The following is a 72,089-nucleotide window of genomic DNA, read 5'->3' as shown; positions in this document are numbered from 1 at the left end:
TACGTGTCCTGATCTCAGGTGTTTCATGTCAAATGACATTACAGTTTTTTTCAATTGCTAACATACTTTTGTTCGTTCTTTAGTCACATTTTCAAAACTCTAAACACATTTAGCAGAACATCCATCTGTTGTGGCCATACCATTAACACAATTCATGTCGTTTTCACACAAAATGCAATCAATTAACACATTTCTTAAATGCTTAAATTTTCTTTTCATATAAGCTTACCTCATACCAAAATCATGGATCTTTCTCATCTTATTTGCAAATGCTTAAACACAGCAAGTCAGAAATGAAGACCCAGTGTTCCAATCTTTAAATATAGGATAAAGCCTCTACTTCTGCAACAACAGCAGCTCAAAAGTATTGAAAAAAATATATAAAACAAATACTGAAACAAGTGATAAGCATTTTTAATTAGCAGATCACTGAAATATTGAGAAATAGTTTCCAGTCTCAGTTGGAAGTATAGTCAGGGGTTGAACTTCTTTCCATTACATGGACACACAGTAAAATAGGACTCTTTGAATCAGATTTGTTCAGTGTGGATGAAAAACAACACAGAGGAGCAGAGAGAAAATAATATCTGGATAAGGGAGAAGAATAGATGATGGAGGAGAGGAGAAGTTGGATCAGAGAAGAAGAGGTATGGGAGAGGAGGAAGAATGTGTGCTGGATTGTGCATCTCTGTTTTTTTCACTTACACATGGAACCTATGAAAGCTCATTTCTGCCATGAATAGAAAATAAAAAAGGTAATTATGTCTTTTTATCTCACAATTCTGACTTTTTAAACTCAATTCCTATAGTTTATATATCACAATTCTGAGGGGAATTGTGAGATGTATATTCACAATTGCAAAAAAAAAAAAAAGAATTGTGAGATAAAAAGTCACAATTACCTTTTATACTTTTTTTTTTATTCTGTGGTGGAAAAAAAGCTTCAATAGTATCTAAAGGCCATGTATGTTGGATTTGTTGTTGATCAATGGCAGCAATTTCATGTTTTCATTTCAGTAAAAGCTTCATGTAAAGCTTTTACTACAACGATCCCACTACCACTGTTCCATATATGCAGAATATGTGGTCTGCGTAGGGCACTAACTACCAAGGGGACACCATCCCAACCTCTATGAGGGCAACATCAACACCACACACCCAACCCCAGAAAGAGATTTCAACCAAGGGGCCAACTGAAGTTCTGCATAGGGGACTTATCTGACCAGTAGCTGCCTGAGCAATTCTGTTACTTTCTTCTTCTTTTTTTTCTACTGCACATTCTATAAAATAATGACTCACTTCTGTTGCCAAGAATGCACACATTCAACACTCAACCAAAAATTTAGAATGGCTTACATGCATTATACTATTACTGTAGTAAAAGGAAACTGAATTATAAAAACAATGGATTTCATATTTTCTCCAGTTAGAACCGAAACATGACAAGTAATGCATTTTTCATAATGCCATCAACTGTTAGTATTTTGACAGTCATTGTGCTTTGATTGACTATATGTTCATGTTGAATAGAAAACTAGTGCTATGTTTTGACAGAACGACTTGATTTTGAATCAGGTTTGCTGTGTTTTGATGGAGTTAGTATATGTTGAAAAAGGTTTTTAGCGTTTTGAAATGTGGAGTTTGTGTTTATATAACAAAATATGGTTTTGGGCAGAAAATTAACTATTTGGCTAACTGTGTGATGTTTGTGTGTTGCTGTGTTAAGAGTTTAGAAAAAGTACTTTAAATATTGCTAAACGCTTGTTAGCAATTGAAAAAAACTTTAATACAATTAAAATTATATTAATACAGTTATAACTTCAGATACCTGTCCTGATCTCAGGTGTTTCATGTCAAATTACATTAATAGTTATAACTTCAGATACCTGTCCTGATCTCAGGTGTTTCATGTCAAATTACATTAATACAATTAAAATTACATTAATAATGTTATAACTTCAATTACCTGTCCTGATCTCAGGTGTTTCATGTCAAATTACATTAATACAATTAAAATTACATTAATAATGTTATACCTTCAGATACCTGTCCTGATCTCTGGTGTTTCATGTCAAATTACATTAATATAGTTATAACTTCAGATACCTGTCCTGATCTCAGGTGTTTCATGTCAAATTACATTAATACAGTTATAATTTCAGATACCTGTCCTGATCTCTGGTGTTTCATGTCAAATTACATTAATACAGTTATAACTTCAGATACCTGTCCTGATCTCAGGTGTTTCATGTCAAATTACATTAATACACTTATAACTGCATATACTTGTCCTGATCTCTGGTGTTTCATGTCAAATTACATTAATACAGTTATAACTTCAGATACCTGTCCTGATCTCTGGTGTTTCATGTCAAATTACATTAATACAGTTAAAATTACATTAATACAGTTATAACTTCAGATACCTGTCCTGATCTCTGGTGTTTCATGTCAAATTACATTAATACAGTTAAAATTACATTAATACAGTTATAACTTCAGATACCTGTCCTGATCTCTGGTGTTTCATGTCAAATTACATTAATACAGTTAAAATTATATTAATACAGTTATAACTTCAGATACCTGTCCTGATCTCAGGTGTTTCATGTCAAATTACATTAATACAGTTATAACTTCAGATACCTGTCCTGATCTCTGGTGTTTCATGTCAAATTACATTAATACAGTTAAAATTACATTAATAATGTTATACCTTCAGATACCTGTCCGGATCTCTGGTGTTTCATGTCAAATTACATTAATACAGTTATAACTTCAGATACCTGTCCTGATCTCTGGTGTTTCATGTCAAATTACATTAATACAGTTATAACTTCAGATACCTGTCCTGATCTCAGGTGTTTCATGTCAAATTACATTAATACAATTAAAATTACATTAATAATGTTATACCTTCATATACCTGTCCTGATCTCAGGTGTTTCATGTCAAATTACATTAATACAGTTATAACTTCAGATACCTGTCCTGATCTCAGGTGTTTCATGTCAAATTACATTAATACAATTAAAATTACATTAATACAGTTATAACTTCAGATACCTGTCCTGATCTCTGGTGTTTCATGTCAAATTACATTAATAGTTAAAACTTCAGATACCTGTCCTGATCTCAGGTGTTTCATGTCAAATTATATTAATACAGTTATAACTTCATATACCTGTCCTGATCTCAGGTGTTTCATGTCAAATTATATTAATACAGTTATAACTTCATATACCTGTCCTGATCTCTGGTGTTTCATGTCAAATTACATTAATACAGTTAAAATTACATTAATAATGTTATAACTTCATATACCTGTCCTGATCTCTGGTGTTTCATGTCAAATTACATTAATACAGTTAAAATTACATTAATAATGTTATAACTTCATATAACTGTCCTGATCTCTGGTGTTTCATGTCAAATTACATTAATACAATTAAAATTACATTAATAATGTTATAACTTCAGATACCTGTCCTGATCTCTGGTGTTTCATGTCAAATTACATTAATAGTTAAAACTTCAGATACCTGTCCTGATCTCAGGTGTTTCATGTCAAATTATATTAATACAGTTATAACTTCATATACCTGTCCTGATCTCAGGTGTTTCATGTCAAATTATATTAATACAGTTATAACTTCATATACCTGTCCTGATCTCTGGTGTTTCATGTCAAATTACATTAATACAGTTAAAATTACATTAATAATGTTATAACTTCATATACCTGTCCTGATCTCTGGTGTTTCATGTCAAATTACATTAATACAGTTAAAATTACATTAATAATGTTATAACTTCATATAACTGTCCTGATCTCTGGTGTTTCATGTCAAATTACATTAATACACTTATAACTTCAGATACCTGTCCTGATCTCTGGTGTTTCATGTCAAATTACATTAATACAGTTAAAATTACATTAATACAGTTATAACTTCAGATACCTGTCCTGATCGCAGGTGTTTCATGTCAAATTACATTAATACAGTTATAACTTCAGATACCTGTCCTGATCTCTGGTGTTTCATGTCAAATTACATTAATACAGTTATAACTTCAGATACCTGTCCTGATCTCAGGTGTTTCATGTCAAATGACATTAATACAATTTAAATTACATTAATAATGTTATAACTTCAGATACCTGTCCTGATCTCTGGTGTTTCATGTCAAATTACATCAATACAGTTATAACTTCAGATACCTGTCCTGATCTCTGGTGTTTCATGTCAAATTACATTAATACAGTTATAACTTCAGATACCTGTCCTGATCTCAGGTGTTTCATGTCAAATTATATTAATATAGTTATAACTTCATATACCTGTCCTGATAAACGTGAAGGACTATAATGTATTAAGAGCTCACTTAGGTACTGGGGAGCTAAACCATTTAGTGCTTTGTAAGTAATTAGCAAGATTTTAAAATCTATACGATGTTTAACAGGAAGCCAATGCAGTGATGACAGAACTGGGCTAATATGGTCATACTTCCTAGTTCTAGTAAGAACTCTAGCTGCTGCATTTTGTACGAGCTGTAGTTTATTTATCAAGCGAGCAGAACAACCACCCAGTAGAGCGTTACAGTAGTCTAGCCTTGAGGTCATAAACGCATGAACTAACTGTTCTGCATTTTTCATTGAGAGCATATGTCGTAGTTTAGATATATTTTTAAGATGGAAGAATGCGGTTTTGCAGATGCTAGTAACATGGCTTTCAAATGAAAGATTGGTATCAAAGAGCACACCCAGGTTCCTAGCTGACGACGAAGACTTAACAGAGCAGACATCAAGTGTTAGACAGTATTCTAGATTATTGCGTAAAGAAGTTTTCGGTCCAAAAATTTGAATCTCTGTTTTTCCTGAATTTAGTAGTAGGAAATTACTGGTCATCCAGTTTTTTATATCAGCTATTCATTCTGTTAATTTAGCGAATTGGTGATTTTCGTCAGGGCGCGAAGAAATATACAGCTGAGTATCATCAGTGTAACAATGAAACCAATGCCATGCTTCCTAATGATATCTCCCAAGGGTAGCATGTACAGAGTAAAAAGCAACGGTCCTAGTACTGAGCCTTGCGGTACTCCATATTTAACTTGTGATTGATATGACATCTCATTGTTTACTACTACAAACTGATAACGGTCAGATAAGTATGATTTGAACTATGCCAATGCAATTCCACTAATGCCAACATAATTTTCGAGTCTGTTTAGAAGAATATTGTGATCAATAGTGTCAAATGCAGCACTAAGATCCAGTAAAACTAATAGAGAGATACAACCACGATCTGATGATAAGAGCAAATCATTAGTAACTCTAATGAGAGCAGTCTCAGTACTATGGTATGGTCTAAATCCTGACTGGAAATCTTCACAGATACTATTTCTTTCTAAAAAAGGAACATAGTTGTGATGAAACTGCCTTTTCTAGTATTTTTGACAGAAAAGTGAGGTTTGAGATCGGCCTGTAATTGACTAATTCTCTAGGATCAAGTTGTGATTTTTAAGAGGTTTAATAACAGCCAGCTTAAACGTTTTTGGTACGTATCCTAGTGATAAAGATGAATTAACAATATTAAGAAGAGGATCTATGACCTCTGGAAGCATCTCTTTCAATAGTTTAGTCGGTATAGGGTCTAACATACATGTGGATGATTTTGATGATTTAACAAGTTTAGACAATTCTTCCTCTCCTAAAGCAGTAAATGAATTGAATTTTTCTTTAGGGACACTACAATGCACTGTCTGACACAAGACTGTAGTAGACGGTTGCATGGTTATAATTTTTTCTCTTATATTATCAATCTTGCAAGTAAAGAAGTTCATAAAGTCATTACTGCTGTGCTCTTTGGAAACATCAGAAGTTGAAGCTTTATTTCTTGTTAATTTAGCCACTGTATCAAATAAATACCTAGGGTTGTGTTTATTTTCTTCTAAAAGTTTTGAAAAATAGGCAGATCTAGCAGTTTTTAAGGCCTTTCTGTACTCAGTCATTTTCTCTCTCCACGAAATGCGAAATACTTCTAGTTTTGTTTTCTTCCAGCTGCGCTCCATTTTTTTAACTGCTGTTTTTAGGGCCCGAGTGTGCTCATTGTACCATGGTGTTGGATTAATTTCCTTAATCTTTTTTAAATGCAAAGGAGCAACTGAGTCTAATGTGCTGGAAAAGAGAGAGTCAATAGTTTCTGTTGCAATATCGAGGTCTTCTAAGCTGTCTGGTATGCTAAGGCGATGAAACTGATCAGGAAGAATATTTATAAAGCAATATTTAGTGGTAGAAGTGATGGTTCTGTAGGGCATCGCTCGACAGAACTTACCAATGACTTTATCAATGAACAACATGATTGAACAAAGCTCCATTTGGTCCAAAAGATCCATTTCCTGACAGGAAACGCCTAGCCTTAACAGAAGTGATGACGTGACTTCTTTTAACAAAGGACTCTGTCTAAAGGACTTCTTAGCTCATCAGCAATAAACTAATCAGAACCTATCACAGGGTCTGATCACATTAAGTCTATTGACTCTCTCACAAAACCCTCTTGTATTATCGGACGGAACAGGAAAACACCCATCAACGGATTTAAAGACGAATCTGTCCTATCTATACCTCCCTTTGTGTGGAGGTATCCACTTGTGACTCCGGTCGCTGTTCAATGACTTTATGCTTACAGACTCAATCTTGAATTTCAAATGGACCATCATTAAGAGATCATTTTAAACTATATACAGAATAATACATGCCATGATGTAATTACTAACATGTCTATTCAATGTATTCAATATGTGGGTTTTCTTCAAATGCATTATTGTAATCATTGTTTTAATTAGGTCAGTCTAGTAATATGTGTGTAAGAAGTGTGTCATGTTTGAGTTCTAAATGCAGAATTTATAATTCTCTGTAATTCTGTGTGAATGAAACATTGAAATTCAGTATCAGGAAAATATTAAGAAACTTTATAAAGTTGTTAATAAAACAGGAGAATGTTCTGCAGATATCACGCGATGTGATCAATAGACAATAGACGAGGCGTGTCTAATCTCCGTAGCAACGTCTCATTGGAGGATCGCTCCCTTAAAACTATGCTGTCCGAACAAGCTAATGTCAGAAGCTGGAAGTCAGAAGTCAGTCAGAAGTCGGTCAGGAATCGCCCGAAATCGGTCAGAAGCCGGACTGAAGCACAGTCGTTGAAGCCCGTTAAGCACCGCTACTTTGACCACGGCGGAAAAGTCGCATGGGTCATTGATAACTGATTGACCGGGGCTGATTTTCCATCGAACACCCGACTTCAACCACGAGCTGCGCCGCTGATCATTCGACAGCCGTCACATCCAGACTCCAAAACACTTCGTGATATATCTGACCAAAGTCTCCCAAGAAGAGAGCCGCTCAAGCCAGACGCTCAGAACAGTTGCACCAGCCAGCAGCATCCTTCAAAGCTTCCGCGCAACCCACAGGGCTTTCCCGAGAAGACGTCACCTGAAAGACAGCCAATCCAGAACGGGATTCCGCTGTACACGAGTCACGGAACAACCCGATTACCTCAGCTGTCACAGCAAACGCAGGTACAAGCAAACTTCTCTCTCTCTTGCTGGAAACTGGTGAAACTCCTTTAAACCTAAAGAATCAAGCCAAAGCTCTGCTTTTGTGATTTTCCTCAGGTTATGAGTTAAGTTAGCACTGAACTTGGGACTTTTCATAACTCATCAACTCCGCGAATGTGTGTGCATGTATGTATGTGTGTGTGTGTGTGTGTGTGTGTGTGTTTAGCCTTAGTTTCCTGTAATCATTAGAAGTAGTCAATAAATCTTGTTTTGATTTTCACATATACGAGTTTCTTGTGCTGTGTGTCAAATTACTGCCTTAAACGTAAAAGATCAAGTTACCTCTTGCTTATAATATAATAATTACAATAATAACAATAATCATAATAAAATATTGTTACTGTTGGCCGCAGAATAATATTTTATCCAGAATTGGTAAAATACTCTAACCTCAATTTTCGCTGGACGAATAATTGATGAAGTGTTAAATATTAATTCTGAATCATTTACAGTGAATCATTTACAGTTGATTCAATTCTTATTCCCTGTAACAATTAAATTGAGCTAATAAATAGGCTAAGTCCTTACAGTTCTACCATATTTATGGCGGGGAGGCAGTTTAGCCGCTTTCACTAAATGTAATATACACAAGACTAGATAATGATCTGAGATGTCGTCACTCTGCTGCAGAATTTCAACGGCATCAATATCGATTCCATGTGACAATATTAGATCTAAAGTATGATTACGACAATGAGTGGGTCCCGACACGTGTTGTCTAACACCAATAGAGTTTAGAATGTCTGTAAATGCCAATCCTAATGAGTCTTTTTTATTATCTACATGGATATTAAAATCACCAACAACAAGGACTTTATCTGCAGCTAGTACTAATTCTGATAGAAAATCGGCAATCTCTTTGATAAAGTCTGTATTGTGCCCTGGTGGCCTGTATACATGTCATGATCATGAGTTGGAGTGCCCTGTTTAACCACCAGAGGGCACTCCAACATGGACTTTTGTCACTTGTCTGAACTACAATTCCCATACTCACTTCCTGGACTCATTATCCCATTCATTGCACCCAATTCATTGCTAACTATCTCATCACTCCTACGAACAGGAAGGGGACCAGAGCAAATTACTTCTCCTGACATTGTATTTGCGAGTTCACACACCTCTTTAATGTTAATTTTAGTGATCTCCGACTGGCGAAGTCGAACATCATTTGTGCCGACGTGAATAATAATTTTAGAATATTTACGATTAGCATTAGCCAGCACTTTTAAATTTGCTTTGATGTCAGGTGCTCTGGCTCCCGCCAAACATGGTGGCTGGTGTAACTTCATATACCTGTCCTGATCTCTGGTGTTTCATGTCAAATTACATTAATACAGTTATAACTTCAGATACCTGTCCTGATCTCTGGTGTTTCATGTCAAATTACATTAATAATGTTATAACTTCAGATACCGGTCCTGATTGTTCCATGTTCACAATATACTATTCAGTTATGGAATACCCATTTCACTTCAGTAAGCTTACTGACTTCATATCAATTCTATCATGGAGTTATCACACAATACAAATCTGCAGTTAAACCTCAGTTTTTATTAATCTCCATTTTGCCATTTTATTAATTTTTATTAATCTCTATTTTCAGCCAATTGCTTGTAAAGAAATTATTCAGAATTCCATCCTCAATTTAATTTACACAGAAAGAACAAAAGATGTTTGATGATGTTTGAAGAACTAGTTGATTCACTGCTTACAGGATCTTCTCATGTACTATCTACCAAACCATCACTTTTCTGAAGAGTGGAATGTCACACTACAGAGAAAGAAACAAATGAATCAAGAGCATAGTAAAATGTTTAAAGGATTAAAGGTGTGAACAGAAGCACTCTTGTACCTGTCTGAAAGTGAGTGGCTTTCCTTGAGAAAGGAAGTCTGCAAATTTACAGACAAAAACACCACAGTCATTGCCATTCACCTGTTTAGGAATTGCATAGACACAATTTTAAGAAGAACATTTAGTCTTAAAATGACACTTAATTCAGAGAAGATCCATATAATTCATTATATGGTGTCATACATAAGTTCTCATTCGGCCTATGGTCCACCTGGAAGCCTCTAAGATGCAGCCTTTCTTGACCTTGTGCTCCTCTGTGAGGTACTTTCTGTTAAATAAAACAGAAGATGCATATGTAGATATTCAAAGATGAATGATCAAACCACAGAATAACAGCAAAAATAAGAAGACACTCACAACAACATGTGACAGATATCATCATGTCTCTGACCCACTGAGTCATAGCACTGTATGGTCTGGGATTTGAAATCAATTACCTGGTGGTTCGAAGCAATATAGGCAACAAGACAAACTGAAAATCATAAATAGTGTTTTACACTTTTCAAAAATATGTAAATATTAAAACAATGCATCCTAACTTATAAATGACTTACAGCCAAAGCCCAATGCATGCCTAGGTGCAAAGGAACAAAAAGAAGATCAAAGAGGAAGAGGTCCTGAGTTTTTGTCCAGTTCTTTACTGTTGCATGGCCTTCACCACTCTGAAGCTTTGAGTAGAAGAAAGTGCTGAAAGAGAAGACTTTAAGGCTTCCCAGCTGATCACTGTTTCTCTTCATTAGCAATGGCAAATAGAAGTTGATAACCTTGAAAAGAGAAGAGAGAAAAAAAATATTTAAAATTATTAGGAATGCATGACATTGGTCACATTCAGTATTAGTGCTTTATGATCAACAATTGTCTGATTATGTTGATACTGTTGGCAAATCAAATCATCAGAGCCCCCCAGACATATCTATTTCTCAATTTTAAATTGATTCTCATTTTTATGAACCCTTGTGAATCAAAATTGAATTGATCATTACATTTGTGTTATTATCCAGCCCTAATGTGCAGTGCAGAATCAATTTCAAAATCAAATTTTGATACAAATTTTGATAAAATATTGAGGACAAACCTTTTTCCCCCCATTTTTCTTTACAAACATGTGATGCATTATTCCCAATAAGCCAAGGCATTTATCTTAAGTAAATAGTCAATTTGTTTTTCTAACTTTTACCTTGTCATTAAGCCAGCAACCCTCCTTCAGTGTGGCCAAGTCACCCTGTGTAATACACAGTTTGAAGGCTCTGCTGATCACCTGATTTGGGTCTTGTAGTGCCAGAGTATCATTCACCTCAGATGACATGTCCTACACATAAACAGAACAGAAAAACTTGTAATGACTGAGGCAAATCAGACACAATTATTGGTTAGTTAACCAATAGTTTTAAGCTCACTCTGGAGTCTGTCCCCATCCCCCGGGAAGTTTTCAGTTACAAGTTTATTGCGCTGAGGAATGTGGTTGCCGCATGGAGAACAGAGTAGAGACACAGAAAATCTGCATCTTCCCTGCATTTTCCACACAGAACACAGACTCTATGGCATTAATGTATAGACAGACTGTGCTATAAATGAATCCTTCTCAGGAAATGGTATCCATTATTACTGATGTTGTATTGTACTCATTGTATTTACATGTTTGATGATTGTTAAATGTTATGACCTGCACGGTAACTTCAATCATGCCATGTTTAGTGTCTATACGTTCGTAGCGGGAAGATTTAAATGCTTGTGTATGCGGTATGTCCATACCTGTGCAACACATCAGTATTACAAGAATCTTTAATAGATCTGATTCAAGAACTCAGCTTGTTAATCTTTCTGGGTTGTAAAAGCCCTGACAGGAGGGGTGTTGCCACCCGGAATTACAACATCTTCATTGGTCCGGTCAACAACTGAGAGGTGTGACTTTGACCAGAGGTTAAAACCCAGCGAACAGTGACACTCCCTCTCTTCTCTTTTTCTCCTTGCTTCTGAACGACCGAATCGATCTCCTTGCGGCCGGCCTAGGCCAGGCCTGCAAGGCCTGTAGGCCTCGGCCTACAAACGAGCCATGTGCTCCTCATCCCACATGGAAAAGACTGGCAATAACTTCGGACTGAATCACCCAAGATCTCTCCTCAGATGGCAGAGCCAATGCTCCTCAGCCTAAGGGCATCTTGCAAGTATCGTACATTTTAACACTAAACAGCGAGTTAGTATTAATTTGTAAGACTTACCTTGCTATTGCTGAAGAAACTGATGATTCCTTTCCAGATTGCCTTTGACATTTCATGTAGCTCTAGTAACAGCATCTCTTCCGGTTCAACTCTATCATTACTCATTCTGACTTGCGTGTGTGTGACCCTTTATGTATGTTATGTTATGTGTTTGTTAGTTTAGTTATTTGTTTGTGAGTTAGTTAATAAAGATTGTGCACAATACACGTTTGGTTCTGACTCCGTCTGCTAATGAATTGCCTCTTAAGTGATAGATCCGGACTACGTGCTCTGAGTAGTACAGTACAATAAGAAATATTATTTTTCCATAACTTGGAAATGGACATTTCTTAGAATTAATAAACAATCAACACTGAGCGTTCACTGGACGAACAGGTTAACTGATTGTAATGTTAATTTTAATGTAGCTATGTCCAGTTAATCTGATTAACGGATTTGCATATTCATAATTAATCATAATTAATAATCATAATGAGTTATGAATAATTATTAATATTTCCCCTTTGAGTTAATTTTCGCTACAAACTTAATAAACAAGCTAAAATAATTTGATCTGTGGACAGACTTTATTTACAAAACACATCGTTAGAATTTCACTATCACATATAAATATAAAATAAATAAATATCTGACACCCTGGGTAAGTGCTCACTATGGTACAAATGAGAAAATCTGTCACCATGTGTCATTGTGGTCGCTTGTGTCAATTCATCTTCGGAGAGATCCACACCATATGGCTTTTTTATGTCAAGGCAAATGCACAAAACAACTTGATAAATTTCAAGTGAGATTTTCTGTAAAAACAACAGAGTAAGATAACGAAGTGTATATTACCTGAACAGAGTTTTTGTCCATCTCTGTGTCTTCTGTCCTCTGGGATATTTGTTTTTGACTTTTTATGGATATTTGTATCCTCTGATAATGAAATTAATTAAAATCAAAACATTACATTTACATGAGAAACACACAAAGGCATTTTAAACAATGAGCCATAAAATGATACCAGCATCAGGCACTGTTTGAGGTAAGATGAATTGCTCACAAAATTTTTAATTTTCTGTCATCCTTTACTCACCCTCAAGATAATCTTTGGAATACAAATTAAAAATGGAACAACATGAGTGTAAGGATGACAAATGTCATTTTTAGTTTCTGTATTCTTTAAAGTAACACTTTAACAAACATTGTATATGAAAGTCAATAACACACCTTTATTTGCATCTATTTCCACTGTTTTACGTTTCCTGGATGTGTTTTGTTTGACTTTCTTCAAGTGACTTGGTAAAGCTCTAAGGTTTTTCTTGGCAGGTTCTTACTGCTGGAGAACCAGGCCATCTTCCTTGGGTAAACAGGATTTCAGGGTCTCACAAAGGCCATGAACAACTCTGGATGCATTCTTGATAGCTTATTTATCAGTGCAAATATATGAAATGTCGTGCAAAGTCTTGAGCTCTTCACATAGATGCCACTGATCGCCTGCTAAACCTGATGACTGTGACTTACTACTTACTTTCTGCTTCCCCGTGCATGGTACAGGACTATCAAAAACATCAAAGCAGAGGTTTTCTTGATTGCTGATTTCATTGCTCTGGGGATCTTGTGTTAAAGCAACATTGAAATCCAGAGTTACATATGGGTTTTGACAGTACTCTGGGCTAAGATCAACCCACGTTTTGTCAGTGTGCCTAAAAATGGCAAAGAAATGCTTGCATGGTAAGAACGTTGTTTTGAAGAGGACACATTCACATGATGGGTATTTTTCAGAGTCACCAAGTTCTACTTTGTACCATGCAGAAGTTGTCTCACTCTTGACCTTAAAAGATTCCTTTCCAAGCACCTCTACGTGTTCTTTGGAATAGCTGGAAGCTGCCTTGATACTGTTCAAGCAATGTTTGACAAAACTTCTTGGTCTGTCTTTCAGGAATGCTGGAACAGCTGGATTGTAAGTCTTGCATTCACTACTGTAGATGAAGTTGAGTCTACTGTATGACAGCAACTGCTCTGGGACAAACTCACATACTAGAGTTTCAAGCAGAGATGACAGACTTCCTGTGCCAGAAAATTTGAGGTAGAAGCTCTTCAATGATTTATTGAGTGCCTCAACTCCATTGTTGGTGGTAACTGCCACAGAGAATCCATGCGGTGCATAGGCCCTACACCACCTCTGGAAAACAACAACAAAAACAATGAAATTAACTTGATACAAGTAAGTTCTGTAGGAAGAACGGAACAAAGAAACATCAAGCGCAAAGTGAGTGGAAGTGCTCTAAATGCCTGCCTGTTCTTTTACTTTCTACCTGTCTAAATGTACAACTATTGAACATGAAATGTGGAACACAGAACATGTCCAGTGCAGTACCTCACCTCCCGAACACACAACCACCTTTTATCAACATAATTTTTGACTTCAAGGGATTTGTAAACTTTGCTCTCCTTCAGTCTTTCAACCTCCCTATCACAAGATGCTTCACTTTGGGCACTAGCTATGTCACGAAGGTGGTCAAGTAGTTCATTTTGCTCAGAGAGGGACAACTTGTTCTTGGCTGTCAGGGAGAGTACATGGGAGATTAAAAGTCATTGGAAAAGTGATACAACTTAACTTTTAATAAACAGGCTTGGCTATTGCAAGAAAAAAAGACGTAATATAACAGGTGTATTGTCCTGTTAATAAAGTATCTGTTATTAATAAATAAATAAAATTATTATAATCAAATAGGTCCAAGGGTAGTAGGCTGTGAAAGGCTATGGCAATTTTGGAATTGCCAAATTTTGCAATTCTAAAACCTGAAAAAAACTGAGATTTACTGAATTTACTGAAAGTAAATTCTGTACTGGTGTACTGCTAATAATGAGGAAAAATAGCAACAATGTTTTTTTTTTGTTTTTTTTTGTTATCATGTATCAAGACTTTGGCCCAGTACATTTTAAATGCAGTGCAATATTTTATACATTACAAATGCAAGTTTATTTCATCCATACCTTGCCTTGTCCATCGCATCCAAGCTTGCTCACGATGGAATGAGCATAGATAGTTCTGAGAATTTGGAAATACATGTTTCAAAGCTTGATATTCTTGTTGTGAGTAATCAAGCATGAAGTATTTTGGCTCCCAATGCTGATTCCACTGTTTCAAGATGTTAAGGGCTTCGGTTATTGCAGCAGTTGTCTCATTTTCACATATAAACTCAGCAATAGGCTTGTATCCAACATTTGTCCGAACAACAAGAAGAAACAAGGGCAATGCATATTTGGTTGTTCTGTAAGTAGCATCAAGAAGGACCATATCTCCATAACGCTTAAGTAATTCCTGTTGTTGTGCATTCTGATGAATAAACAAGAAAGTTTCTTGTGAAGATGTTATCTCCTGTGTGATGTTACCCTCCAAATCAGAGTCTTCAGAGACGGGAAACCCTTGTTCTTCTGCTTTCACTTCAAACTTCAGAACTGTCTGCTTGATGTTGTTTTCTGTACATTTCCGAAAGAAAAACTTGGCATTTGGATCTGTTAATTTCCATTCATCAATTTTTTTTTCTACCTGCAGTTGATCAAAGCCAGAATATTTTCCACAAACTAAGGCTTGATGCACATGGTTTTGGATAACATGGCTTGAAGGGTAGTACGATGGGTCTTGTGGATGTGGTAGAATGCTTCCCATTTCTGAAAGCTCTTTCTGGACAAACGTTTTCAGTACCTTCTTCAGGAAAGGAACTGAGGTTATTCCAAGTGACACGTATTCCTGTATTTTGTCACGCACCATGTAATGGATGTTATTTGAGAAATGACAGTTTTGTGAAGTGTTGTGGTTTTTGTGTGCCCCTTCCAAAGGTATTTTGACATGGATAATTTCTGAAGTGATGGTGGTGTTTTCTTTTAATGACTCCAGAACACCCGTAATCGCCACTTGTTTTTCAGTTCTAGAACTTGTTTTAGTCACAGCAAACTGATCATATCTGTGAACAACAACATTGTTTAATGATACCCATTCAATAAATATCCAATATGTTGAACCACCCTTTTATTAGACAGCACAAGAAATATGCAATTCATCACTAATTAAATTGATTTTACAGAATATGTAAATATATAAACTTTAAAGCAGTGGTTCTCAATTGTGAGTCTGTTTATACAGAGTCAGGAAAAACATGGAAGAAATACTGTAGTTACAAAACTGTAGTCAGGTTGATTCATCAGCACTTGATGTCAAACTGGGGCACTAAGCAAAACAGTTGAGAACCACTGGGTCTCTTTCACTAAGCAATGCACAAATTTGTGCATGAAATCTGTGTATGAACATTTTCATCAATGACTTTAATTCTAAAATGCATTCTAAATCTACTGAAAAATGTAGGAACTAATAAAAAGAAATCAAATACTCTTAATGGCCTTATAAACATTTTAAGATGAAAATTAGTGAATGAGACCCACTATTCCCACTGTTTTAAAGCTACATTAACCCTCTGGAGTCTGAGGCTGATTTTGGGCCCTGGAGAAGTTTTGACATGCCCTGACATTTGTGCTTTTTTCAGTTGGTTATAAAAATATTAATGACAAAAGTCTCATTACACTGTATTCAGCACAAACTAGGCTACCATAATATGTGAGCAACAAGTATGTACATGTTAGTATTTTTGAGAGTATTACGTATATGCGTAGTTTTTGAAAAAACAAAAAACAAAAGTAACTGAAACAATGCCTCAAAATGCATACTAAATGTTTTTTCACAAGACTTTTGAGAATTGTATATTTTAGTATAGAATTTTTGCTTCAAAATGATGTGGAAATGATCCTCCCTACTCTGACACATAAAACATTGTATTGATTTTAAATTTCTAAGACACTTTTTGTTTAGGTAGGCCATATGCGAAGAGGTGTGACTCTTCATGAATAATGAAGTGATTTACACCTGGGGAGATTAAGACCCTGCCCCTAATGAGCCGCATAATGAGCCATTCACTCAGGAATGTGACTGAGTGAACTAAGAAAATGCAAAGACAAGACATATCATTGTTTTTTTCTTTTTTATTTAAAATAAAGTTAACAATATAATTTAAATATAAACAAGGGTCAAAGGCACATTTTGTGTATACAGGCAAATAAAGGTAAGGTTTATAAAAAAGCCCACTTTTACACCCTATACATGACATGCTTGATCACACACAGATAATCTTTGCAGCCCAATGGTCAGTGGGAGGTGGTGAACAGAGAATCTGAACAGTCACACATCTGTGTGCCATTTTTGAAAACAGTTCCTTTTCAACTGAAGACACAAGTAAACGTCACATTCCTGGCATTTCCAAGGTGTGTCTTGCCTTTTACCAAGCTGTACTTTGCAAAGCATGCAGTTCCGACGACCAGCGGTGGCATTATTCCTTGCATCTGATGTCAGCTCTGCTGCTGGAACCGGTACATGGTCACTTTTGGTCCGTTTTGGAGCTGCTTTCTGTGACGACATACCAAAGAGCTCTGCAATCAGCTGTTCTATGAACTCTTTATGGGTCATGTTACCGTAAAGGTCTTTGTGTATGATGAAAGCGTTTGTGGCAGCAATGTCCAGGAAGTGTAGAAAGATCTTTCTGTACCACTTCATTGTTTTGTGCTGTGTTGTGTAGTACTGTATCAGCTGATCAGACAGGTCGACACCCCCCATGTGTTGGTTGTATGCAGTCACAGGTGCAGGACATGGAATTGTCTTTGTCCTCCATGTTCCTTGTGATTTCACCCTCCTCTGCACAGTGTCTCCACTATAAGCAGCATGTATGGTAGAACAGACAGATACCTCTCGTGTGTCCATCCACTTGACAAATACAAGAGCTCCATCCCGAATCCACCTGATGGATCCTCTGGCAGATTTCTTGGAGAGTGAATTAGCTGCATTACGAGGGCAGTCCTTCCTGTTGTCTCTGTATGTCCCACAGCCACCAAACTTCATGGCAAACAAGTCTCTCAGGAGCTTAGGACTTGTGTAGAAATTGTCCATGTACAGATGGTACCCAGAGCCTAAAACTTTACAGTCCAGAAGAGATGTCACCGCATCATATGATAGTCCATGGCCTGTGGGAAAGTTGTTCTTTCCTGTGTACACAGAAAATTCCACAGTGTATCCATTTGATGAATCAGCAAGGACAAACAACTTGAAGCCCCACTTGGTTGGCTTGGCTTTCATGTATTGTCTCATTCCAGTGTTTGCTTTACATGCCACCATTCTTTCATCCACAGCCAAGTTCCGTTTAGGATGGTAGTTTGCTTTACAAGCAAGGCGGATTGTGTCCATGAGAGGTTTGACCCTGAAAAGACTGTCATGATCAGCTGTTCCCCTCTTTCTGTCATTCTCCTTGTCTTCATCTGGGTGACTCATGTGCACGTTCCATGAAATGGTACGGTATCTGTCTCTTGACATGATTGTAGCAGGAAAAGGCACAGAGAAAAGACTGTCCTGTCGCCAGTAGTCACTGATGGAGCTCATCTTCACCATAGCCATGTAAAACAGCAGCCCAATGTAGCGGTACATCTCACCGATGCTGATATCTGTCCATTTATATCTACATCCCTTTGAAACTGCCCTGGCAGCCTGAGCATTGGTGTTCTGGCATAGAGTTGAAACTGCATCCTCAGAAAAAAACATTTTGAAGAGACTCTTAGGAGTGTGTTCATCAGCAGGACGCAGTTGTGGTCCAGGTTCCCGTGCAGGTAGGAATCTCAGAGTCTGTGGAACCATGTCAGTGTCATTATCTGTTTTCCATGACAGAGCTGAATGCCTGTTGCTTGTCTGAATGTTTGTCTTGGCCTTTTTTGCAAGGGGTTTTGGAGCACTCTCATTAGGGCTATAGCTGGAGAAAAAAAAACAGTGAGATGGTTATTACACAAGGAGCTATACTATTTGCATCATCAATAACTAATACTAATATAATGTTTATTATTGTATATATTAACATTACCAAGCACTAATGCTAATATATTGTGCACGCATAAGAAAGAAAGCCATACAGACACATATATACATACACTACCGTTCAAAAGTTTGGGATCACTAAGATTTTTAATGTTTTTAAAATAAGTTTCGGCTGCTCACCAAGGCTACATTTATTTAAGTAAAAATACAGTAAAAACAGGAATATTGTGAAATATTATTCCAATTTAAAATAACTGTGTACTATTTAAATATATTTCACAAAGTCATTTATTCTTGTGATGTCAAAGCTGAATATTCACCATCATTACTCCAGTCTTCAGTGTCACATGATCCTTCAGAAATCATTCTAATATGATGATTTGCAGCTCAAGAAACATTTCTGAACAATTGTAAACAATAAATGTCTCTTGAGTAGCAAATCCTCATATTAGAATGATTTCTGAAGGATCATGTGACACTGTAGACTAAATAGTACACAGTTATTTTAAATTGGAATAATATTTCACAATATTACTGTTTTTACTGTATTTTTAATTTAATAAATGTAGCCTTGGTGAGCAGACGAAACTTATTTTAAAAACATGAAAAATCATACCGATTTCAAACTATTGAACGGTAGTGTACATAGGCCTACCATATAGTGGGTGAACATGTACTTACTCTTTCTCATTTCCGCCTGTGTTGCTGGGTGCCCTCTTAGTGGGAATTGCAGGTGAATGTGAGAGTGATGGATCCACATTCCTAAAAAAAACAAATTGTAAAAAAAAAAAAAACTGTTATTATTAGCATATAAGATACTACTCTCATACCATTACCTATGCATAACGGACAGGAAAGTAACAGGTATACAAGCATGCTGTATATGTCTGTCAACTGGCCATTACCGGACAAAGTGTGCGAATGTGTAAACGTTACAGTCTGCTATATCAGTTAGCACATATAGTGGGTAAACGTGTACTTACTCTTTCTCATTATCGCCTGTGTTGCTGCGTGCCCTCTTAGTGAGAATTGCAGGTGAATGCGAGAGTGATGGATCCACATTCCTAAAACAAAACAAAAAAACTGTTATTATTAGCATATAAGATACTACTCTCATACCATTAGCTATGCATAACTGACAGGAAATTAACAGGTATACAAGCATGCTGTATATGTCTGTCAATTGGCCATTACCGGACAAAGTGTGCGAATGTGTAAACGTTACAGTCTGCTATATCAGTTAGCACATTTAGTGAATAGCAACACGTTTGCGCATTTCACAACCAAGCATATTTTAGCACATTCACGTCTATCATAATATGCTATTCCACTGCATGCAGTTAATCGATCTAACGCGTGTATCCAACGTATCTATGCATATTAATAACAAGTCGAATATCAACAGAAAAGCATTCTATTTATAAGCATTTTTATGAGATAAAGTTATATAGATAGATGTAAATATAAGGCAAATATATATGTACGCTTATATAAAAAAAACACGTCAAATAATTTAAGTATATCAACAGAAAAGCATTATATTTATAAGCATTTTTATGAGATAAAGTTATATAGAGTTATATAGATAGGCCTAGATGTAAATATAAGGCAAATATATATGTACGCTTATATAGAAAAAAAAAACGTCAAATAATTTAAGTAAAACTAAATCACTTACTCATCAGAAACTGTATCTTCAGCTGGATCAAGTCGCTCTTCAAAATACAGACGTTCATCGTCAGAGTCGTGTTCTTCTTCCGAGGAAAAAGTGAACTCTTCCTCACTGTCCAGGACCATCTGAAGAGCCTGCTCACCTGAGTAGCGTGCCATCTTTCAAACGTGCAGGAAAGCGAATGAATCTGATGAAACTTGATGCTTTTTAAGACGCTGTTAGGGGCGTTTACAGTTTGCATAGATCGCCTCAGCACATTATCTTATGAATAGAGCGCTCTGCACGTGGGCGGGCACACATTAAAGATAATTAGGTAAGACAGGAGAAACAGTACCTCTCTTTACTTTTATACTGATTACATAAAGGGAGAATTTTTTTTTAGAATTTATTTGTTTCGTTTAAAAGTAGACACTTAAAGCTTTGCAAAGACATATCTCTCATGTCCATGTAGCATGTATAAGCCGTCTATTTTAGTTACTTTTAGTGACCTTTTAGAATGATGTTTGCAGAGACAGAGATGGCAGGACAGCACACCCTGTATATTTTATTTATTTTTAAAAAGCACAAAGTTTTATTTTGATTGTGAGTGTACACAAATAAAAGAAGACATTCTGTAGTTTCAATTGATGTATTACTTATGTCTCTATGATAAAAAATGACGGAGTATTTTAAGTCTGTTTTGCTGCAATGTGAAAAAAAACTGCAAAACGCGCCGGCGCGTTTTTAGACCTCAGAGTGTTAAAAAAAGATGAAAAAAGTTTACTTAATATTTACTAAAGAAGAGAAATTGCTTTTTATTTCAAACTTTTTTGTATATCTGAATCATTTTTAAAGATGTATTCCTGTCTACATATTATGTAAACTGTATATAAAGCCATGCTAATGTAAAACTTACCTTACTACATAGCAGACATAAAGTTTTGCTGGGCAATTCACTTTCTTGCTGTTTTGAATATGGAACCTTTTTCTTCTTGTGTATTCATGTTCAGTATGCTGCAGAACAAAAGAAAATAAAGCTTAAATTAAATATTTTTTGGGCCAGACACTAACATTCTTTTGTCAGTGAACAAACATTTTCATTTGGCATACAGTACCCTCCGTAAGTATTGGAACAGCAATGACAAAATCGTTCTGTTAGCTGTGGTGTCAAGACATCTATAAATATGATTCATATGAGGCAGAAGTACAGAATGTCACATTTTATTATTGACTGTTTCAACACAAAATGTATTACCAACTAAGTACAGCACTTTTAAAGTGTCAACCCTCTGCCTAATGTGAGCAGAAGTATTGGGACGGTTTAACTTAAAGTAAATCTAAATGTGTAAAGCTAATATTTAATTGTGAATCCCTTGCAATCAATCACAAGAGCAAGTCCGTGACCCATAGACATCACCAGACTCTTAGTTTCACACTTTGAAATGGTTTTCCAGGCCTTTAATGCAGCCATTTTCAATGATTGCTTGTTTTGGGGCATTTCTGCCTTTAGTCTCCTCTTCAGCTGCTGAAATGCTTCTTCAATAGGATTTAAATCTGGAGATTGACTTGGAATGTCTTGAAAAAGATAGATACCACTGGCAAGCTTCAGCAACCAACAACGACCAGGTCATGACAGACAAATGACAAGGACTATGAAAAAACCTCTAAAATAGCTGTCAGTAAAATCACCAGCAACCTCCAGAAAGCTGGGAGTAGTGATTACCCTGCACCATATGACAAAAAATGATTAATTACTTTGACCTTTGACATATGAACTTGACCTCTCCCTCCCCCCACAGGACCACCCAAATATTATCCCATCCCCCCATAGTTGACCTCTGTATGAACTCCATGACCTTGGGGTTATGGAATTTAAATGGCGATTGACCTTTGACATGGGTTTTGAATATGTCCATTGATTCTCAGCATTTTGAAATATCTATGGTATTGACTTGTGGTCATTTGTAGGTTGGATGATGGATGATTTTTGAACTTTGATGCCATGTTGGATTTCCTGGTGGTGATTTTTGAACTTTGACACCATATTTGAAGTCCTGATGGTGATTTTAAAGGCTGAAGGGTCACATGTGTTGAGCAGACATCCGCATTCCAGCACATAGGAGGGTATAATATAAAAAGAGCACAGTGTTTTCTGCAGAAAAGGAGTATGAGAAACATGGGTAGTTTAAACTCACCTAAAACGCCTGAGACAGAATGGAACAACGAAGAGATGGAAGAAAGCCTGACTTTTGCTCCGAGAAAACCAGGGGGATATGTCTATTTGACAAAGTTTCTCCACGATAGTAAGGACTGCGTGAGAGGAGAATTTGTAATGAATAGTAACGTCTAGGTTACTAGTGTAACCCCTGTTCCCAGAAGGAGGGAACGGAGACGTTACGTCGATACTGACATAATGGGGTCTCGCCAGGGAGCCCAATCACCTCCAAGGATACAAAACAAGCCAATGGGAATTGGCCTGTGAGATTTACATGCCGGGCCCCTCCCCCGGCATCCGGGTATAAATAGGGCCGGCATACTCACCTTCATTCACATTTTTGCTGAGGAGCCGAGACAGGTATCTGGCCGCTCAGTGGTGACTCAAAGCTATGGCAGGGGAACGTAACGTCTCCGTTCCCTCCTTCTGGGAACGGGGGTTACACTAGTAACCTAGACGTTCCCATTCAGTCAGTCACGTTCGACGTTACGTCGATACTGACGTAATGGGGTCCCATGGAAAGCGCCATAGCAACTGAACCACGTTACGAGTGTTAGGGAGGCAGGTGCTGGCAGGCTGAGGCGTGCCAAATGCAAATGCGGCCCATACTCGCAACCCTCCAGCGCCCAGAGCAAGCCCAGGAATGTCTTCCATACCGGTGGGATGGAGAGGACAGGGCGTTACCGTGGAGAAGTCGAAGCTGCTGTTCCTACCCCACGGGGAAGAGTGCTTCGGAACTCAATCCCTCGTTTTTCAGCAACGACAAAAACGCCAGGAAAGCGTTCCCCGAAGAGGGGAAAGCTACGGAGACCACACCCTGCCCGAAGGGAGGTAACGTGTGGAAGACACATATGGACTGGTCAGAGAACAGTAACGCATATGGGAGATCTCTGATGTAGGTCCTACCTTCCGGGAGGAACGACTAGCAATCAGAGACGGGGCAAAGCGAAGCCGCCCAGGGAAAGACACGGGTTTACCGTCAGGGAAACCTTACCGTGGACAAACACATATGGGATTACCCGAGGGGAATCACAGCATATGGGCATCTAGCCCAGTACAAGGGCAGACCAACCGGGCATACACACGAGTACTGGACCTAGCGCCGGACGCCTCCGCCACGTCTGGCCGCCGCAGGATGCAGGAGGAACTCCACAGGGTTCGCCGTTACGGGGAACTGAACTGAGGAGCTGGAAAAGTGCTCGCATTCCCTCTCCCGAGGGAAATGGCACAGCAAGCGAACACCCATGGCTATCTACGAGTAGAAAGCACACGGGTGGACACCGGTTCCACTCGGAGATTATAATACCTCGCGAACGTATTCGGTGTCGCCCAGCCTGCAGCTCTGCAAATGTCTGCAACAGAGGCGCCGTGCGCCAACGCCCAGAGAGAAGCAACACCCCGAGTGGAGTGAGCTCGCAACCCGAGGAGGCACAGCTCGCCTTGGGACTGGTAAGCCAAGGCGATGACATCCACTATCCAGTGGGCCAACCTTTGTTTGGAGACAGCCTTTCCCTTCTGCTGACCTCCAAAACAGACAAAGAGCTGCTCAGAGCTTCTGAAGCTCTGCGTGCGGTCCACGTAAACGCGCAGCGCACGAACGGGACACAGCAACGCAAGGGCTGGGTCTGCCTCCTCCGGGGGCAGTGCTTGCAGGTTCACCACCTGGTCCCTGAAGGGAGTGGTGGGAACCTTGGGCACATATCCAGGCCGGGGTCTCAAGATCACGTGAGAGTAGTCCGGCCCGAATTCCAGGCACGAATCGCTGACCGAAAATGCTTGCAGGTCCCCAACCCTCTTGAAGGAGGCGAGCGTGGTCAGGAGCACTGTCTTGAGAGACAGATGTTTCAGCTCAGCTGACTCAAGGGGCTCGAAGGGAGCTCTCCGGAGGCCCGAGAGGGCAACGGAGAAGTCCCAGGAGGGAATGAGGCGAGGCCTAGGGGGATTTAACCTCCTGGCGCCTCTGAGGAACCTGATGATCAGGTCGTGCTTTCCTAGTGACTTGCCATCGAGCACATCGTGATGTGCTGCGGGGAAGGGGACAGCCTCCGTTCCAAACCCTCTTGAAGGAAGGAAAGCACAACACCGATTGGGCATTTCCGGGCGTCTTCCCGGTGGGAAGAACACCACTCAATGAACAGACTCCACTTCATGGCGTAAGCGCGCCTCGTAGAGGGGGCTCTGGCCGAAGTGATGGTGTCAACTATCGCGGGCGGTAGGCCACTCAAGTTTGCCGGATGGTGCCCTGCCCCTGAGAAAGGAGGTACGTCCACGTCCACGTCTCCCGTCCAAAGCGGGTAAGACCACGGCCGCTATCGCGGCCAAGGCTTACTCCGCTGCTGGACGGGAGACGTGGACGATTCCGCCAGGTGGCCGCGGACTGCGGACTGACAGAGTGGCCTCTCACTTCCGTGTTAAAGAAGGAGAGATGCGATCTCAACACCAACATGGACATGCCCTCGCAGTGAGGGCATGTACCATCCACGAGTGCTGACTCAGCGTGCGGTCTACCCAGACACGTGAGACAGTGGTCGTGGCCGTCAGAGGAGGTCAGGAAACGACCGACTCCAGAAACACACGGACGAAAAGACATCTTGAAAAAGACACTGATCGCCCGTGCTTGCTCTTTCAGTATACCTCACCAGCCGAAGCACCCAGGGATGAGTGCAGCACCGTCCTGTGCACAGCGCGCCGTCACACCCACCGCTGAGCGTGCCTTCCCACCAGCTGGAGATACATGATCAGCCACCGGAACAAACAGTTGATAGCAATTAAAATTGCTGTTTTTCAGGAACTGTCCTGTAGCAATTATAATTGCTGTTTGCTCTTTTTTTGAAGAAATTCACTCTTGAAGAGGTGAATGGAAGATCCGATCTGATCGGCTCCGAAGCAAAAGTATGAATGAAGGTGAGTATGCCGGCCCTATTTATACCCGGATGCCGGGGGAGGGGCCCGGCATGTAAATCTCACAGGCCAATTCCCATTGGCTTGTTTTGTATCCTTGGAGGTGATTGGGCTCCCTGGCAAGACCCCATTACATCAGTATCGACGTAACGTCGAACGTGACTAACTGAATGGGAACCGCGTATTTGGTTACATATTCAATAAGGACTCCCGAGTCATTACGCTCTTACACCACCGACAGCACTGGGGAATTTATACCTGGAGAAGACCCCTGTCTAATGTTTCCTGTTAAAGACTGGACTTTATTTTACACCCGCATCTGGAAAGATCTGAATGACTGTGGAGAGGAACCTCTGTACATCGCTGAGTGGGACAGGATAACTCCGGATGTTCGCTATCGCATGGTCGGTGATCACACTAATAAGAAGCAGGATGAGTGCGTCTACATATTCTGTTGCAAAGACAAGACAAAGCTCAGAGACCGTAGTGGGGTTATCCTACATGATGAACATCATGATATGTACGAGATGCAATTTTTGTTCAAGTGGTGTGATCTGACTATGCTGAGCTCCCATTTCTTAAACATAAACAAAATGTTTAAGTGGTGCGACATGCGGGATGGATACAATGAAGTTAGAGTACAACTATTCAATACAAAGAGATGCGCGCGCAGCAGCGCGTATGCTCTGCCGTCCCCGCCCATTCACTACAAGCATTTATAACCATCAGCATGACCCACCCATATCCTCAGAAGGTCTTTATAAGCCATGGCTCAACACGATACTTCAGAGTGTGCTCACATCTGCAGCTGCGGAGTCTCTTTCGACTACGGGTTTGACCCTCCTGATGACAACGCTACTAGCCATATTCTGACAGACAACCCCTGTTCATCTGACGCCGATAAACAATGGCTAGATAAATTCTGCAGTGAGCTTGGACAACGCGACCTGAGTTTCCTGACTGATCACAGCGAAAGTACATCTACAACAACTGAAAAGGCTCTCGACACTCCTGACGGTTGCTTCACCGACATTGGATTCAAAATCGTAAAAGCTACTATCGTAGTACTACTGCAGCACCTCATCAGCAATAAACAGAAGGAGGACTGCGAAGGTTGTGCTATAAATCATCCGAGCCAGCTACAACATTCCTGCCTGTTTGAGCCCCCAACATACTACTTCAATACTCACTTTGACGAACTGACCAGCAGACTGTTTAAACCCTATCTCAGAACCATCATAGCCTACGCACTACGCCGGTGTGGGTTAAAGTCTCATCCTCAGCAAATTCAAGGAGCCGCCGGAGCTATTCTGCATGAATTAAAAGACGAGCCGTTCATCATCACTAAGCTACAAGAAATCAGGGAAAATCTTCTGGACAAATCCTGCGAGAAAGTAGTCAACAAGACCGTTGACCTCTGGGAGGGGTTCTCTTTTGTGAATGGAGACTGAGCAAGACCCCACTACCATGGGTGCCATATGTAGCCAAAGGAGCATTGCAAAAACTCTGTTTAAAGGTCATTACAGAAGACAGATGAATGCGTTATTGGAAAATTTGATCGATGAAGACCTCGAAACGTATGATGACCCTACTTATGAAGATGATGAGAATGATCCCTCCCGCGAATCAAAATTCAGAAAATACTCAGAGCATATAAGAGGGCTATCTCATTCATGGGAAGATTTGAAAAACATATGTGTTAAAGGGGTTGTACCATATTGCGATACGATAAGAAATGTTCTGGAGGTGATGACACAAAGTAACGAATGCTTTCGCATCAGCGACATCCTCTGTATCTACACATATGTAACAGATGTTTGTGTGGAATTAGCTAGATTCCATAATGTTGATTCTGGCACCATAACTGCTATTGTTGAAACAACGGGGAACTATGTCCTAGACCACGATTGGAAGTCATGCCGCGAATTTCTTTTCTGGCTAGACTATCACTAATCTTTGTTTTTACAATTTACTTTCTTACTTAGAGCATGTGGTCATCTTATATCATTCTAACGGTTTACTTACTGTGTAGAGCATTTAGAGTATGTCGTCACTATGTAATCGCATTTCAATTTAATACTTTTTAATAAAAGATTGAATCTCCCCATGTGTATGTCTTATTCTTTTGCGAGGGTTGAAACGACAACATGTCGGAGCTCATGAAAAAAGCTTATTACACTCCATCCAACCCTGGTTCTTTAGGCGGTAAAAAACGATTAAAAGAGTCCGTATTAAAGGATAGTGGAATACGTCTAACCGATAAAGAGGTTTCGGAGTGGTTGGCTGGGGAAGACGCGTACACATTACACAGAACGGCCCCTAAAAATTACAAACGCAATAGAGTCATAGTATACGGAGTGGATACCCAGTTCCAGGCGGATCTCGTGGACATGTCTGCCTATTCCAAGGATAATGATAATAATAAATATTTGCTAACATGCATCAATGTGTTTAGTAAGTATGCATGGGCTCGAGTGTTAAAGAATAAGAGCGGGCCCGAGGTGACTAAAGCATTTGAATCTATACTTGGAGATGGACGTGTGCCGCAGAAATTGCAGACGGACCAAGGGACAGAGTTTTTTAACAAACGTTTTCAAGATTTAATGAAAAAGCACGACATTAATCATTTCGCAAAGGATTTGAAAGCCAGCGTTGTGGAGCGTTTTAATATAATGTTAAAAAGTAGAATGTGGCGATATTTAATGGCTACAAATTCTCAACGTTATGTGGATGTTTTACAAGATATCATGCAGGGCTACAACACCAGTTATCATCGCAGTATTAGGATGAGACCGGTGGACGTCAACAAGGAAAATGAGGGGACTGTGTTTCAAAATCTGTATGGAGATATAAAGAACAAGAACGAAACGAGCTGTATTTAAATATAAAGTCGGAGACATTGTTCGAATTTCTAAAGTGAGAGGACCATTCACCAAAGGATACGAACAGAATTAAACAGAAGAATTTTTCACAATATCCTCATGTATTCCACGCCAACCTCCTGTTTACAGACTGTCCGATTATGACGGGGAGGTTATCGAGGGAGTTTTTTATGAAAAAGAGTTACAAAAAATAATCGTGAGCAAAAACAAAGCCTTTAAGGTAGAAAAGATTTTAGGGGAGAAAAAACAGGGGGGATCCACGCTTGTCTTAGTGAAATGGTTAGGATGGCCATCGAAATTTAATAGTTTAGTTTAATAGACAAAAAAAACTCTGGTGGACTTGCAATAGCCTTAAAACACTTGAACGCATACAGGAATTGATCATTTGAGTAAACGGGGGTACCATGGGCGACGTCGGATTCTACGTTACGCTCCCGTGCAATGCTTCTTTGTCGGTTTATCCGGAAAATCGTATCTCTAGTTACAGAACAAGGTTAGCGAGTCCTATAAACTTGAAAGGTAAATGGGAGGTTGCACTCGTTGAAATTGAATATCCTAGAAGTTGGTACGCCTTAAATGATGAAGACGGAATTTTCACCCTACACACCGCCCCCGCACCGGGCGCGAAACCGTCACAACCTACCCCAGGCCCACTGCCGGTTAAAGATTCATCAAAGTTTTTTGTATCAAGGAGGGTACAAATAGACGGCGGGTACTACGCGAACGTTCGTGAAGTGATCCGTGCGATAAGTAACGCTCTCGTACCGACGGCTGTATTGGGTCATGATTCTTTAAAAAACAAAATGTATATGGTTGCGAAAACTAACGTTTCAGTATCCTTCTTTGGGAAACTCGCCGCTATTTTAGGAGTGAATCCGGGTGATGCTATCGGCCGTTCGGCCTACCATAAAGATGCTGATTTTACAAAGAGTCAAATTACGTTTGCTCCTCATCAAACCGATATCAAAGGCGGTTTCTATACTATGTACATTTACACTGACATTATCCAATATCAATCAGTTGGCGATTCGTATGTCCCCCTTTTGAGATGCGTACATATAACGGGGGAGAACAATGATATCGTCAGTGTTAGATACGACAAACCACATTACGCATCGGTCAACAAGGAGCTCATCACAGATATTACCATCGAACTGAAGGACGACCAAAACCGCGAAATACCATTTTCTTACGGCAAAGTCGTCGTAAAACTACACTTTAAACCATCGAAACAATCGGGGTTAGGGGGGTTGTTTAGAGGTTTGTTTAGGATGGCCATACCACTGTTGAAAAGGGGGTTCAGTATTGCTAAACCCCACCTAAAATCGACTGCTAAAAATATAGTATCCGACGTTGTCTCAAACGCGTTGTCGAGGACGTATAACGATAACACTAAATCTCAAGACGGCTCGGGTCTGATGGTCATGACTCGTAAGAGAATGTCTAAACCACCGGGTATAAGGAGGCGTGGTCATATGATAAATAAGAAAACAAAGCGGGGACCCAAGAAACATTCAGTCGTGCGCAGAAAGCGTAAGAAGAGTGTAAAGCGAAATGTATGGGTTAAGAGATCCGTAAAAAGAATATTCTAACATGGCATTACTCCACCGCATGTCAGGAGAGTGCATCAAGTCTGAGTTGGACTTGTTCACCCTTCCTCTGACGCAGACAGTTATTGAGAAAAGCAGTTATTTAGAAGTGCCTCCTTTATCAGCTATATCGGACTCTGCGCCTTTGGAGTTTTTTATAGCAGGGAATGGCGACGATTATGTTGACCTACATAACACACTGCTGTATCTATGTCTTAAAATCACAAAACCTAACGGTGAAGATTTAACAGATGATGCTAAGGTTGGCCTGATAAATTACCCTGGGGCTACTATATTTTCACAAGTCGACGTGAGCCTGGGTGATCGTTTGATATCTCAGAGTTCGAGCACATATCCTTACCGATGTATCATTGAGAGTCTGATCAACTACAGTAAAGATGCGTTGGAATCGCTTTTCTCCGCTGGCTTGTTTTACAAAGACACTGCCGGCCATATGGATGCGACTGACCCCGCCAGTCATAACCACGGACTGAAAAAGAGGGCAAGCTACACAACAAACAGCAGAGTGGTGGAACTGTTGGCTCCTATTCACAGTGATATTTTCTTTCAAGAAAAATTGATGCTGAATGGAATCGACATTAAACTGAGGATGATCAGAGCCAAAGACGAATTCTGCCTGATGAAGGCCGGTGATGTGGCGTACAAATTAAATATCATGTCAGTGAGCCTATTTGTCAAGAAAGTCTCTGTATCACCACCTGCGAGACTGGGCCATGCCCAGGCTTTGCTGTCGACTACCGCAAAGTACCCCATAGATCGAGTTTGTTTAAAAAATTTCTCCATACCAGCTGGGTCTCGTGTTTCGAATCAAGAAAATTTGTTTTTAGGAACGCTACCAAAATCTATCGTCCTGGCTATGGTTGATAACGATGCATTCACAGGATCCTACAATAAAAACCCTTTCACGTTCAAACATTACAATTTGGAGTTCCTAGCAGTCTACGTTGACGGTCAGCAATTCCCCGCCAAACCGCTACAGCCGAATTTTGAATCTAGGACAGCGGTACGAGAATTTTATCAACTGGCTATGGCCTCTGGAAGACATCTTAAAAACCAGGCACTTTCTATCGACAGGGATGACTTTCTGAATGGATACACCCTTTACGCCTTCAACCTCACACCTGACGAAGAGTGTGGTCAGCACATATCGCTCATCAAGTCCGGTAACATCAGACTCGAGGCATGCTTCTGACAACCGTTGCCGCAGACTATTAATTTATTAGTCTACGCAGTGTTTGATAGCATTATTGAAATGTCTAACCGCAGACAGGTCCTGGTCGAATACTATTGAAATGAACACTGTACAGCTCACCGGCATCATGGACAAAATTTCATGCGACGTTCATTTTCTTGGGGTACTCCCGAGCGATCAACTACCTGAAACGCCGTTAAGGAAGTCGTCATCTGCAGCTATAATTAACACTCTGAGGTCTGAAAACGCGCCGGCGCGTTTTGCAGTTTTTTTTTCACATTGCCGCAAAACAGACTTAAAATACTTCGTCATTTTTTGTTATAGAGACATAAGTAATATATCAATTGAAACTATAGAATATCTTCTTTTATTTGTATACACTCAGAGTAAAAACACAATGTTGTGCTTTTTGTAAAATAAAGAAAACTAACATGATGCGTGATTTCTCCTCTCCCTCTGAACGAAGTCCAATCTGATAGTTCTCAGAAAATGAACTGTAACTTAGTGAATACTAATCACAGAAAAATTAAACTTATGTCTAAAAAAACGTTAAGATGTCAGGTTTTAAATCATGTAAGTCAAATCGAAAACAAACCTTCTGTGTTTATGTAATCTGTATGAAAAGAGAGCCATGTCAGAAGTCCGTGATTCAGCTCATTATCTGCTAATGCGGCCACGCCCACAGAGCCAGCGCTATTCAGACGCAAATTCAGTCAATACATGCATACATCATCTCAATCGTGTATTTATTGTCTTGAAAAGTGTTTATCTGGATGTAAAAGTCATGGTTAGGGAGCTCTAGAAGACATGCAGTTAGTTCCTGTTTTCTTTTCTTCTATAGATGAAGTTTAGATGAGTTTTTGTTTCTTTAGCGCCCTCCGGCTGCAGTATGAATTGGAAACTCCATTCATGGAATAGCCTCTTCTTCTTTTAGATGAATTTGTGGACTAAAAATGCACAGAGAGCGCCCTCCGACTTCAAGGATGAATTGAAAACACCAGCGCTCATAGTAATGACAATGAATATTAAATAAATATAACTACTCTGTATAGAAAATTGACATAAGCATATGAGAATCCAATATTTCTCCAAATGTGCATGGTTTTAAACTAAAAGCCTATATTCAGACTCTTTGCATCACAGAAATACATTATATTTTAAAGTATAATATAAAACCATTACTTTATATTGTAATAATATTTTTCTGTATGTTTCATATATCATGATGAGCTTGAGACATCACAGAAGGTTTTTTTCACAGCCTACCTGACTGAAATGCCTCATTAATATGCAAGTCATTTCAGCTCATTACTATCCAATTCTTTTGTCTTCTCAGGTGAGAATGGCCCATTATTCAGTGGTGATTCACGCCCCCATGCATACTGTGTTTCTTGGCAAAAAGTGTCTTACAAAAACTAAATCAATATATTGTTTTATATGAAGGAGTAGGCAGCATAATTTTTACATAATTTTGAAGCAAAAACTCTAGTTTACAACCTCCAATACCCAGAAGTCTTGTGAACACAGATTTACTATACTTTTTTTGGCCTTATTTCAGTGACTTAAGTTTTTTGTTTTTTCAATAACCACGCATAAACATTATTCCTTCAAAAACACAAACATGTACATACATGTTCCTCACATATTATTGTAGCCTAGTTTGTGCTGAATACAGTGTAATGACACTTTTGTCATTTATATGTTTATGAACAACTGAAAAAATCACAAATGTCAGGGCATGTCAAAACTTCTCCAGGCCCCAAATCAGCCTCAGACTCCAGAAGGTTAACACACACCCCGCCCTGCTACCGGGGGAACATTGGTTGGCTGTTTATTTACATAGCGACGATACCGGCTATTTTTTTGACAGTTTTGGAAATCCCCCCGACAGTGACTGCTTTCCAGGAGCCATCAAAGACTTTCTGCTAACCAACGTGTCTGAAGTAGTATATTCATCCAGATGTGTGCAGGATTTCACATCGGATACTTGCGGGCAACACTGCGTGTTTTTCCTGTACCATCTGATCAACGGACGCTGCTATAGCGACGTGCTGAAGTTGTATAGCGATGATTATATTAAAAATGATAAAATGGTAGCCTACTTTGTGAAAAGATTAAAACCGAATGAGTGTAATGAAAAACTCTCATGTATTCAGTGTGCCGAAACGTGTAATACACGTATGAATCATGTTTGAGTTTTCAATTTGCATTTTATTGTGTTTTTATTTCAAATTTTAAGCAGACTGAGCATATACACACCATTTCACAAATCAAATATTAACAAACACGACATTTCAAAAATCTAACCATTGACTTTGATTGATAGACGGCGATTTGAACGCGGAATCTTCCAAAGCACGCGACCTATGCACTCTTTTTCTTTTTGTTTTTTTAGAAGACGTTTCACGTTCTGCTGCAACAATATCAGAAGGGGTTCCATATTTTGGGGTAGCAGTACCATCTCCCTTTAAAGATTTAATTGCCTGTCTAACAATATAATTCGGTACTGTAGAAAACGGTATGTTTAACTCTGCAAAGGCTTGTATAAACTCCGACCATCCTGGGGGTCTTCGGTCATCCCGTACCTTATGCGGCGCCGTGACATTTTTTATCAAATCGAACATGTGCGACCCTGGTATGGTTTTACCCCTGAACACAAACTCCCCCGACTCGTTCCATGCGCTGAGTCCTTTAGCTTTAGACATCTTGTCTAATATGTACCGACTGTTTTTCACACTTCTTCCCGGCACATTCTTCAGAACTTCACTCACAACGTCATCCGCATCTCCGTCATCATCAGGTGTAGGTGGTGGCCATTCGTCTTTACGGTCGGATTCAGAATTGGGTAGCGACAACGTTAAAACATTACTCTCCCGATCGCCTTGTTTAACGACCGTCAAAAACCTGGTCAGGATGTTCGTGTAGAGTTTGGCCTTTTCGTACTGATTCAAATCAGACCTGAGTAAGATTTTTCTTATAGCCGTATCCAGGTCGTTCTCTACAACATGCTGAATATTTTCACGAACATTGTCACTTTTCAGCTTTTCCAGCTGATGTTGCGGGACTAAATACATTTTCTCAGCATACTCCATCCTCAGCCGCGTCTAGATGATATCAAGCTGGAAATAAAGGGTACTGCTACGCTAAGGAGCAGTAAAAGAAATCCACCAGTTTGATTAAAGACTTTCTTCTTGGCGGATATACCGATTTTTTTATCGACGACGAATTTAATTTCCTTTTTTCTCCTTCTCAGTTTTTGGTACTGTTGACAGTTGACAGGAATCGTCCTGTAGAGTATGTTAAGAGCCACTTCGCACAATGTTAAAATGAGTTCGTCGGACGCTGATTGTAAAATAAGCCGACGTTGTTTAGGCGTAGCTTTATGTATCAGTTTCAACAATGGCAGATGTTTACAAAGTCTTGCGGACATGATGACTGATCACGTTCTTTGTTTTTTCTGGAGATAAATCACTTGATGGTCGGACAGCAATCCTGTTCTGAGACAGAATTGCTCAGGAGTTTTTGCTTTATAGTCTATCATTAAATAACCGTAAGGTCGACTAGTCGCATCTTGATAGCACTCCATAAAGTATTTAGTGTTTCCAGGATACATTTGCCGTCCTAGTACCGCTACTTGATTGGCATCCCGCGGGTTTTTAAACAAAATCATATCATTTGTGTTCAAGCTGGATGGTTCTACTGGATTTACCTTGGGCAAATAAATTCTGCACAATATAAATAGCGCTAAGATTACGATGATGCACAAATTGCGTGAAAACCTTTTCAACCTGTTTGTTTCCACCCGCTTCGTTCACAAGGTCGTCCAAAATCAAAAAATTTGTCTTGTTGATGGGTAATAAATCATCATCACTGAGACTCTGGGGTATTCCTTCCACAAATTTAATGTCATAAAGGTTAAGCAATTCATCATACAGTGGTTGCCAGCAACTATAAATATACACTATGTTTTCAAATTTTTTTAGAAATCAGTTTCATGCCATTTTCCAACAGACTTTTTACAAAATAACTTTTCCCTGAATTAGAAGGCCCGCTGATTACCGCAGAGAATGGATGCTGAAGTCTGAAATCAAAATCAGAAGCATCCCGAAGCCCCCTGTGTAGCATTGAATCAGTAGCCATAAGGAAGAGTGGTGAAATCGGGTAAAAGTCTCCGTTTATTATACACCACCTTAAACCTTTTAACGACTGATTTGTTGTGCAGAGTGAGAGTCTTTTTATTTCTCACAATGTTTTCAGTATGGGCCAGGATGCATTGCGAACTGTCACGCAATGTTACATAGTTGTTAACCAGACCAATGAGACTCTCCAAACAAATAGCTTGGGAATTTTTCGCGTTTAACGTTATACCCTTAGCTTTCATGCTTTACCATGCTTTACTTTACCTTTGGCAGTGCGATATCCGTAAGATTTTGGACCGCCAGAGCAAAATTCTGTAATATAATCTCCGTCGTCTATTTCATTCGTCAGCTCCCCCAGATGATATCCTAGAGGGGGGTCCCAGTCCCCCTCCCTAGAGACAAAAATAACGGTGTCGGAATATAACAATCGGTCACAGAGTTTTTCCATGAGCTCATACAACTCAAGCCGCGCATGAGCCATTGGAAAGGCTCCTACAAACACGTTAATGTCACAAGTCTGACGAACATCCCCTTTTGAGGGTCGATGTTGGACTAGAGCAACGTCATCCGAGACAAAAGTAAAATAAGTCAGCGTGTCGGTTTCGCCAAAAACAATTCTGGTGAAATCTTCAGGATCGTTCACAAGCTCGGTATAAGCCAAATTTTCGCGCATGGAGAACCTCCCCCATAAACTGTTCAGCAATAATTTATTGATAGCCCTCTGCGCGGGGTTGTGACTGATCTTTTCGGGAAAATCTTTGAAAATAATTTGAGGGTGTCTGATCGGGTAGCTTTTCCTAGCCTGACAGAAAGGATATAAGCTCATAAAATCTACGTAACTTATTCTCTCACCCTCAACCGTTTTGTGATACAGTTTATAAGCGTTAGTTCGTCCGCCAAACAACACCTCTCTCGGCTTCAGTCTCTCGGGCGCCGAATAAGTACTCATAAATTCCTTCACAGAAGGATCAGACCGCTTCATTTCCGCCCATTCACATTCCCAAAGAACCTCGATTTGCAAACCGTAGGTATTCTGTAGAATTTCAACCTTTTCGTCAAACTGTCTCCTGAGTTCCGCACAAGTCACCCCTGACATAGGATGTCGCTGATGAGGTTCAAAGCGGCACGAATGTCCATGGTGAACGCAACCATTAAATTCGAACCCATATCTCGACTCTCCCTCCTCATAGAATCCATCTAAAAAGTAACGACCAATCGACACCTCGCCGTGGTTAACAGCATGGTGAATGTCAACGTTTCGAGTCTTTTTTACATACTCGAGCCATTCGATCGATGCGTTCGAGGAAGTCTTACTCTGGCGGACATAAGCGTTATTATGCGTCAGAGCTAGCGTATATTTCTCAAGATAATGGGTTTTGAAGACAGCCATGCAACAGCCGGCAAGCGTCATTGAATTGAACGGGTCGAGCCCTGTGCAATCAATGAACGCCTCTCTGTATTTCATGCATGCCTCACGCAGTAAGACGACATCATTTACACCGTAGTCATACAACTCCTTCCTGAAATCGAAGATTTCACCCTTGACGCTATTGTACCATGCATCAAACTTTACCTGATCTTTATCAGACATGTTTCCATAGTTGTAGAAGTTTTTATCGGGGTACTTCCCCCAGTAATTAGCATTTTCCGGTCTATTGAAAAGATGCGGAAAATACCCTTTTTCTCGCGTAGTCAAATTGAGTGCCGCGGGCATCTTAGACAGGGCCATCGGTATGAACGCGTAGCTGTCGATGTATCGCTGGCTATATTCTTCATCGTACATGAAGATTAATTTACATCCTTGCATTATAACATCGAGAGTAAGCCCAGCCTTGCAAAAATACTCCAGAATTAGAAAGGAGTCAAATCTGGACGCATAATGAGCTATGAAGCAGTATCCCTCGTATCGAGGCTGTCTAAACCGGGCGATTAGTTTCACTATACAGTCGGGTCCTTTGGCCACAAATTTCTCACCTTTAAAAGTGATGGCACAGACAAAATTCGCTTGATGCCGATCATTTACATATTGCGTTTCAAAGTCGTAAAAAACGTATTTATTGCAAGGGTCCTTGAGTGGAATGGGTTGTATGAAGCAATTGTGCGACCCCTGTTCAGGCAAATCTTCGTTACAATGTACACATCGGAGGGTTGTACATTCATGCTTTTTGGTTTGACCCGTGACGGCATATCGCCTATTGCATAGTTTGCAATATTTTATAACGTCGCATACTGGATTTTCAGCCCCTGGGGGATGTTTTTTTTAATGCATTTTTTAACAGTAGCCTGACTTACAAAACCGTAAACAATCGGAGCAGTGCAGTGGTTTTTTAGGATGATTATAACAATCTCCATCAAAACACACGTTGCAGACGTGTTTGCAATGATGGTCTCTAAGATTCGAGTAACCTCTGTAGCAGAATTCACACACGTAGGTGGCTCCGATGAAGGCAGTCAAATTCAGAATCATATAGTAATGCGCATTTTGCAAATAGAGACATACCGTTTTAGGGTGAGGGTAGTCGTGATTTCTGTATGTTTCTAATCCCCCCACGCTCGTCCTGTAAAAAAACACTATTTTAATGTCTAGAAGGGATTCAAAAGCTTGTATGTTGTCAAATCCAATTTGTTTTTGAATTGAGAAGCCGGCGTCGTTATGGATGGTCGTTTGAGAAAACGAGCTAGACAGATAGAGAAACATAAGTTGTTTGAAATGTTTGTCGGACAAAACAGCGACATTTTTTTTCGTTTGATGACCTGATCCAGAGCTAAATCTGTAAGTTTACGATGATGCCCTCCTCCTTGTCGATTCATGGCAACATTAGCTTCGATTTCGACGGAATCATCTGACATCAATCTATCGCAGCTCTGTAAAACCTTTTGGTAACACTTTACTTGAAGGGGTGTGCATAAGACTGACATGACACCTTCATAATCATGACATGACACATGTCATGAATATGAAGGAGGTTTTATGAATGTATATGACAACTGTCATTAAGTGTCATTCGCTCAGTTATGTCATTTTTAATGCAAAGATGACATTGTTTGAGATGTCCGAGTTATGACAACTTGACATAAACCAATACATCATAACCTGTCAATGTCTATGTCATGACAACTTGACATTATTTAAGCTTTATGGGACAACATTACATTAAACTGTCATGAGGTTGGTTTTGACAATGGCTGTCATGAGGCCATTATAATAGTGTCATGAATATGTATCTTGAGCTCAAGTACAGTGGTACAAATTGAACTTGTCATTAAAATGTCATTAAGTGACAATACTCTGACAAATAATTTTATAACAGCGTCATGACTATTTTTCATTTCATGTTTTTTTTGTTTTTGTTTTTTGTTTTTTTATGTTTCCACCAACAGAAGGTCAGATAATAGACAATTTCAAATTTCTTAAAAAAAGATAAAATAATGGTAACACTTTATTTTAGGGTCTTTTAACTAGTTGCTTATTACTATTAGCATTCATATGGCTAAAATATTGGCTATTTATTAGTACTTATAAAGCACATATTAATGCCTTATTCTGCATGACCTTATTCTACATTCTTAATCCTACCCAATACCTAAACCTAACAATTAACTATAATAAGCAGTAAATTAAGAGTTTATTGAGGGAAAAGTCATAGTTAATCGTTTATATATGTGTTCCCTATACTGAAGTGTTACCAAAATAATGTCATGTAATGATAACCCATAAAGCTAAGTAGTTTTTTAAGTTTGATAATTAATCTGCTATGTCATGTTTATGACAGGTTATGATGTTTTGCTAATGTCAAGTTGTCATGACAAAGACACTGACAGGTTATGATGTATTGGTTTATGTCAAGTTGTCGTAACAAAGACATCTCAAACAATGTCATCTTTGCATTAAAAATGACATAATTGAGCGAATGACATTTAATGACAGTTGTCATAAACATGCATAAAACCTTCATATTCATGACACGTGTCATGTCAAGATTATGAAGGTGTCATGTCAGTCTTATGCACACCCCTTCAAGTAAAGCGTTACCAACCTTTTCAATTTGGTCGGTAAATATGTTGACGGAGTAATTATTTCCATCTGTTAAAACTGCAGAAACTGGTGATTTTAGCGTAGGGGCTGAAAGGGTTAAATTGATTACACATGCCTCACCACCAATATCTCGAGCATGGGAGACTATTTCGTCAAAAGCATCGTGCAAAAAAATGTGGTACGCCGCCAAATCTGTAGAGTTAATCTCCCTCAGATTCATGACCCGTCGCAATTGCACGCTATTGAAACGTGGTCGCGGTAAAACATGATAGCCGTTAATCAGACCGCCCTCCCGAATCAGCGTATCAATGTCTGAACGCGGTAGCGCTGACGTACCCGCAGGTTGATCGGATGATATTGTATTGTTTACCGATCCGACAGTATCTGTAGGGAGAGCCGCGATGCTAGACGTTGGCTGATTGTCAACATTAGGCTCAGCATTAAATATCATGCCATGTCTATTATTTATTCCCCCGCCATCTTGTATTATGTTTAATAATTCCTGTAACCGTTCTGACAAATTAATATTCGGATACCGTTCGATCGCAGCTTTTAAACGTTCCAAATTTGAAGTCTGATGCATCGGTGCATCATTGACAAAAGACAATTCTACATGGTCAGAATACATGTCTAGCAATTGCTGCAATCTGTCGCACGTGTTTTGGGTACTCGCAGCATAGGTTTCAAGCAGACTTTGTAACACGTCTGAGAGAGTTTGGTCTGGATGACTGCTATGTGTCGCAGCTGCGGAAAAACAGCTCTCTGTATCCATTTTTATTTTTTATTTTTTAGATCAAAAGTAACAAACACAATATGTAATATTGTGAAAAACAAGCATTCAAAAGCGGTAAGGCATACATCATTACAGCAGTTGAGAATAATGACATTACATTTCCATGTATAATCAAATGAGATATACTGCTGAACTGTAATGTATTACGAATCACGTACGTGTATCTATCTTCGGTGGGGTGTAGCGACTACGGCGCTAAGCAGACTCACAATTAATTGCCTCTCTCGCATCTGTTCAATTTCTGATCTTTCAACTCGGGCATAATGCTCGTCAGCATTTCTCTGCATTCTTTGGATAATGTCTATTATTTCATGCAGTACGGCACCGTGTCCATCAAACCTATTGTACAGCGCAGCAAATTCGCCTGCTGATCTCTCGTTTTCCTGTTCACGATGAGCTTCCAACAAGTCCAGTCTGTGGTGAAGAAATCCTATCTCCCGTGCCGATCTGTCACGCGCCTCTGCCGCCCTGGCACGTTCCTCTGCTGCTCTGGCACGTTCCTCTGCTGCTCTGGCACGTTCCTCCGCTGCTCTGGTACGTTCTTCGTTGAAGACGGTAACAAAATTGTTAAAAGCAGCGGTGAGCACGTCTATTTTGTCAGCATGCTCGTGATTCCTAGGGGTATCCCCGCGCTCTTCCTCCTCTTCTTCGTCACCCTCTTCTTCTCCTTCACCTCCCTCTTCTCCTTCGTCGTCTCCCTCTTCTCCTTCAGACGCTTCGCGAAATGAATATGGAGTTTGTCTACCTCTCACTGTCCACGGATCGTCTCGATCACTGGTAAAAGATGAAGAGTCCCACGCATTCACTTGCGAGTCCATCCACGTTGTTACGTCGTCGCTGGTACCAATGCGTTGATCTGTATAGAAATATAATAACCACAACTCAAATTAAAGCTTAACCGTTAATTGCAGATACAACGTTTTGACTAATACTGACGGTATTCTATATAAACACTTCGCTTTAAATTAACTTTAAAGAATAATAATAATGAATCAAAACTTACCTGAATTTATTACTACATGGGGTACAGGACTCGATCCACTATCGTGACACCTCTTCTTTGGAGGGACTACCGAGATAGGTCGTAGCAACGGCCTGGATCTGTCCTCATGCCGTCTCTTATTCGGATAGGTGGGTGAGCTTGGACCAGGCAACGGGGTGGATTCCACGTTGTGAGGTCTCTTATTTGGAGGGGGTGCTGAGCGTGATCCTGACTGTTCCCTAGCCTCCGACGTTAGATCTGTCGGGTCACTGGTGGAGATTATTTGTTCCTGCTATGGCAACGTTTGAAAAAATTACCGGTAGAGTCGCATCTCCTAACCCTTGACGACTCACTTGTGGTGGCCTCATCTTCAAAATCGGTCGTGGTGAGGTCAATGAAGCCAGGAAGAGTGACCAAGGCGGGTAATTCTATTAAAAATAAATAAATAAAATGGAAAAGTTAGATTTTAGCATACACAGGAATAAAATGTTTCTACATGTAGAAAATAATAATATTTTTACCGTCGTCTGAGTCCTCTATAATGCTTGGGCTGTCTGCTACTACAAATAATAAAACATATAATTTTGTAAATTTTTATATGTTTATAAATATTGTGTATTTGTATACATTTATAAATAGAATAAATATGTACTTACAACGGTCGATGGCATTGAAAGCTCTTTGTTCAGCATTTGAGGCTATAACAAAAGCAAATCAGCATACGGAATATATTGAGTAATCACATCGGCATAGCATGAACACACCATCTGACATCGGTGGTAGTAAAAGCGTTATAGTGACGACAAATACGCATAACCCAGTATAGTTACCTCGGCTATGACACACCCAGAAGTGGTGGGAGGGGTATATTTTCCAATTGATGTGTATTTAATGGCATATCACCAACTGCAACTAAATATGATTACAGTAAGACAATAGGCTTAACATGGCTGTTTGTAACAAATAAATATTTGTAACAAATAAACAAATATATTATCCAAAAGATTAATATAAAATGCGATTGTCGAATTGGTTCAAATTGCATATACATCAAAACATACCCATTTATTAATCAAATACTGAATATCTGTTTTTCCCCAGTTTGACCATAACATTGTAACATTACCCCATTTATACTGTCTCCAAATCTATAACACCACGATTAAAAAATAAAACAATTGATATGAAACATACAAATAAAATAAAACAATTATATATATATAACATAGCAATGCAATAAATTAATTCGAAATACACATACACCATTAAGGCGGTTCTTTAAAACGAAAGTAAAAACAACAGCGGAAACCGAGAGCGGAAATACAGAGTGTAAACAAAGATTTACGTAAGCGGATACGACGTCATCACGCAGTCATGCTTGCTCACGCTATCAAAACAAATACTGAGCTGAGATTTAACAAACTTTAAGAGACACTACCATGTATAGATAATCAAAGAACCAGTTGAAACGCCACAAATTTAAATAAGCAAATCACCACACATGTATCACCATTATGAGTATTACGTTTCAACAAATCACACTGCCATCAAATAAAACAATTGATATGAAACATACAAATAAAATAAAACAATTATATATATATATAACATAGCAATGCAATAAATTATTCCAAAGTGTTTAGCTGAATTCAAAATACACATACACCATTAAGGCGCTCCTTTAAAACGAAAGTAAAAACAACAGCGGAAACCGAGAGCGGAAATACAGAGTGTAAACAAGGATTTACGTAAGCGGATACGACGTCATCACGCAGTCATGCTTGCTCACGCTATCAAAACAAATACTGAGCTGAGATTTAACAAACTTTAAGAGACACTACCGTGTATAGAAAATCAAAGAACCAGTTGAAACGCAACAAATTTAAATAAGCAAACCACCACACATGTATCACCATTATGAATATTACGTTTCAACAAAACACACTACCATCAAATAAAACAATTGATATACATAAACAATAAAACAACTGATATACATAAGCAATTAGTTATACAAAATACATTGCACAGCCATACACCATTAATGCGTTTCTTTAAAATGAAGTAAAAACAACAGCGGATACCGAGAGCGGAAATACAGAGTGTAAACAAGGATACTCGTCATCACGCAGTCATGCGTGCTCACGCTATCAAAACAAATACTGAGCTGAGACTTAAACTTTAAGAGACACTGTCGTGTACAGAAAATCAAAGAACCAGTTGAAACACAACAAATTTAAAATAAGCAAACCACCGTTTACAATTGACTTGTAAGTTCAACATTATGAATATTAGGCCTACGTCTCATCAATATCCCGCTACTCGCTTTCGAGCTGTCATCCAAATAAAACAATTACAAGCATAATATCCACACGAGAAAGGTGTGTGTATCGCTCGATCATTCGTTTTGATTTAATTTAGAAAATGAATGATCGACCGATATACGTACCAAGAAATCAAGCATTTCCACGCTTAATGTTTCAAATCAGATCACACCCAGAAAGAAAGATTTAAAATGACCAACTTACAGTTTCTTGGCATTTTTCTGCAGGAAAAAGTTGAGAAGACGAGACGGGACAGTCTGTAGTTTCACGAATGTGATTTTTGCAGGATTTTCTCCCCCGTTTATATCCCCCTGACTCGAAAGGGTAGGGGTCTGTGGGTCTCGCTCCCCTCGGGCTATTAAACTTTTTACACTCATCCTTTGTTAGGAATAAATGTTAAATATATAAATATGTTTTCAATATCACTAAATGCATATCCGTTGATCATATCCGATCCTATATTAGAAATTAAATATTATATATACAGGGAGTGCAGAATTATTAGGCAAGTTGATTTTCTGATCATATTTTTTTCCCAAGCACATTTTACCAATTCCAATCCACATCAATCTTAATAACTACTATTATTATTGTTTTTAATCATTTATAAGTGATATATAATTGTTCATGAAGGCTGGAAATGAAAAATGCCTTATATTCAGGTGTGCAGAATTATTAGGCAAGTTTTCTTTTACAGGCAAAATGAGCCAAAAAAGAGATTTAACTCAGACTGAAAAGTCAAAAATTATTAAATACTCATGAGAAGGACGCAATACTAATGCAATACTAGAAATTGCAAAGTTAAAGCATGACCAAGGGACAGCAAAATGCTCATTGGGTCAGCGGGGTCAGACAAAAACAGGTGGAAAAGAAAAGACACATGTTAACTGCAAAATAATTAAGAATTAAGGTGAAGAATTAAGTGTGAAACCATCAGGAACCCTTTAGTCTCCAGCGCCACCATTTTCCAGAGCTGCAACCTACCTGGAGTCTCCAGAAGTGCAAGGTGTTAGGATCTCAGAGACTTAGGTTAGCTAAAGAATCCTAAAAAATGACCTGCACTTGATAAGAATCACAAGCTGAAGTGTTATAAAATACATGAAGACTGGGTTTTAATAGGGCTTATAGACAGACAGCTTGAGAGTGACTCCTGATGGACCAGCACCACATCCTCTTGTACCACTGTTTGAAGAATTTATCCAGAATCTGGCAGTAAGGTGTTTGAGTTCACTTTTAGTCCATCTCTTATCCTGAAATGTCTGTCTTGCAGAGATGGACTAAAAATGATCTTCCAAAACTTACTGCCAGATTCTGGAAGATAAATTCTTCAAACAGTGGTACAAGAGGATGTGGTGCTGGTCCTTCAGGAGTCACTCTCAAGCTGTCTGTTTATAAGGCCTATAAAAACCCAGTCTTCATGTATTTTATAACACTTTAGCTTGTGATTCTTATCAAGTGCGGGTCATTTTTTAGGATTCTTTAGCTAACCCAAGTCTCTGAGATCCTGAGACCTTGCACTTCTGGAGACTCCAGGTAGGTTGCAGTTCTGGAAAATGGTGGCGCTGGAGACTAAAGGGTTCCTGATGGTTTCACACATAATTCTTAATTATTTTGCAGTTAACGTGTCTTTTCTTTTCCACCTGTTTTTGTCTGACCCCGCTGACCCAATGAGCATTTTGCTGTCCCTTGGTCATGCTTTAACTTTGCAATTTCTAGTATTGCATTAGTGTTGCGTCCTTCTCATGAGTATTTAATAATTTTTGACTTTTCAGTCTGAGTTAAATCTCTTTTTTGGCTCATTTTGCCTGTAAAAGAAAACTTGCTTAATAATTCTGCACACCTGAATATAAGGCATTTTTCATTTCCAGCCTTCATGAACAATTATATATCACTTATAAATGATTAAAAACAATATTAATAGTAGTTATTAAGATTGATGTGGATTGGAATTGGTAAAATGTGCTTGGGAAAAAAATATGATCAGAAAATCAACTTGCCTAATAATTCTGCACTCCCTGTATATATCCAAGCCTGTATTATAACTTTGCTTTGTTCATAAAAAAATTCTGTAAACACTTGCGAAATATACCGAATACACTACGCACGTTATACGAGTCGGTTTATCAGATTTATTCTCTTATAAATAAAATATATCAAATGTGCTTACAATGTGACTGACAGGTGGAGCCAATGTTCTATTTTTACTTATTCTGAGCTCCCCGTCATTGGCGCTATTAATAAAATACCGTTTACATAAAAATCATGAACACTTTTTTTGTTTTAACCTTAATATGGAATGTTAGATTGAAGAGTGTGCGATGAAAGGTCTATTATGTTTTAAGCCGCTGATACCACATATCCAGCGAAATAATTATTAACACAGGAATTGCGCGAGGCTTTGGTTTGCGCCTGAGGCCTAATGAATGAATGCCGACCCGTGAAGAAAATCATGAATGCACTTCTTGTTTGAAGTCAAACACATCTGCAGAATACTACTATTGTGCATTTACACCGGACGATATTACATCCGCAAGGCAGTCTCTCTGCTGGATCAGCAGGGATTGGAGTCAATAGGCTAGCCGGTGTCACAGCGGTACCCCAATCAGACGTTCACGGGAACGACTCAAAGAACACATGTGAACCTGCAGAATGCTGCATGTTAAAGAATACTATTGTTGAGACATGTGGGAAAATGATAACCCCCTCCAGCATATTGCAAAGAAGTAAAATAGAGCAATGTTTCGTTGAGTGGATTGTTCTCCAGATGTCCTTTGAAATAACCATTTCGTTTTAAGCATATCAAGAAGGGAGACTTTTACCTGCTCACTGAAAACTTTAAGATATTTTCATTTAATTGAATTTTCATTTAATTTTATTATAAAACTATAATAATTGGCTTCATAACATTGTTATACTTTTTATTTATTACCATCTTCATTCAAAGAACAGAATGTTTTTCACTTTTGTCTTATATGTCTTATGCACGTTATACATGTCTAAACCTATCCAAATTTCCTTTTTGCATCGACATTGTTAAAATATATATTCCTCACTTATTTGGTCACATTTATGTCTTTTATATTTCAAACTAAAAGCAATTGTTAACCCATTCAGACATCTTTGAAGTTTTTAAATAAATAATAATCAGTCTCAGTAAATTTAGTAACTGTTTTTATTATTCAGTACATTACAATCTTTTGGAGATGTGAATGTTTTTCACTTTTTGAAACGCGCGTGCGTGTGTATTCTATTTTATAAAATGTACCATTTTTATTCTTTTGTTATTTTGATCCGGCTGTTTCTTCATTACAATCTTATTTTTGTTGTTTACACAGAGCATGTGCTGGAATGCGGATGTCTGCTCAACACATGTGACCCTTCCGCCTTTAAAATCACCATCAGGACTTCAAATATGGTGTCAAAGTTCAAAAATCACCACCAGGAAATCCAACATGGCATCAAAGTTCAAAAATCATCCATCATCCAACCTACAAATGACCACAAGTCAATACCATAGATATTTCATAATGCTGAGAATCAATGGACATATTCAAAACCCATGTCAAAGGTCAATCGCCATTTAAATTCCATAACCCCAAGGTCATAGAGTTCATACAGAGGTCAACTATGGGGGGGATGGGATAATATTTGGGTGGTCCTGTGGGGGGAGGGGAGAGGTCAAGTTCATATGTCAAAGGTCAAAGGTCAAAGTAATTAATCATTTTTTGTCATATGGTGCAGGGTAATCACTACTGCTGGGGTGATGGTCTCACAATCTTCACCAACAGAATTACAGAGGCTACACAGCAAAATCAAACATCTGATCCGTACCAAAAATAGGAAAGCCCAATAGAATTTGCAAAAACACACAGAGATGAGCCAGTAGAGTTTTAGAACAGAGTTTTATGGACAGATGAGACAAAGCTCATCTTGAAAGCATGGTGGAGGTCGTGTCATTTCATGGGCATGCATGTCTGCCTCTGGAACAGGCTCACTCATCTTTATTGATGAGTTATTCAATGATGGCAGCAGAAGAATGAATTCAGAAGTGTACAAAAGTGTCTTGCCTACCAGAGTTCGAGAAGATGCCACAGACTCACTGGAAAGTGCTTCATATGGCAACAGGACAATGACTCAAAACACTAGTACTGCCAACTCAATCAAGATTATCATGGTAAAGAAATTTTGGGTTCTTAGATTGACCAAGTCAGTCTCCAGATCCTACTGAACAAGCATTACAGCAGCTGAAGAGGAGACTAAAGGCAGAAAGTCCCCGAAACAAATAACTGTTGAAAATGGTTGCATTAAAGGCCTGAAAATGTGTGAAGCCAAGAGTCTGGTGATGTCTATGGTTCACAGACTCACTCCTGTGATTGCTTGCAAGGGATTCACAATTAAATATTAGCTTTTACACATAAGCATTTACTTTAAATTAAATTGTCCCAATGTTTCTGCTCACATTAGGTAGAGGGTTGATACTTTAAAAGTGCTGTACTTGGTTGGTAAAACGTTTTGTGTTGAAACGGTCAATAATAAAATGTGACATTCTGTACTTCTGCCTCATATGAATCATATTTATAGATGTCTTGACACCACAGCTAACAGAACAATTTTGTCTTTACTGTTCCGATACTTATGGAGGGCACTATATATAAATTCGTAAAGTACACATGCTTCTTATTCTGCAGAATGATGGCAGAAACCCTGTTCCCCTGCATGTTAAAAAAAAAAAAAAAAAAAAAAAAAAAAAATCTAATGTTTTATGCTCAAATGGTAAAATTAGTTATGTTGACAAATATAAACTGTGCAAATATGTGGACTTATACATTTTAAAGGCACACTATATATCTTTTTTTACAACATTTATATAATGATTGAATACACCATACATCTTCCAAACCATGTTTTTGGCTTATCCTGAATCAGTACAGTATACCTGTAATAAGTGTTTACTTATTCAAACTATTTGAGACCAAGTGAGACACCAACTGCTGTGGAGTAGCTCCGGCTGCAATGTTCTTCTGCAAGATGCATACAATTTTATTTATTAACCACTAGAGTGGCAAAAATTACATAGTGTCCCTTTAAACATTTTTGGCACTAAAGGGTTAGTTCATCCAAAAATTAAAATTGAGTCATTATTTACTCACCCTCATGTCGTTTCAAACCTGTATGACTTTTCATCTTAAGATAACAAAAACAAAATATATTTTTTATGAAATCAGAGAGATTTCAGTCCCTCCATTCACAGTCCATGCAACTACCACTTTCAAGGACCAGAAAGGTAGTAAAGACATCATCGACTTTAACGTCAATTTCATAGTTTAAACTCAAGTTTATGAAACAATGCAAGTGCTTTGTTTGCGTTATAAAAGAACACTTTTTACCACTTTATTTACAGAATATTCATTTCCAACACACGTTTACAAGAGCACCAGATGCATGCATGTTGTGTTAATGTGAAATTTATTTTTTTGTGTGTGAGCAAACAAAGCCAAAAATAAAAAATAAATATGCAGTTGAGGTTCAACAACTAGAGTCACATGGATTACTCTAACAAAGTCTTTACTGTCTTTCTGGAGCTTGAAAGTGGTAATTACTTACAGTAGCTATCAGTGGAGAGGCATAAATCTCTCTGATTAACTCTCTGAGGTCTGAAAACGCGCCGGCGAGTTTTGCAGGGTTTTTTTCACATTGCAGCAAAACAGACTTAAAATACTCCGTCATTTCTTGTCATAGAGACATAAGTAATATATCAATTGAAACTATAGAATATCTTCTTTTATTTGTGTACACTCAGAGTAAAAACACAATGTTGTGCTTTTTGTAAAATAAAGAAAACTAACATGATGCGTGATCTCTCCTCTCCCTCTGAACGAAGTCCAATCTGATAGTTCTCAGAAAATGAACTGTAACTTATGAATACTAATGACAAAAAAAATGACACTTACGTCTAAAGAAATGTTGAAATGTCAGGTTTTAAATAGTGCAAGTCAAATCGAAAACAAACATTCTGTGTTTATGTAATCTGTATGAAAAGTGAGCCATGTCAGAAGTCTGTGATTCAGCTCATTACCCGCTAATGCGGCCACGCCCACGGAGCCAGCGCTATTCAGATGCAAATTCAGAGGCAATACATGCATTCATCGTCTCAATCGTGTATTTATTGTCTTGAAAAGTGTTTATTTGGATGTTAAAGGAATGGTTAAGCGATCTCTAGAAGACATGCCATTAGTTCCTAGTTCCTTTTCTTCTTTATATTATGAATTTGTGGACTAAAGGTGTAAAGAGCGCCCTCCGGCTGCAAGTATGAATTAAAAACACAGTATCCAGCAATCATAGTGATGACAATAAATATTATTTCTCAGTATATAAAATTGACATAAATATATAAGAATCCATCAATATTTCTCCAAATGTGCATGCTTTTAAGCTAAAAGCCTATATGAAATGCCATAGAGGTAACATAATTGTTCAGACACTTTGCACCACAGAAATACATTATATTTTAAAGACTATAATAGAATACCATTATTTTAAATTGTAATAATATTTCACAGTATTGCTGTTTATGATGAGCTGAGACATTATTACAGAGGGTTTTTTTCACAGCCTACCTGACTGATAGGCCTCATTAATATGCAAGTCATTTCAGATCATTACTATGTGATTCCTTTGTCTTCTCAGGTGTAAATGGCCCATTATTCATGCAGATTCACGCCCCCACGCATACTGTGTTTCTTGACAAAAAGTGTCTTACAAAAACTAAATCAATATATTGTTTTATATGAAGGAGAAGGCAGCATAATTTTTACATAATTCTGAAGCAAAAACTCTAGTCTACAACCTCCAATACCCAAAAGTCTTGTGAACATAGATTTAATATACTTTTTTTGGCCTTATTTCAGTGACTTAAGTTTTTGTTTTTTCAATAACCACGCATAAACATTATTCCTTCAAAAATACAAACATGTACATACATGTTCCTCACATATTATTGTAGCCTAGTTTGTGCTGAATACAGTGTAATGACACTTTTGTCAAGTCAAGTCAAGTCAAGTCAAGTCAAATTTATTTATATAGCGCTTTTACAATTGGTAATTGTTTCAAAGCAGCTTTACATATTAGAAGCACAGAAAAAAAGGGAAGTGGTTAAAAATAAGCTGTACAAACAAGCGTGGTAATATGTAACATATACAAGATGGTGCTACATTAAGCCAATGTCGGCTGACTCCCAGGGGTGGAAAAAACCCCCTAGGAGAAAACCCAGCGTGGGAAAAAAGTCCTAGGAGGGAAAAAACCCCTTGGAAGATATATATAATATATGTAAATGGATATGGAGATCAAAATCTGAATTATACATTTTTATCATAGAGATTAAAAATAGATTATATATATATATTTGTAAGCGGATACGGGGATTTAAAAATCTATGCAGCCAGAACTGGATCTGTAGGCCCATTGTCTCCTGGGCTGCGTTGTAGTCAGGTCCAGACACAGGTTCTCCATCTGATCTGGATACGGCCTGGATCCAGCACCCGGAAAACCTCGGGATAAGCAGAGAGACAGATATTAGCGTAGATGCCATTCTTATTCTGATGTACAGGTATATCTAGTGTTATAGGAAATGTTCTCGGTTCCGGCCGACCTAATTATTGCAGCGTAACAATCCTTTAACGGATTTGAAAAATGTTAATGTATTGATAATGTGTTATGTGTATGCAAGAGCAAAGAGATGTGTTTTTAGTCTAGATTTAAACTGACAGAGTGTGTCTGCTTCCCGAACAATGCTAGGAAGATTGTTCCAGAGTTTAGGTGCTAAATAGGAAAAGGATCTGCCGCCTTCAGTTGATTTTGATATTCTGGGTATTATCAACTGGCCTGAATTCTGAGATCGCAATAAACGTGAAGGACTATAATGCATTAAGAGCTCACTTAGGTACTGGGGAGCTAAACCATTTAGTGCTTTATAAGTAAGTAGCAAGATTTTAAAATCTATACGATGTTTAATAGGGAGCCAATGTAATGTTGACAGAACTGGGCTAATATGGTCATACTTTCTGGTTCTAGTAAGAACTCTAGCTGCCGCATTTTGGACCAACTGTAGTCTGTTTAAAAGCCGAGCAGAACAACCACCCAGTAGAGCGTTACAATAATCTAGTCTTGAGGTCATGAATGCATGAATCAACTGTTCCGCATTTGTCATTGAGAGCATATGTCGTAATTTAGATATATTTTTTAGATGGAAGAAGGCGGTTTTACAGATACTAGAAACATGACTTTCAAATGAAAGATTGGTATCGAAGAGCACACCCAAGTTCCTAACTGAGGACGAAGATTTAATGGAGCACCCGTCAAGTGTTAGAGAGTATTCAAGGTTTTTTCGTGAGGAAGTTTTTGGTCCAAAGATTAGGATATCAGTTTTTTCTGAATTTAATAATAAGAAATTTCTTGTCATCCAGTTTTTAATGTCAGCTATGCATTCTGTTAGTTTTGTGAATTTGTAGGTTTCGTCAGGGCGCGAGGAAATATAGAGCTGAGTATCGTCAGCGTAGCAGTGAAAACTAACACCATGCTTCCTAATTATCTCTCCTAAGGGCAGCATGTACAGAGTGAAAAGCAACGGTCCTAGTACTGAGCCTTGTGGTACTCCATACTGAACCTGTGATCGATACGACATCTCTTCATTAATTATTACAGACTGATAACGGTCAGATAAGTACGATTTGAACCATGCCAAAGCAATTCCACTAATGCCAATATAGTTTTCAAGTCTTTTTAAAAGAATGTTGTGATCGATAGTGTCAAAAGCAGCACTGAGATCTAATAACACTAATAGAGAAATACAGCCACGATCGGATGATAAGAGTAGATCGTTTGTAACTCTAACGAGAGCAGTCTCAGTACTATGGTACGGTCTAAATCCTGACTGGAAATCCTCACAGATTCCATTTCTTTCTAAAAAGGAACACAGTTGTGATGAAACTGCCTTTTCTAGTATCTTTGACAGAAAAGGTAGATTCGAGATTGGCCTGTAATTTACTAAATCTCTCGGATCTAGTTGAGGTTTTTGTCATTTATATGTTTATGAACAACTGAAAAAAGCACAAATGTCAGGGCATGTCAAAACTTTTCCAAGCCCCAAATCAGCCTCAGACTCCAGAGGGTTAATTAAAAAGAGATTCTTTTGTGTTTTCAAATTGAAATTTTTGGGTAAACTAACCCTTTAACAATTCTCACACTTTGATTTGGCTCAGATTTGTAATTTCGTACTGTAATTATTCTAAACATGAAAGGTAAAAAGACAAACACTGTTGGTGTGCTCAAACTTTTGTCAGGTAGTTTAAAACTATATTTTACAACTTTTAGCATTACATAAACTAAACCAGTGGTGTCCAATCGTGCACTTGGCCACCTTCCAGAAAAGTTTATTTACAGCCCTAAGCAATCACACCTGAATCAGCTAATAAAGGTTTTCAAAATCACTCAAATCTGTGAGAAAGTGGCCCTCCAGGAACAGAATTGGATACCTCTGCACTGAATTCATAACCAGTTTGGTGAACAAAATGTGTAGTGATACATACCAAATCATCTGTTGTGGGTGTCTTCTTGTAGTTCTTTCCGTGCTGACAAGCATATATCACCCTTCTTTTCACAGAGAGTGGGACATGCTCTGAATAGTCTTCCACTTTCCACAGACATCGTGGTGTCACTTTCTGTTTTTTGTGACTGTCATCAGACCTGTTATGAGGAAAAAGGACAATTAAAAGCATAAATAAATACTACAATAAATGTATTGCTCACTGTTAGTTAATGCTTTAACTGTTCTTAAATGAGACCTTATTGTAAAGTGTTACCCTCTGCTACCCATTATCCTCTTACACTGCATATTTCTTTATACAGAGAATTATACTATATTGTTTTAATGTGTTTTCAGTAGTGAATATATCTGAAACAAGATCAGTTTCTTATATCATGGCAAATAAAGTTCACAAAATATTTCCATAATACAGAAACAAAAAAATACAAAAATATTTCTCATAAGGGGAAAACATGCAGTAAATATATGGACTGTTAAATTACCAAACTGTGTAAGATGTGCCTGATGCACGCTTGTGACTTTCCAGTAGATGTTTCAGTTCTTCTCTATGGTTCTTCTTCTGAAGAAACAATTCCTGTGATGTACTCTTCCGATGATGTACATATTTTGAAATTAGTTGGGAGCCAGTCTGTTAGAAACAAAGTATATTTGAAGAGTCTGCATTATCTTGTTCTTTATATTCACTCAGTACAACTGGGGAAAGATGCATGATATGGCTATACAAAAAATGTAAGTTAATTAATTAAGATCAAATTAACGATGGTTTATTATGGTAAAAGTGAAACGTTTTTGGCGGATTGATTACCATTTGTATAACCACGGTTTTAATAAAAATACCATGGTTAAACCAGATTATCAAACCCATGATTATTTTATGGTTACCATGGACTTCAATAACCATGTTTTGTTTTTATCTGTAATAAAACATACAGTAAAACAGTAAAGTACTAACGTTACGGCACGTTTTACATTTTTTGTCTGTTTATTTGTTTTCGAAAATAGCTTAACTATAAGATAATAAAACATAAAAATATCTACCTGTATGACTGTTTTGTCCTTCATTATCCATCTTAGGTAGGCTATGCTCTTTTTCCTCCTTCATTATCCATCTGAGTTGATCCTGGGATTGGAAATGCCCGCGCAAAAAAAAAAAAACAGTATTCTGCGCATGATCAGTGACCTCTTTTTTTTTGGAAAGAGGGCGTTTTACCAATACCTCTAGAAACGCCCATTTTACGTCGTGGTAATGAAACCCCTGGAATTTAGTGAATGCCAGGCCCGCCCGGAGTCACTCATTCAAAATGGAAGAATGACTGATATTATCAGTGAGCAGAGATTTATGACACAAGTTCATACTTCTATAGAGACAGGAATAAAAAGGACCTTGCTTGGAAGAGTGTCGGTGAGGAGATTGGGCAACCTGGTAAGTTGTAAATACACATTTCACTTTTGAGTCACGTACACGTTTATCGACCCGCGAATACAAAGCGGTAGCTCTCTCGATGAACGCACGATCAACATCAGCCATCTTGCAAACAGACAACCGCCTAGCACTTGCCCCTCCCACAAGAAGCGGATTTCGCCTCGGACGCGCGTCAATTTCGCTTCAAACGCTTGTTTTTTACGCGTGTCTATTTCGCTCTAGACGCGCGAATGCATTCAAAATGTTCAAGCGGCAAACTAGACGCGGTAGATGCGAATTTGACGCTCTATTCGCGTTTGGTGTGAACGCAGCACTAATCTACGTGCTGCCTCGGCAAGCGCGAGATCCGAGCTATATTCTTTATTGCCGGCTTAATCCATGCGCTAAAAACTTCCGCTAGTGCATACTTCTCTTTACACTTCGGGACATGACGTGAACTGACGTGCATGCTCCACTCCCAGCAAACAACACATAAATAGTGTGCATCCCTACTCGCTTTGTAGTATAGCACTGGGAGGAACGCGACTCAAACTGCTGTTCACTTTCTTTATATAAATATATCTTCAATATTTGTAAATTGACAAATTCAGAAAGATATTTGATTTAACTTCTCAATTAAATCGAGAAAATAATCAGACAAGTATATCACGGTCTGAATATTTCAAATAAACAAAATAATCATGGCTTTCAAACCCAACTGATTTGTTTTTGATGTTAGAATAATAAACTTGTGATTTTGGAACACGTGTGTGAGGTGGTGAGTCCTCAGATCGCTATCACAATATCCACCTCCTCAGAGCTGGACATGTGAAATACCGGTGCCTCAACCGGGGGAAGAAACCGCAGAGCGTGCTTCCACCTGGGAAACAGTACTGAACCTGGCAGGTAATGCTGAGTTCAGACTGCACGATTTTCAAAGTAGTCGGGTCACTGATCTTTTCACACTGCATGACTATCTTGGCCAGCATTCAGTCGCTGCTGTGTTCATACTGCACGATGGATCGGCGATAGAAGGTTTCACACTGCATGACTTTACAATAGGAAGAATCGCCGACAACTCTGTCTGGCACGCAAACTACGTTTCACAACCAAACACACGCGAGATGTGACAAGGAAACAATGCCATATCACGCGTGCAAGACCGGAGTTATTATTATTAAAAACGGTAGCCCGCAAGAAGCTTGCAATATGAATTGCCTGTGCGCTGATTTGCAGCGAAAACAAGAAAAAGAAAAGAAGAATATGGAGGAGGAAATGGTTGGGGAGAGGTAAATAAATAACTGAGTTGGAGGTAAATAAATAACTTTTCAATGTGCTGCTGTTGCGGATGGTCAAGCAAATGTTTGTGCTTTGGTTCTGTTTGATAGAATTGTAATGTTTATCTGAAACAAAGCCATGCTTGCTGATGTTGTGGTCTATAACTCCTCCTCGAACTCCCCGCTGCTCTGTATCTTGCTCTCTCATTGGCTGTCGGTCATCGCCGATGTAGTTTTCAGTCAGAACACTTTTCACACAGCAGGATTTTGAATCGCAGACAGGTCCAGATATTTAGCATGCCAAATATCTCACGGGTGTGGGCGACTCGTCGGCGATTCTCTCAGATCGCGGCTTTGCTCATTCACACTGCGTGATTGTCACTCACGTGAACGAGCACCGATTTGCCTGTGATTTCGGGCATTTGTCGACGATTTCTCAAAACCTGTTGGCGAGCCAAAATCGGGGCTAAAATCGTGCAGTCTGAACTCAGCTTAAGGGCAGAGAAAGGGCGGCGCCCGTCTCTAACCCCTCTGCCAGATTCATCTGCGAACCCCATGATGAGCCGCCGCTCTGCCTCGGCAGAAGCGGAACCCGACCACGAGGAACGCGAGCCGCGGCGCCCTCCTCAAAGAGTGCCCGGCGGGAGTAGAGAGGTTTTATATTAAACTTATCACAATGCCACAAACGACCCCCTCGAGGGCCGCCTGGGCATGCTCCGCTCCCATTACAAACAACACAGAGCTCGTGTGAATCCCCAGCCATGAAGTAATGAGGGTAGGGAGAAGCATACGGTCTGATGCTGTTTGCTCACCATTATAGTGTCTTTTATATAGCCTACATATATATGTGGTGTAACGCCTGTTTCACACATAATCCGTCTGCAGTGCGTATGCGTTGCGTATTTTTTTACGCACCCATGTTAACACTCTGAGGTCTAAAAACGCGCCGGCGCGTTTTGCAGTTTTTTTTTCACATTGCAGCAAAACAGACTTAAAATACTCCGTCATTTTTTGTCATAGAGACATAAGTAATATATCAATTGAAACTATAGAATGTCTTCTTTTTTTTGTGTACACTCACAATCAAAATAAAACTTTGTGCTTTTTAAAAATAAATAAAATATACAGGGTGTGCTGTCCTGCCGTCTCCGTCTCTGCAAACATCATTCTAAAACGTCACTAAAAGTAACTAAAATAGATGGCTTATACATGCTACATGGACATGAGAGATATGTCTTTGGAAAGCTTTAAGTATCTACTTTTAAACAAAACAAATAAATTCTAAAACAAATATTCTCCCTTTATGTAATCAGTATAAAAGTAAAGAGAGGTACTGTTTCTCCTGTCTGACCTAATTATCTTTAATGTGTGCCCGCTCACGCGCAGAGCGCTCTATTCATAAGATAATGTGCTGAGGTGATCTATGCAAACTGTAAACGCCCCTAACAGCGTCTTAAAAAGCATCAAGTTTCATCAGATTCATTCGCTTTCCTTCGCGTTTGGAAGATGGCACACTACACAGGTGAGCAGGCTCTTCAGATGGTCCTGGACAGTGAGGAAGAGTTCACTCTTTCCTCGGAAGAAGAACACGACTCTGACGATGAACGTCTGCATTTTGAAGAGCGACTTGATCCAGCTGAAGATACAGTTTCTGATGAGTAAGTGATTTAGTTTTACTTAAATTATTTGACGTGTTTTTTTTCTATATAAGCGTACATATATATTTGCCTTATATTTACATCTATCTATATAACTATATATATAACTTTATCTCATAAAAACGCTTATAAATAGAATGCTTTTCTGTTGATATAGGGCCTACTTAAATTATTTATATAAGCGTACATCTATATTTGCCTTATATTTACATCTATCTATCTATCTATCTATCTATATCTATATATATATATATATATATATATATATATATATATATATAAACTTTATCTCATAAAAATGCTTATAAATAGAATGCTTTTCTGTTGATATACTTAAATTATTTGACGTGTTTTTTTTTATATATAAGCGTACATCTATATTTGCCTTATATTTACATCTATCTATATATATATATATATAGCGTATCTAAGTAGCGTATATGATAGGCGTGAATGTGCTAAAATATGCTTGGTTGTGAAATGCGCGAACATGTTGCTATTTGCTAAATGTGCTAACTGATATAGCAGACTGTAAACGTTTACACATTTGCACACTTTGTCCAGTAATGGCCAATTGACAGACATATACAGCATGCTTGTATACCTGTTACTTTCCTGTCAGTTATGCATAGCTAATGGTATGAGAGTATTATCTTATATGCTAATAATAACAGTTTTTTTTTTTGACAATTTTTTTTTTAGGAATGTGGATCCATCACTCTCACATTCACCTGCAATTCCCACTAGGAGGGCACGCAGCAACACAGGCGGAAATGAGAAAGAGTAAGTACACTTTTACCCACTATATGGTAGGCCTATATACACTACCGTTCAAAAGTTTGAAATCTGTAAGATTTTTCATGTTTTTAAAATAAGTTTCGTCTGCTCACCAAGGCTGCATTTATTCAATTAAAAATACAGTAAAAACAGTAATATTGTGAAATATTATTACAATTTAAAATAACTGTTTTCTATTTGAATATATTTCACAAAGTCATTTATTCTTGTGATGTCCAGCATCATTACTCCAGTCTTCAGTGTCGCATGATCCTTCAGAAATCATTCTAATATGATGATTTGCAGCTCAAGAAACATTTGTTTACAATTGTTCAGAAATGTTTCATAAGTAGCAAATCATCATATTTGATGATAATATTTGATGATAATATTCATAAGATTCATATTTGATGATAATATATATATTAATATATTTGATGATGATATATCATATATATGATAAATCATCATACATCTGTCTGTTCTACCATCCATGCTGCTTATAGTGGAGACACTGTGCAGAGGAGGGTGAAATCACAAGGTACATGGAGGACAAAGACATTTCCGTGTCCTGCACCTGTGACTGCATACAACCAACACATGGGGGGTGTCGACCTGTCTGATCAGCTGATACAATACTACACAACACAACACAAAACAATGAAGTGGTACAGAAAGATCTTTCTACACTTCCTGGACATTGCTGCCACAAACGCTTTCATTATACACAAAGACCTATACGATACCATGACCCATAAAGAGTTCATAGAACAGCTTATTGCAGAGCTCTGTGGTGTGTCGTCACAGAAAGCAGCTCCAAAACAGACCAAAAGTGACCATGTACCGGTTCCAGGAGCAGAGCTGACATCAGATGCAAGGAATAATGCCACCGCTGGTCGTCGGAACTGCATGCTTTGCAAAGTACAGCTTGGTAAAAGGCAAGACACACCTTGGAAATGCCAGGCATGTGACATTTACTTGTGTCTTCAGTTGAAAAGGAACTGTTTTCAAAAATGGCACACAGATGTGTGACTGTTCAGATTCTCTGTTCACCACCTCTCACTGACCATTGGGCTGCAAAGATTATCTATATGTGATCAAGCAGGTTATGTATAGGGTGTAAAAGTGGGCTTTTTTTATAAACCTTACCTTTATTTGCCTGTATACACAAAATATGCCTTTGACCCTAGTTTATATGTGGATTATATTGTTAACTTTATTTTAAATAAAAAAGAAAAAAAACAATGATATGTCTTGTCTTTGCATTTTCTTAGTTGACTCAGTCACATTCCTGACTGAATGGCTCATTATGCGGCTCATTAGGGGCAGGGTCTTAATCTCCCCAGGTGTAAATCACTTCATTATTCATGAAGAGTCACACCTCTTCGCATATGGCCTACCTAAACAAAAAGTGTCTTAAAATCAATTTAAAATCAATACAATGTTTTATGTGTCAGAGTAGGGAGGATCATTTCCACATCATTTTGAAGCAAAAACTCTACACTAAAATATACAAGTTACAATATTGAGGTATTGTTTCAGTTACTTTTTTTTTGTTTTTTCAATAACCACGCATAAACATTATTCCTTTAAAAACACAAACATGTACATACATGTTCCTCACATATTATGGTAGCCTAGTTTGTGCTGAATACAGTGTAATGACACTTTTGTCATTAATATGTTTATAACCAACTAATAAAAGCACAAATGTCAGGGCATGTCAAAACTTCTCCAGGGCCCAAAATCAGCCTCAGACTCCAGAGGGTTAACGGATTAGTTAACGCTTCACACTGCACGCGGTTGCGGTCCGTCATTGCGTTCCAGGAGCGGTGCGTCTGCAGCAGTGCAGCGATCGTTTACATACCGAGTCTATTTCTGCTGTGCTGCAGCACAGCAGATTATGTGTGGGCAAAATGAACATGAATAGAGTGCCCCAGGGATGACGCATTTTTGTAGGCAAAACCCGGAAGCGACTTAGCATTTTAGGACTTCCGGTTCCAACGCCGTAAAATCTATGGGTTTTTTGAATGGGTTTTTGCTAAATCTTCTGAAATAAGGTCTGTGGTTAACAAAGCCTCTAAATACTTTCACGTTTTGATCTATGACACAAAACACACCAGTTATAACCCACTTGTGATTTTTTTAAACTTTACTGTGTCTTAAAATCGGCGGTTGCTAACAAATTGCTAAAAGGGACTACTTCCTTTGGCGGGGACTTTAGGCGTCATCATGATAAACAGGACATTTGGACAGCATTTCTCATGAAAAAGAGGATAAGTATTCATACACAGTGCAGATCATAATCAGTGAGCATGTTTTTAAATAGAGTTGTTTTCTAAATAAAGATTGAGGACGCTTGGTGGTGACGACGTTGATCCGCGACCATGGTTTGCTGTAGTCTGTTTATAGCCTACTGTTAGCCTTTTATATCTAACGACTTTATTTAAGCTTCAAAATCTATAAATGTTGTGTTAACTTGTAAAGATTATCTTGATAGACAAAACGTGTAAGTGTCATAACCCTTTGTTAAACACAGAGCTTATTTTCTGCGATTTTCCAAAAGTCTATGGGAAAAATGAATAGGCTTTCAGTCAACCCTAGTGAAAAAAAATTATACTTTATTGTATTTTAAATATATTCCCTTTTTCTATAGTACACTTCAAATATACTAACAAAAAATGTACTATCATTAAATATATAAAAAGTATATTAGTATCATATTTTCACAATGCAACTTTTAACACACTTTAAAATAATTGCACTTTAGTATATTTTCTAAAAAATTATATTTTAGAAAAATATACTTGAAGTGTAAGTTCAGTTTATTTTTTAAAAGTATATTTATTTGCTCTTTATAAAAATATATTTGAGGTATATTTTAACTGCGCTGAAAATGATCATTGTAACAATGCACTGAAAGTATATTTAAAAAATACATTATTTAATATCCTGAAGTTGTAGTGTATCTAATGTTAAATTTGAGTATATTTTTTAAGTTTATTTCTTCATCCTTGGAATTCATTATATTACTTGTGCTATTTATTTCAGTATGAATGCATTACAAGCCCATTTAGTATATGCAGTGTAGCCTATACAATTTCCAAATATGTGTAAATGTTTATTAAGTTTACACTGGCAGAATCATTTTACAATCGTACACACAAATCTATATTAAACAACACACCAGCAGCACAAGTTATGCGAAAAAATATGTCGAGTGGTTAAACTTATCGGAATTCAAATGTCTCTTGAACTTGGTCTGTGACCAATCAGATTTTGTTGCTCACTGCCTTCAGCCAATCAGAGCTGCTGACGTCACGGTCGTCGTCTGAATCTCCTCGCTCAGTCACTCAGGTGAAGTATAATGTCGCAATGTATAATTTATTTAATAAAACACTGAAAGCACAATACATCGCTCAATCTTGGGGATTCTGACCAGTTCAATCAAGTGACATCGCAGCCTGACCGTTATGGCGACGACAACCTAATCTAATGGCCTACGCGATCCTGAAAGAACCGGAGAAAAGTGCTGCTATTGGGAGGTGAGTTGTAGTCTACCAGTTAACAAACTTTATTTTATTTTCTTTAACAAACGGAGAGCGATATTTCGGCTTGATATCTCCTTTTTTGTGTGGTAGTTTATGGCACATGTTTGTATGCAGCACCAAAACATTCATATGATTGGTCAAATCGGCCCGTATTCTGTACGATATTAGTTCATAAAGTGTTTTATGCTTGACTATGTACCGAAAACAATATCGACATGCCATTCTGATACAGTTCCCTGCTGCTAATCCTCATTTACTGTTCAAAAATAGTATTGGTTCAATGTAGGATTTAGACAGACTATTGTAAACGTGAATAAAGAGTTGAACATGCTGTCTTATATCTTTGGTATATTCTGTCAACAGATGCTGTTCTTCACGAGTCTCTGCGGTCATCATTGTGCCATCAGACACAATGAGAAGCTCATCAGAAAATGGAATATAATGTGTAATTTGTATTTGTGTATAGAGTGTCACCATGGTCCAATATTTTTTTTTTCTTTAATGAAAAACATGGTAAGTTTTGCTGAATATAAGTTTAAATAAAAACTATTGGATTTGTCAATGAAATATGTCTCTTCATTAGTGATGTTGTTACATTTTATTTATTTTAATGGCCTTGAAAACAAATGCATTCAACTTTGGGAAAATGTGTTAAACTGTATTTAAATAGTAGCACAACTGTATTGTGTGAGATTATGTAATTCAAAGTACAGTAGTCAACATTTGAAGTGGATCAAAAAAGTTAGGACAACTTTGATTAAAGGTTTTGATCCGCTTCAAATGCTGACTATATTATACAAAGTATAAGTAATAACAAAGTGTATTGTTATTGACTGCAAAGTGTGTAATGTTTAATATTTGGAATAAGCCAAAGGTACTGAGCATACAGTATATACTATTACCTGTAAAATAATATATTCAGTGTATATTGCTTGTGTTTTCTGAAGACACTCGTAATTATTTTGTAATGTACTTAAATCACAAATAAAGTGTACTTATAACACAAAGTGTACTCATAAGAGAAATAAAGTATACTTATAACAGAAATAAAAGTATACTTATAACAGAAATAAAGTATACTTATAATACAACATATTATAACAAAAAATATATACTTTTAACACAAATAAAGTATACTTATAACACAAATTAAGCACACTTTAATATCACTAATCAAGCATGTAATTAGTCCCTACACAGACATATACTTAAAGTGTACTAAGTATACTTGAAGTTGTTCCAATTTAGCACACATAAGTATACTAAATATACTTAAAGTTGTATTTTAATACTACTTAATTTCAACTTAAATATAAAAATAGCACACTTTAAATGAACTAATCATTAGCACACTTGAAATATACTAATAATTAGTCTTGCTGCAAGTATACTTAGTATACTTTTTTTTCTCTAGGGGTCTTAATGTATCAATGTACATCTAAATAAGTATGTTGAAAGTGTACATAATGTATAAATATAAATCTGGAGTACACGTTACAATTTTGATGAATTTTAATTTTAGTAAATATTAAACTCGAACTAGCGCACTGCAAACGTGTGCTGTGTGAAAACACAATGGCCGCTTCCTGCTTCAGCAACACATACGCACTGCAGACGGATTATGTGTGAAACAGGCGTAACACTGATACTGATACTGTATATGTAATTGACAGCAACACTAGTGATGGGACATTTGAACCGAGGCTTCGGAGCTTGTGTCGAGCATAAATGGGCGTGCCAGATGAAGCGTCGATTCGAGGCTTGTGTTGGGAATGTAGAAATCACGTGACCGATGACAAACCAGGCCTCAGTTTGTGTTGAATACGTCATCGGTTCGGTTTGAATGTCGCTTCCGAATAAAGGGGGTTTGAAACACGCGCCACCTTGTGGGTGTTTCAGGAGTAGTAGAATCAGTAGTTGTAGTAAAGTGTCGGAGAGTCAGAGTTAGAGAGTTGTGTCATTGTTGTTATTGTATTATTAGAGCTATATTATTTTATTATATTGGGTTATATTAGTGTTAGTATATTGTTGTTATTATTACTTATATTAGTTATATTATATTATTATTATATTACATAGATAAGATTAGTTGGAATGCTTTGGATTTTTGGACTTGGACTGGACTGCTTGTTGATTTGGATTACCCTTTTGGATTTGTTTGCTTTTTTGTGACCTTTTAATGGAGCCAGCAAGAAACAGGAAATTCTCCCCTGTCTGGGAGCATTTTGAAATGGTTGCTCACAAAATTGTTATATTTTACTGTCTTAATATAATTATAATCCTCACTATATGGCTGTATAATCTTTCATGTCTATAATGTCATGTTTCAAGGTGAAATGCTTGCTGTGCGTGAAGGAGCTGACATACAGCAAAACACCTCCTCCATGCTCAGGCATTATTGAGCACTGCATGAACATGCAGAAACTAACAATCCACACAATACTCAAAGTAATACATAATATTTATTTTTCTTTATTTAAATAAGGTGTTAGGCTCCTACAATACACCAGCTTTGTATTTTATTATAGATTCCAAAAAAGAAATGGTGAATGAGGCCCTGGTGAACATGGTCGTCAAGGACTCCCAACCCTTTTCCATTGTGGAAGATGTTGGCTCTCTCAAGATCTGAGGATCCACTAGTATATTGGGCTCAACAGAAGCATCTGTATCCTTACTTATACCAGCTGGCACTGGCATTCTTATGTTCCCCTGCATCCTCTGTCCTTGCGAAATGATCTTTTCCAAGGCTGGAGAAGTTTTGTCCAAGAGGAATTGTCTAAACCCCAACACACTTCAAAAAATACTGTTCCTCAATAAAAATCAATTATAATCCTTCCTTCACCCATCCCAAACTGCTCTGTTGCAGTTTGCTCCATATCCCCAGTCCCATAAGCACAACACTGCACTAAAACTGTTCGCTGCACCAAAAAACTGTAACAATTATTACCTTTTCCCTCCCCAAACTGCTCTGTTGCAGTTTGCAATATTACACTCCCTCCACAATAATCACTGCACTCAACACACAGCATCCATTTTGTTGTACATACTGTCACTATCCAAACAATTTATGAATAATTAATTAACTCTGTGTGTGTGTGTGTGTGTGTGTGTGTGTGTGTGTGTGTGTGTGTGTGTGTGAGAGACTGACAGTTGTCTTTGCAGAGAAAGTCAGACAGAGAAAGATACATAGTTTATTTTATACCCAGGCAATGCACAAATGTCTGTTCAGGTCATAGACTCAGGATTAATTTTGTCTGCTATTTCTTTGCACAGTAGCTAGGTGTCACTAGAGAGCAATGCTGAATGAAGCTTCGGGTAATGAACCTTTTGGTGAAGCAATGGGTTGCGAAGCCTCAGTGCTTCATGAGGCTTCATTTGCCCATCACTAAGCAACACCAAATAAGACACACGATAACACAGAGCGCTGCTGAAGACACAGAAGCTGGCATTCTTTGTTCTCAGGAGTGCTTTATAGTTTCCTGGTCCGTGACGTCACCCGTTCTGACGTAACATCACACTATTGGTTCGATTTCACAAGCGCTTCAAGGCGTAATCACGCAGAGGGGATCCCAAAGCGTTCAACGCAGCGTCGATGTTCCCATGAAAGAGAACTCCTTTGTTTTCCTCTTTTTTCTTGTTGAATTAGCTCTAGTTTAATCCCTCAGGCTTATAAATAATAAACAGACAAATAAATAAAATAAATACTTTTATGCATTATGATGAATTAAAAATATTTAACCTTGTCATCATGCTTTATGTGTATATAATCTCAAACTATGAAGTATACAAACACATATTTATGTTTTTTTTTTTTTTTATCATTATTATTGTTCCTTGTTAAAGATGGCACTATTGTATTTTCCCTGATCTTGTATGTAATTATAGGTAAAAATAAAGATATACATAAAAATAAAGATATGATACAATAAAAATAAAGATATGAGTGACAGGTGGACTAACACCTTACAGCACCAGTAACTCCACAACCCTACCTAGTGCGGTTTTCCTCAGTGTTAATAATGTCTGCACAAAGAAAAGACATCAGGCAGCTGCTCGAAGATCTCGTCTTTGGAGAAGACTGATTTTATACTCCAAAAATGTAAGTATAAACTACTTAAAAATTTAGATTACCCCAGAATGAATTGCTTTGCTAGCACACCCCAACATTAACCATAAACCAAAACTTAATTATATTACTTTTCATTTTACTTATTTAGTAAAACAAGCAAAATGTAATGTTTTGTTATATGACAGCTGTGCATGAACACATACTAGACAAATACAGCTGATGTGAATACATCTCAATTTACAGTCAAGCAATGAATGAATGCATGAAGTAATAAAATATATACATTTACTGATAATAGCATAATTAATAAGTAAATTAATAAAAGTAATGACAAATAAATGCATATACAAGTCAACACACAAAACAAAGCTTTATTCAAATTTATTGATCTAACAATCACGTATTTACAGTCCTGCTGCTATCTCACACAGCTGTGCCGATTCTGCAGCTTTATTTTGATCAAGCAGCTGATGAACACCTTCATCCATCCTGTCCATCTGAACACAAAAGGTGATTTGTCAAGTTTTTCCTGCTAGTTTCTGCTAGTTTCTGTCATATAGTATCAGTGAATGGAGCCTGACTTCCAAAATCTTCATGACATTATTTGATGATGCTTTTGAAGCTCCAGTGTATGAACAGAAACCACAGAACAAACTTGACCAAAATCCTCAATGTCCTTTGGTCTTTGTCTAGATTATCTCTCTGGCTCTGGACTTACTGAGGATGAAGAAATCACAGCAACATCAGGTCAGATGAGACAGTAAAGACAGGAGGAGTGAAGGAGGATCTCGTCCATGGCTCTACACCATTTCCAGGATCTGCTGTGGCTCTCCATCCTCAGTGCTCACACCAGTCTGAGGACATTTCAGATCTGACAAAAATACACAATCATCATACAAAAGCAGTCATTTTAACAGCACAATGTCATCTGATTTCTGTATTAGAAGTAACAAAATGATCTTACTTTATATTTTTGTTCTTTTTTGTTGTTGTTTACAAATGCTGCCATCGCCTTTCCTAGTAGGTCCTGCTCCACCACAAAGCTCTGCAGCAAATGCACAGACATCAAGAATCAGAAAAGTTCTGTAATAACTTTAAATTACAATAATTAAATAAACTACAACTTAAGATTTAAATAGATTTTGCATTCATTTATGTAGTAAACTCACTCAAAGCCTATGTAGCATATGTAACTAGATATTTAATCTGCATTTAGGCTGTTACATTTACATTGTTTATTGCAGAGGATTATATAGAAGATATTTATGCAACAACAGCACTTTAAAGACCCTAGTGTAAGAATTTATTTTTTGTAAAAAGAACAAGTGTAAGTTTTGATGTCTATTTCAGTTTTTTCAATTTCGGTTTATGTGATCCTTTGAAAAGGAAATCCTTATTTTTATATTGTAAAGGAAAGGGTGTCGATTTTTATTTTGTTCAAGAAACGCATACTTGTAAGGAAGATTAATGGTTCTGGAGAAGTCAATGGGGAAATGACATATGGTTTTCACATTTCAGCACTAGGTCTGCGGGGGTCGCTATACTAAAGGGGAATTTCAAGGGTCAGGTTCTTAGCCATGAAATTGATAGTTTGGGAAGAATGGTAATAATGCATGTTAACATTGATCAAACTCATTACACTCTTGTGAACTCATATGCCACCAATAATAGACAGCTTAATGAAACGTTTTTCACAAATATCGAAATTAAACTGAAGCAAATAAAAAACAACTTTCCCTTGGCAAAAATAGTATGGGTGGGTGATTTCAATAGTGTTTGATGAAGATCTGGATCGATGGCCTGATTTCATTCGTTGTGAAATCAGGAATGTATGTACCCGTTTAGGTTTAAGTGACATCTGGCACCTTAAAAATCCAGACAAAAGAATATATACATGGAGCAACAAAGATTATTCCAAACAATCACGCATTGATTTTTTCCTAATATCACATGAATTGGAACAGTATGTCCAGACTGTTTCTATAGAGCCGTCAGTTTTAACTGTCCATAAGGGTGCATCAATCTTGATGGATCAATTTGCATGGTCCAACTGAATTTAAATTAAAAAGGTGTTATTGAATAAAATTGAATAAAAAGTTATTAGATGATGATAATTTTAAAATGAAGGTATCGAAGTTAATAGATAAGCAATGGTCTCAGGCTAAAATAATGAATGTTTATGGGGAACATTGGGAAATAATTAAATATAAAATTAGGAACCTAGCTATTTCAGTGGGGAAATCGATTGCTTCAGTTAAAAGACAAAAATTATATAGTGTTATAAAATAAATAATGCGCCTGTCTAGTAAAGGTAATTTGAACACACAGGAACTGATGGATATATAATCATTACAAGTACAATTGGATAACATTTATCAAGAAAAAGCAGAGAGGGCATTTATCAGATCAAGACATAAATGGTTGGAACAGGGGGAAAAAATACGAAGTATTTCTTTAATTTGGAGAAAAGAAATGTCGAATTGACTTCTATAAGTAAATTGTTAATTAACAATACAGTCACAGAGGATGTAAAGAAGATATCGCAGTTTGTAACTCAGTTTTATAAAGATCTGTATACTTCCAATTTTGTATCTCCTGATCTGAATGGCTTTCTGAATAGTGTTGTAGACAAAGCCAGTTATTGATGATGATTTTAAATTGTTTTGTGATGGTGATTTAAAATTGGAGGAAGTTAAAGAGTGTATTGGCAACCTTAAAGATAATCGTTCTCCAGGTAATGATCGACTTGTTAGTGAGTTCTATAAAGTGTTTCGAGATAAGTTAGCTCCCTTTTTGTTAGCCGTCTTCATAGAATCTGTTGAAAAGGGGGAACTGCCCACTTCTTTAAGACAAGGCGTTATTACATTAATTCCAAAGCCAAACAAAAATACTCTGAATTTAGAAAATTGGAGACCCATTAGTCTATTAAATAATGATGCCAAACTATTTGCTTTAATTTTTGCCAAAAAAATTAAAAAAGGATTGGAAAATATCATAGATGAGGAACAGACTGGATTTATTCAAGGAAGGCACACTCAAAAAAATATTTAACCCCAAAAGTTAAAACTTATGTAATTCAAATAGATGTAAATTTTCCATCCAATTTAATCACATAAATCCAATGCAAAAGTTAACATTTGTTTAAGCTTCACCCTTTCATGTTCAGTTAACGTGAATTAATTAAATACATTTTATGAAAACTGATGAACTGTGATTTAAGCTTGTATAATACATAAACTTTACTCATTTCCAATAACTTATTGTTACTTGCTTTATATAATCACCTTACATTTTCTTAATTCTATTAAATAAATGGACGAAACATGTTACATTTTCAAACATTTATTGTAATTGGTCCTTGAGTCGAAAGTAACATCCAATCTGACCAAAAAAAAAAAAAAAGCATGAAAGCAACACATACTGTAATGCAGTACTTAACAAATAACTGTTTTCTGCAGTTTCATGAATCCTTCTAAACTAAATCTTCCAGTGGTTATGACTCATGTTTGACTTTTTAGTTCTGTGTGCCCACAACTAACAGGGATCAACAAGAAACCATATTTTAAACATCAAAGATTAATTTCACATTTTCAAGGTAACACTGTCATATTATTGCATAGTACGGTAAACAATGTGCTTTCTCCTGATCTATAACACAAAACAAATGTAAATGGTCCCTTCTCTTCCTAAATATTTGTTAAAACAATTGAATAACCAGGACCCTTTATACAATAAAATATAGTACAATAAAAATACAATAAATTAAAATAATTAAAATAAAAGGGAAAAAAAAGAAAAGCAAATATTTTACTTCACATATATCAAGTTTTCAAAACTTTTTTTAATACATATAACAGGTTTTCACATTTCAGCATTTAGATGATTAAAACATGTCCAACTCACTGCAGAGGGGTATGCTGCATACCAAAAGATCTTCTCAGCCATGCCTTCAAGAATGTCAGACCTTTGTTTGGGTGGTGGAATAAGTAGCATTCCACTTTTGTTGAACTCTGTTTTCGCTCTCTGAAGCTGAATTTAAGCAGAACATGAAAAACAAGAAAGTACTACAATGAGGCTAAGAAATGAAAGCTCTAGCGTAAGTTCTGCCGGGAAGACTCTAATGTTACGTCATTCATTAGATCAGATATAACCAATCATTATCGAACACTCAGGTATAAAGCATCGGTACTTACACTTGTCTGAGTTCGCAGATGCTGACGCCAATCTCCACCTCCATCCTCCCCACCACCACCAGGATGGTCCCTGTCCATAACCCTATGGGGGGGGGGGGTCGGCTACGCCCCTGCCTTTATTTCGGGCAGGATATGCTGAGCCTACAACCCTTCGGATGTGTGCTACGGACGGGGCCTACGCTAAAGAACTTTATCTTATTGTATAGCTTTCTGGTTAAATTTCATCGTTATGTTATTTTGCCTCCCGAGTCTTTCTGGTAGAACTGGAACCATAACCCAAGATAGCCTCAACGCTACTGGAAAACAAGTTATCTGAAAAGTTGACTTCCTGGACTCAATAGCAATATAAGTAACATCTCCTGTATCAAAAGTTTCAGAGCTACAGGAAGCAGGAAAGTGCAGTCTCTTGCATGCTGGAGTTAGTGTCATGCTTTGTAGAAATATTTCTTTCAGGGCATTCTTGTCTAAAAGTTTTCAATGTTCCTCCAGTTGTTGGAAATATGTAGGCAACCAGTGAATGTCCTATTCACTGAAACATTTTAATTTTAAGTGCTTGAACTTTTGGGGAAAGCTTGCTGCCATCTAAATTCATAAGAAACTTCTGGAAGAATTTGAATGTGAACCTGAGACTTTGAGGGTAGCTTAAGTTGAGGGTGTAGATCAGTCCGAAGAGCATTACTAATCCAAAGGAAATACTTTTTAAGTGTTGGATCAGCTTTGCACCCTCTATCACAATTCCAGCATCACCCGGCTCATCCTCAGCACCAGCAACTTCTTTGTGAATCACAAAAAGCCCCAGAGTGGTCTCAGAAATTCCGTTTTCTGCTTCTTCAAGGTTGCAGTCCTAAGGCCAAAATAAGTAAATAAATATTAAATAATTTAATAATAATAAACAAATAAAAAATGAACACTTTTTCAGTTTCACTGAAATATTGGCAACATACAGGCTGGCAATGTATGTTAGGTCCTTAAAGGGATAGTTCACCCAAAAATGAAAATTTGATGTTTATCTGCTTACCCCCAGCACATCCAAGATGTAGGTGACTTTGTTTCTTCAGTAGAACACAAATGATGATTTTTAACTGCAACCGTTGCCGTCTGTCAGTCAAATAATGCGAGTGAATAAGAGTCGAAAACACTTCCATAGACAAATCCAAATTAAACCCTGCGGCTCGTGATGACACATTGATGTCCTAAGACACAAAACGATCGTTTTGTGTGAGAAACTGAACAGTATTTCTATCATTTTTTACTTCTAAAACACCACTATGTAAAACATTGAATCATTTGCGGATAGTGCTCCACATAATGATGTTTTGGTAACAGCTGTGCTGGAAAAAGTTCAACAAATCTTTGTCTGTGCTTTACAATTTTGCAGTTTAAGTAGGCTATTGTTTCTTCTTTATGAATAGGGGCGACAGCTATTTCTTTCAAATCAAGAAGTACAAGCCAAGCAAGCTCAGTCTCTGGTATCAAGTCTCCAATGATGAATGGAAGCAATCTCAGTAAATTCCAATTTTCATGTGAATTATCTCCAGTGGTCTTCTTGGAGGCATATGTACATGGAATAATGTGAGGTTTATTGGTTTTATCACCCCACTTATAGGGGAAGTTCAAGATCAAGCTGTTTAGAGTATCAAGAGACAGATACTTCTTGGAAACAAATTCTTTCAAGCAAAGTGTAAGTTCAAATGGGACAATACCCTCAAACAAGTTGTGTACAATATCAGGTGGATAGCCTCTAGTAACATGAAAGTGAGATAAATTCTCTGTTAACGCACAACCTCTTTTTACTCCACAAAATGTAGCAGAGTTTTCCTTTGCAGATGTAACGTGCATCATGAATTTCCTTTGTTCTAAGGGCAAAGTCTACAGTCTGAACAGATTCAGCCTGGATCTCCAATCTCTTCCCTATGCAAAACCTGCAAAAGTACTCACCAGAGAAGCTTTCTATGAAGACTGCTAAACTGTGGGCCCCTAAATTATCTGCAATGACAGACTGGACTGTACCTTTCACAAACCGTCCAAGCTCTGCAATGTAGACACTGTGACTCTCTAAAGTAACCAATTCCTGTAAAAGGGGCTCTAAAACTGTGCCATATCCATGTGACTTCACATGTTCAGTCTTGCATAAAACTGTCAGATATATAGATGAAAAAGTGGAACTGCATCCGGGTGGCAAATTATTAAAAATCCAATAGACACCACAAAGTTTGTGCTTTTTACGTGAGGCGCCTAAGGGGTTACAGAGCTCAA

The 72,089-nt window shown here is 37.9% G+C and overlaps 5 protein-coding genes and 1 long non-coding RNA gene across 7 annotated transcripts; 2 read left to right on the top strand and 4 right to left on the bottom strand.

Annotated features, from left to right (window-relative positions):
* Positions 1-9,677: 9,677 nt before the first annotated feature.
* On the bottom strand, positions 9,678-10,189 carry LOC125250882. The gene is made up of 3 exons (XR_007180892.1): positions 10,027-10,189; positions 9,830-9,909; positions 9,678-9,740 (listed from the first exon to the last, which is right to left on the bottom strand). It is a non-coding gene; the product is annotated as an uncharacterized LOC125250882 (long non-coding RNA).
* Positions 10,190-13,091: 2,902 nt separating this feature from the next.
* Positions 13,092-15,506, bottom strand: LOC125251463. The gene is made up of 2 exons (XM_048164483.1): positions 14,671-15,506; positions 13,092-13,855 (listed from the first exon to the last, which is right to left on the bottom strand). Exons 1-2 carry the CDS (start codon positions 14,743-14,745, stop codon positions 13,097-13,099), a joined length of 834 nt encoding a protein of 277 aa, XP_048020440.1. The 5' UTR covers positions 14,746-15,506; the 3' UTR covers positions 13,092-13,096.
* Positions 15,507-16,639: 1,133 nt separating this feature from the next.
* LOC125251655 (piggyBac transposable element-derived protein 4-like) lies at positions 16,640-20,772 on the bottom strand. 2 transcript variants are annotated; one of them, XM_048164725.1, is made up of 4 exons: positions 20,259-20,770; positions 19,564-19,644; positions 19,262-19,342; positions 16,647-18,518 (listed from the first exon to the last, which is right to left on the bottom strand). In XM_048164725.1, exons 1-4 carry the CDS (start codon positions 20,408-20,410, stop codon positions 16,907-16,909), a joined length of 1,926 nt encoding a protein of 641 aa, XP_048020682.1. In that variant the 5' UTR covers positions 20,411-20,770; the 3' UTR covers positions 16,647-16,906. The 2 variants fall into 2 exon arrangements, with proteins under 2 accessions (XP_048020683.1, XP_048020682.1); XM_048164726.1 differs by lacking the exon at positions 19,564-19,644 and having other exon boundaries at positions 16,640-18,518; positions 20,259-20,772.
* A 9,050-nt stretch (positions 20,773-29,822) lies between these two features.
* Positions 29,823-31,031, top strand: LOC125251874 (uncharacterized protein F54H12.2-like). The gene has a single exon (XM_048164976.1). It carries the CDS (start codon positions 29,823-29,825, stop codon positions 31,029-31,031), a length of 1,209 nt encoding a protein of 402 aa, XP_048020933.1.
* Positions 31,032-39,186: 8,155 nt separating this feature from the next.
* Positions 39,187-41,269, bottom strand: LOC125249961 (caldesmon-like). Its single transcript, XM_048162220.1, has 2 exons — positions 41,003-41,269; positions 39,187-40,855 (listed from the first exon to the last, which is right to left on the bottom strand). The coding sequence occupies exon 2, from the start codon at positions 40,815-40,817 to the stop codon at positions 40,164-40,166; it is 654 nt and encodes a 217-aa protein (XP_048018177.1). The 5' UTR covers positions 40,818-40,855; positions 41,003-41,269; the 3' UTR covers positions 39,187-40,163.
* A 15,732-nt stretch (positions 41,270-57,001) lies between these two features.
* LOC125251854 (piggyBac transposable element-derived protein 3-like) lies at positions 57,002-59,433 on the top strand. The gene is made up of 3 exons (XM_048164965.1): positions 57,002-57,243; positions 57,946-58,026; positions 58,527-59,433. The coding sequence occupies exons 1-3, from the start codon at positions 57,092-57,094 to the stop codon at positions 59,050-59,052; spliced, it is 759 nt and encodes a 252-aa protein (XP_048020922.1). The 5' UTR covers positions 57,002-57,091; the 3' UTR covers positions 59,053-59,433.
* The last annotated feature ends 12,656 nt before the right edge of the window (positions 59,434-72,089 follow it).

The sequence above is a fragment of the Megalobrama amblycephala genome, linkage group LG17 (assembly GCF_018812025.1).
Source record: "Megalobrama amblycephala isolate DHTTF-2021 linkage group LG17, ASM1881202v1, whole genome shotgun sequence".
Lineage (NCBI taxonomy): Eukaryota > Metazoa > Chordata > Actinopteri > Cypriniformes > Xenocyprididae > Megalobrama > Megalobrama amblycephala.
Note: the sequence above shows the minus strand (reverse complement) of the source record. Positions and strands in the feature narration are given on the sequence as shown.

What these genes read in the sequence shown, in the direction of transcription:
- LOC125249961 (XM_048162220.1), bottom strand. Translation starts at nt 40,817, where the DNA reads ATGGACTCGCAAGTGAATGCGTGGGACTCTTCATCTTTTACCAGTGAT.
- LOC125251655 (XM_048164725.1), bottom strand. Translation starts at nt 20,410, where the DNA reads ATGGCACGCTACTCAGGTGAGCAGGCTCTTCAGATGGTCCTGGACAGT. An exon ending in GAAGATACAGTTTCTGATGA is followed by an intron (nt 19,645 to 20,258) that starts GTAAGTGATTTA and finishes GTTTTGTTTTAG; the next exon opens with GAATGTGGATCCATCACTCT. An exon ending in ACAGGCGGAAATGAGAAAGA is followed by an intron (nt 18,519 to 19,261) that starts GTAAGTACATGT and finishes TTTTTTCTCCAG; the next exon opens with CTATAGCCCTAATGAGAGTG.
- LOC125251874 (XM_048164976.1), top strand. Translation starts at nt 29,823, where the DNA reads ATGGCATTACTCCACCGCATGTCAGGAGAGTGCATCAAGTCTGAGTTG.
- LOC125251854 (XM_048164965.1), top strand. Translation starts at nt 57,092, where the DNA reads ATGGCACACTACACAGGTGAGCAGGCTCTTCAGATGGTCCTGGACAGT. An exon ending in GAAGATACAGTTTCTGATGA is followed by an intron (nt 57,244 to 57,945) that starts GTAAGTGATTTA and finishes TTTTTTTTTTAG; the next exon opens with GAATGTGGATCCATCACTCT. An exon ending in ACAGGCGGAAATGAGAAAGA is followed by an intron (nt 58,027 to 58,526) that starts GTAAGTACACTT and finishes TGCTGCTTATAG; the next exon opens with TGGAGACACTGTGCAGAGGA.
- LOC125251463 (XM_048164483.1), bottom strand. Translation starts at nt 14,745, where the DNA reads ATGTATTTCCAAATTCTCAGAACTATCTATGCTCATTCCATCGTGAGC. An exon ending in GATGCGATGGACAAGGCAAG is followed by an intron (nt 13,856 to 14,670) that starts GTATGGATGAAA and finishes GTTGTTTTCCAG; the next exon opens with AGGTGGTGTAGGGCCTATGC.